The 72089-nt window shown below is 39.5% G+C and overlaps 4 protein-coding genes across 9 annotated transcripts; all 4 read right to left on the bottom strand.

Moving 5' to 3' along the window:
* Positions 1–9010: 9010 nt before the first annotated feature.
* LOC138875257 (uncharacterized) lies at positions 9011–9577 on the bottom strand. Its single transcript, XM_070154080.1, has one exon. It carries the CDS (start codon positions 9575–9577, stop codon positions 9011–9013), a length of 567 nt encoding a protein of 188 aa, XP_070010181.1.
* Positions 9578–15003: 5426 nt separating this feature from the next.
* LOC104230801 (type I inositol polyphosphate 5-phosphatase 2-like) lies at positions 15004–34661 on the bottom strand. 6 transcript variants are annotated; one of them, XR_011401824.1, is made up of 12 exons: positions 34059–34661; positions 33881–33986; positions 33630–33798; positions 33454–33558; positions 32592–33363; positions 32034–32224; positions 30683–30791; positions 30339–30487; positions 29983–30229; positions 28932–29082; positions 28091–28322; positions 15004–15596 (listed from the first exon to the last, which is right to left on the bottom strand). XR_011401824.1 is itself a non-coding variant. In XM_009783682.2 (10 exons), exons 1-9 carry the CDS (start codon positions 34092–34094, stop codon positions 30028–30030), a joined length of 1839 nt encoding a protein of 612 aa, XP_009781984.1. In that variant the 5' UTR covers positions 34095–34661; the 3' UTR covers positions 27678–28322; positions 29983–30027. The 6 variants fall into 6 exon arrangements, 3 of the variants coding, with proteins under 3 accessions (XP_009781984.1, XP_009781983.1, XP_009781982.1); XR_711948.2 differs by lacking the exon at positions 15004–15596 and having other exon boundaries at positions 27678–28322; XM_009783682.2 differs by lacking the exons at positions 15004–15596; positions 28932–29082 and having other exon boundaries at positions 27678–28322.
* A 17419-nt stretch (positions 34662–52080) lies between these two features.
* On the bottom strand, positions 52081–52497 carry LOC138875258 (uncharacterized). The gene has a single exon (XM_070154082.1). The coding sequence runs from the start codon at positions 52495–52497 to the stop codon at positions 52081–52083; it is 417 nt and encodes a 138-aa protein (XP_070010183.1).
* Positions 52498–59690: 7193 nt separating this feature from the next.
* On the bottom strand, positions 59691–65081 carry LOC104230800 (putative ABC transporter B family member 8). Its single transcript, XM_009783678.2, has 9 exons — positions 64687–65081; positions 64542–64596; positions 64181–64359; positions 63631–64088; positions 62503–63043; positions 62250–62429; positions 60875–62161; positions 60387–60802; positions 59691–60145 (listed from the first exon to the last, which is right to left on the bottom strand). Exons 1-9 carry the CDS (start codon positions 64951–64953, stop codon positions 59791–59793), a joined length of 3738 nt encoding a protein of 1245 aa, XP_009781980.1. The 5' UTR covers positions 64954–65081; the 3' UTR covers positions 59691–59790.
* Between the last annotated feature and the right edge of the window lie 7008 nt (positions 65082–72089).

Consider the following 72089-nt stretch of genomic DNA (forward strand, 5'->3'; position numbering starts at 1 on the left):
CCGGGCAGATTGTGATATATTCCTGTAACCATGCCGGAGTCATGCCCTAACCTTGGAGAGCGCGACCGGTGCTCAACCGGGATATCCCAGTCAAGTAAGACTACTTGATGCCTTCTACTCAACCTTACCCATAAATAAAGTGAAGATGAATACCATGAATTAGACAATGAGAGGATGACATGTGTGACACCATTTTTTCGTTACCATTAGTTACTTCATCAAAAATTCCCAAAATACATTACACATTCGTAGTTTTAAAAGTGGAAATATGTGTTGCAAGCACAACATTTCAAGTATGACATACCCAACCCAAAATACAACCCTCACTATGTCCATAGAGCCTATAATTGATACAAAAGAGTAATATTCTGGTGCCGGCAACAGGGCCCTGGCTATACCTCAAACAACTATACATAAGGAACTATAGACATATGACCCGAATTTGAAGTGGGGGCTCACCAAGTGAACTAAGAAGAGGGTGTACCACTATCACTGATCGATGCCACCTACTGTGTAACCACCTGCTCTATTGAAGATGCAGCGCCCTTGGCAAAAAGGGGAGTTAGTATATATGGAATAGTATTAATATATAGAGCAGACAAAACAACATATAAAAGGTGAGATAGCTCAAAAAGAGGTAAACGAGACACATCAAGAAGCTATGAAACAAACCATATGATTATATATAAGAGGTCCACATGAGCTATGGTGTGGGATGCTACCAGTATAAAGTAAATGTACACTATGTACCAACCAAGGACATTGAAAATGGCACCTATTGTTTGTGCTGGCTATGATCTCTTTTGTGGGTTTGGTATTATTTTTTTTTCGCCCTTGCTTTTTCTCCGACATGCAAGATTTCTTCCTTTGAAAATTCATCTCACCAACCCGTCCATAGCCCTCTTTTACTATGCACTTATGCATTTTACAGACCATCCATTAGGTTTATCCATATTGTGCACCTATACGTTTCAAAGTCCGTCCATAGGGTTCACTTATACTATGTACCTATGCGTTTCAAAGACTATCCATAGGGCTCATCTATACTATACACCTATGCATTTCAAATACCGTCCATAGGGCTCATCTATACTATGCACCTATGCGTTTCGCAGGCCATCCATAAGGCTCATAACGCATTATTATGCACATGACCATATATAAGCTCAAAGCAACATGATTAACATTATATTTAAGGTGGTAAGTTATCAAATCATTAGAATACTTCATGTTCATGCTCATCATGGAGAAACACAACTTATTGCATTAGCACATGTATGGTGAATCATTGAGTAGATTTCAATAGCGCATGGACCAAATTCTTTTCCCATAAGGTTCATCATCATTTATCGTAGGACATCTCTCTTTCACCTCGTTATGTACTCGTTTTTCATCTTAAGGTCATTATCTAAGTTCATGATTCTTGGGTACTTAACATCAAAGTCGTTTGCATTTATTATTTTAGAAGCATACATACTATGATTGAAACCAATTGAATATACAATGCCTCATAATTCTAATTTTGGCAAGTGGCCACATTTCATGGTCATACTATCACTTCCGTTTACTTGCCATGGGTGACAATAGAATATTAAGAACATTTAAAATATTTAGGAACACCATAGATTCTACTCATGAGAACGTAAGAGCTTATAACACATTGGAAACATTTACCCGGAAATTATACCCATTTCATTTGAAGCATAAATTGGAATCATAGACATTCGTTAAATCAACCTCATTCGAAGTATCTTTGTAGGAGAGAATAAGGATAGAAATTGAAACAAGACTTGGGCATATCGTCATATGATAAATCATGTGTTTGAGGAGATCTAACATGATAAGAATTGGTGCTTTGGGCAACCGTACTTGGAGTTCACAGTGAGATCATGTAATCTGATTCTACGGAGGGAGTTTAGCCAACATACCTTGCTTGAGCTTCCCTTAGATTACCACAACGTCCCAATACTTCTAGCAATTCCAATGAACTAGAGATATGACAAAGTTAAACCATAATTAGGAAGGGATTCATATGATTAGTTCATTTAGGCATTTTATCAAGAACTAGGTGTGCAATTCTACTATAAGGTTTCTATGTTGGAATACCTTCATCCCACAATCAATTATTTACCCATTTTAGTTCAACAACCTCCCTACCACCCTTATGGGTACATGCATGCAAGAAGAACATCTCTCACACCCAAGAACCATACTTCTCATTACCTACTTTTAGTCTAATCCCAAAATTGAGGCTACGGAGTAGAACCTTACCTCTTAGGTGAAGACCTTGTGAATCCCTCTGTTGAATTCCCAAAGCTTGAGAAAGAATTTGAAGCATGGAGATGTTAGTTCCCTTCCTTCTCAATCTAGATCCCTTTCCCTCTCTCTAAAATACTAGATCTTTCTCCCATATAACCCCCTTCTATCTTTTTGTTAAAATGGGGTCGAGTTATTAAATAAAAAAATGGACCCTCCAAACTCAACTCTGCAGTCGCAGAGTGTACCGCAGAACATGTATGGGGTCTGCGTAAGGGACCACAAAATCATCCTCCAAAATTGGGCCGGTCGGGTTAGGTCTGCGGCAGGTCTGCGGTCCATAGACTAGTTATGCAGTTCCATAACACTCACGGAATTTTCCTCTAGAATTTTCTTATGTTGGTTCTACGATGGGAGTGCGGCCCGCGAAATGATTATGCGGTCGCACAATGGGCCGCAAAATGGCCTTCCAACCAACTCCCTAACGCGCAGGTTTTTGGTCCGTGAATTAGTTCTTCGATTGCATAATAGACCGTAGAAATGCCATGTTTTGCAACAATTATTCAACCAACTCCCTAACGCGCTAGCCTACCTTGGCACTACAAAACATTGAATTCTTGGTAAAATTTTATAGGGCCTTATATCCAGGCGGATTGTGATACTAGCACATGAGTTGTCCGTGGGGTTGATATTATTAGCACGCGAGTTGTCCATGCAGCGTGTGGATATGGATCCGTCCCTCTAGGGTCACCCTCTCATGTTTCACTCTGTATGGTGTACGCGCGGATTTGTGAGAAACCAATGGGTTTTTGGTTTATGTGAGCTCTGGGAGAGCTAGTTATTGGTTTGGTTCGGTTACTAAGATTTTGATGTGGACCTGAGATCCGCGATGTGAATTCTATTTGGATCGGGTTGTGCGGCACAATGTATTGATATTTGGTTATTGCATTTCATCTTTACCTGCGATTTTATAGGTTGTTACCGTATTTATTTACGTATCTTCCTTATATGTTGACTGAGTAGAATACATTAGAAAATTGAGAGTATCAATATGATTTTATCTATGATTTCATGATTTGATCATATTTTCTATTCGGTACTTGTCAAAATTATTAACTGTACTGGTGATAGCGAGCATCATTTATAATTCTTGCTTCTATTACCTCGCCGGGGTTAGTTATGATGCTCATTGCATATATGATGTCGGTTGTACTCATACTATACTTCTGCAGCTTGCGTGCAGATTTGGGAGCTGATGCAGTTGTGTATGGCAAGGGCTGGCATTAAAGATGTACCTACCTTTCGGATATAACTACCACTTGTCCTTGGTAGTTGTGGATTTTAAATTTTGTATACGTGTAGTCCAAACAGATGTTGCATTATTCATACCAACTTTGTAAATCTAAGTCTTAGTGGCTCGTGACTTGTACTACCAATCCTTGGGTTATTGTACAAAATTTAGTTAATTCATCATTTATTTCTTATTAATCTCATTTGGATTATGTTGACTGTTAGTTAGCTTACCTAGCGGGTTGTGCCATCACGACTGGTTGGATTTTGGGTCGTGATAAGTTGGTATCAGAGCACTAGGTTTATAGGTTCTATGAGTTATAAGCTAGTGTCTAGTCGAGTCTTGCAGATCAGTATGATGACGTCCATACCTATCTTCGAGAGGCTACATGGAAACTAGGATAAACATCCCATCTTTCTTTCCTTATGTGAGGAATTGGTTAAGCGTGAAGTGTATCTCTTCGAATTCCTTCCACTCACTCGTATGTTATGTTGAACGCTCAGTATCAGCTGTACATCGATGACTTGTGATGTCATGGATGAGGTGCGGGATGTATTCTCTGTGTTGTGGAGATAAGACCCCGTGGAGGACTCGAGGCCAAGTTCATAACGCAGCTTGGGCTCGGTAGTTTCAGTTGTGTGAGTATGTGCTTTTGGACTCGTATGTCCGGTAGTGTCCATAGAAGTGGGATTGATGGTTCAATGAGAGGGTGGATAGCTATATGATGAGTATTATATGACCAAGTTCTATGCTTAGATGGTTAAGATGCCACGAGAAGAGTTTTCTTTGGATGTGAAAAGACTATGGATGTTCGATTTAGGTGTGTTGTACAATCTTAAGTTTTAAGTGTTTGAAAGACCTTTCTGCTGTTCAATTGTGGAAATAAATAGATTCTTATGTCTTGTTGACGAGTTTAGACTTGGGAAGATTTAGCGATTGCATAGTGGTTATGACCAGGATGAGGTCATAAAGAGATGCCAGTTTGAGGCTAGCAGGTGGATTATCTCCTGCGAGATGCTCTTGGGTTGTGTGATCACTATGATGGTTATGTGAACAATTTTCTTTCTACACTGGGATGTGTATGTGCTGCAATTTGAGTTTGGATCGCTTCAAGGAGTTTGCACGATTGTCACGAGGATGGATAGGCGCTTAGCGGGTGATTTGAGGTATTTTTATAATTTGTGTTACATGAGATTATGAGGGATTTAATTGAACTACAGTGCGAGATTATGGCACTATTGGAGTAAGGGTATTGTGGGTTATCAGGTGTTGTATTCTGTGGCTTTGAGCCAAGTGAGGAGTCTGCTATCGATGATCAGATTACGTGGTTATGTATTATATTGCTTTTAGTCTGAGGCATATTTTATGATCAGTTGTGACTTGAAGAGGCTCACTTGAGCAAGGGAATTGCCGGATGCATGATGTGCTATTCTTTATGGGAATACTGAAAATCTTGTAATGACTCGGGTTTGTTATTGGTGGTAGAGGTTGTGTGCATGGAGTAGGGGTTCACTCGGTTTTTTAGTGATGTGGATTACTTCTTGAGGTGTTTGTGTGCTAATGGAGCACATGTCATTTGGCTCGTTTTAGTGGTGCATTGGAGATTAGAGCAGAGTGGATGACTCTCGAGAAAGTTCTACCGAGTTAAAAATTTATATGTGGTATTTGAAGAGTTTCTGGATTTGTAAAAAGGCTAAGATCTGAGATTTGCAATGTAGAGTGTCGGGCCTCGCGGTATTTCTGTATCATTATGGATTCTACATTTCAATATAAGAGAGGTAAGAAAACAACTTTAGATTCACGGAAGGTCTCTTCGAGTGGGCATTTTGGTTGTGATACTATTAGGGCCTTAAGAAGGAATACAGTGGTGTATGGGCTTTAAGATGGCATGGCCTTATGCAATGATCTCTTATGGTGAGCTTTGGGTAAGGATCGTGGTGTATTGGTCTGGAGAAGTGTTAACTTGAAGGCAATTTGGAAGGAACTCAGAGAAATAGGACAACGTGCATGGTAGTAGGTTGGATCAACATGGTAATAGATATGATTGGTTCTTTTGGTTCTTATGATGTGGTGAGGCTTTGCTGGTATTTTGTCGAATACTCTTGGGTTTGGTGACCTGCGTGACTTGGTTGAGTTAGAGGGAATCAGTTCTGATGGCTTGTATATGTGGTAACGGATTTCAGTAAGCTTTCGATGATTTCATCCACGACTTGAGATGGATGTCCTCTACAGGCATGGGGAGTTTGTTGCGTGTTGTGATTTTCTCCTGGATGGGATTACGCTGAAGGTTTCTGGTTGATTGAGTATGTACCCTGCTAGTGACTCAGAGTTGATAATAGGATTCTCGTGCTTTCATATGATAGTATATTAGAGGCGGTGCGTCGTGTAGGATTGAGATTTGCTTGTACAAGTTTGTGCTTCAGTTTTAAAGGAAGATCATGAGTTCTAGACATCATAGACGTTTTTATATGTTTAGAAGAATGCTGGCACTATTTGGTATCGCCTAATATGAGTATGTATTTCAGAAGACACACTATATTTTGACTTGGGAATGCTTGACTAGTATTATGGTAATCATCTGGTTGCTCGACTGTTGATGTTCAGATTTTGCTAAATGACACGAAAGAATTATGGAAGTATTACTCATGAGATGATTGTGCATGGGAATTGTGTCAGTCATTTGAGCGGTCGAGTCGGTATCGAATATGGAGATTTTTGTATTCTTTTTATTTGGAAACTAGGAGTCTCAAAGGTGCACTATTCCTTGGTTGCAAACAGAGAAGGTGTGCTAAGAGGTTGATGACTGATTGTACGTATTATGTTATTGTAGACTTTTTGGAGGTTATCTACCTATATTGGGAGTTGATATGGTCAAATTACACTTTAATTAAATAGTGTGAGGCGTTCGGTGTCAAATATAATAACCCAACAAGGCTGGGGTCGAATCCCACAGGGAATAGGTGTGAAAAGATTACTTGAGCAGTGTGATACTTGACTTAGGTCATAATTCTATTCTTTTAATGTAACAAGAGAATGGTATAGTTTTGAATTAAGAAGATGACTAATTTTGTTATGAGAATGTGAATAATTTGATTAAGGAAACTAAGGTCATGTCCCCGTCAATGAAATGTAATGCTATCGGTATTAATATGATATATTTCTAATGGAAGGTCCTTTTATATGCAAATGGTTTCTAAATGACTACCCAATACTTTCCAATGGTTGGGTAGTATTTTCTCTTTATGATTTTTCCAAATATAAAAGAGTTGCAATTTAAGAACAACCAATTTATGCCAAGTAGAACCCACTTATTCCTAAGTGATTCTATTAAACAAGATTTAAAGTCTTGAGTTCTTGATATTCATTTCTACCAAACCCTAACCCACTTTTCCAAGTAAATAAAGAGTAAAATGGAATAGATTAATGTTTGCAACCACCAACCATAAATAAAGCACAAGAAATGAATAAATATCAACCAACCATTATATATATATTCAATGTTAAACACCCATTAACATTAAACCTATTTAGGGTCCACAACCTTAGTATTTAAAACTAGCTACTCATGCTAAAATACAAGAACAAAGTAATAAATAAAGTCATAAAGTTTACAAAAGGGCAAGATTCCTTCTTCACAAGCGTCCAAATTAATGGAGTATTCAATGCTCTCTATGTAGGACCTATTTCAGACTTGAATTACCCACAAAATCCCTAGTTATTCTTTTTATAATGGACCAAAAGTCGTGGTCAAAATCGGACAAAATTACCCTTGCAGATAGCTTATGCGACCGCATAATGGTCGCAGACTACATATGCGGTCCACATAATCTCCATTCACATCGCAGACTTGTAAGTCACCAGTTCCAAGCTTCCACCACATATAGATTATGCGGTTCGCATGTCTGTTATGCGACCGCATTATGCCATCGCAAATCGTGTTGAGAAGCTTCTTCTACTGGAATTATGCGACCATTATGCGGCTCACAAAAGTGTTATGCGACCGCATATTCTTCTCTTCATTTGGCCAACAAGTCTGTTTCAGTTTGCGATCAACATCTGAGTTATGCGGTCCGCATGTGACTTATGCGGTCGCATACTTGTAGTATTTCCATCCTTTTGTGACCTTTTGACTTCTTTTCCATATTTTTGGGTCTTCAAGCTCATGCTCTACAAAACAACCAAACTTAAGAAGAATTAACTAAAAATACATTAAAATACGAGTTAAAATCTAAGTAATTGGTATTAAATGTGCGGAAATTCTATGATACATCAGGAGTATACGATTGATTTGGTCGCATTTCTTATGGCCAGAAAGGCTAATTGTCTGCCTTACTATGCGACAAGTATGCGGACCGCATACGGGGTTTGTGATCACAAAAGCAATCGCATAACCCTTTTTGCATATGCTACCGTACTCAGGGGCATTCAAGGGGTCAGGGGAGTTACCAATATGAGCTCAGAATTCAAGACTTTACTTAAATTGAAAGTACGAGAGAGAAGAAAGAACATACCAGAGTTTCACAAGATTGTGCAGCTCGATATGCTTGGTGAGTATTATTTCTTTTTGATCTTTTCTGATTTCTTCCCTTGCTGGTAAAATTCTATTTTTGTTCTTTTGATTTTTGCTTAAACGTGAGTGTGTGATACGAGTGAGGAAGACATATACGGGAAGTTAGGGTTTTGTAGCTGGCAACTTTTGGGGTGCTTAAGTCCATCGCAGAACACGTTATGCGATCGCATTTGTGTTGTGCGATGGACTAATGACTGGGCATCCTAAACTCACTTTGCGATGCAATATGCGATCGCAAAGTGGTTTTGCAAGCCACATAAATGAAAAACTACCGCATATTTGACCACAAAAGTAACTAATTTCTCTGCCTGGGTCTGTAATGACTATGCAGCTCGCATAGTCATTATGCGACTGCATATGCGATTGCATAGTTGTTGCCAATTCTGGACCTTTCTTTCCTTCAGTTTCCTCAGCAATAGGACCCTGTTCATGATATTTTGGGACTACTAGCACTCTAGCACACACGTCAACTTGATCAATCTAAACTACATAGATAAAAAAACTACAAAAGAGTGTTACCACACATGGGTTGCCTCCCAAGAAGTGCTTGATTGAACGTCACGACACAACGCAATTGACCCCTTTTGGGTTATTCATTAGTGGGGACTGCTGTTGGACTATCCCTTAGAGCAAATTGTTCTATCAAAAGCCTTTCTCCTGTGATACTGAGGTAATTATTGACTTGTTGACCATTCACCTTGAGTTCGAGTTCCATCCTCCGACTCCAGTTCAATAGCACCATAAGGGGACACACTCACAACTTTGAACGGGCCATACCATTCAGACTTGAGTTTTCTCGGAAATAACTTGAGTCTTGAATTGAAGAGTAAGACCAAGTCACCAGAATTGAATTCCCGCTTCAAGATCTTCTTATCATGGACAAACTTCATTCTCTACTTGTACATGGATGCACTCTCATAGGCATAGAGACGGAATTCCTCCATCTTATTGAGTTGTGTCATTCTCAGATTAGCAGTCTCGTCCCAGTCAAGATTCAACTTCTTCAATGCCCACATGGCTTTGTGTTCAAGCTCCACTAGCAAGTGACATGCTTTTCTAAAAACTAACCGGTACGGTAAAGTGCTAATAGGAGTCTTAAATGTTGTACGATATGTCCACAACGCATCATCTAGCTTCCTTGACCAATCGGTCCTGTTTGCATTGATAGTTTTAGCTAGGATGTTTTTCATTTCCCTATTAGAAACTTCAACCCGACCACTCGACTGAGGATGATAGGGTGTGGCTACCTTGTTCTTTACACCATACTTTTCAAGCAGCCTGGCAAAAGCCTTGTTGCCGAAATGAGACCCACCATCACTCAGGATGGCCCTTGGGGTACCAAACCGTGTGAATATGTTTTTCTTCAAGAATGTGGGCTCACTCCTTGCTTTATTGTTAGTTAAGGCGATTGCCTCGACCCATTTAGAGGCATAGTCCATAGCCACCAAGATATAGGTCATGTCATAAGAGCTCACGAAAGGGCCCATAAAGTCTATCCCCCACACATCAAAGATCTCGACCTCTAGTACAAAATTAATAGGCATCTCATATCTTTTATATATTGACCCTTGTCTTTGACATTGATCGCATGACTTTACCATTTAGTTTACGTCTTGGTAGATCGATGGCCAATGGTAGCCACATTCAAGCACTTTTACCTCCATCCAATTTCCTCTATGATGACCCCCAACCGGAGAATCATGGCATGCCTTGAGAATTGGCATTACCTCATCTTCCGGAACACACCACCTAATGATGTTGTCTGTACAAATATGGAACAAAAAGGGTTCCTCCCAATAGTAATGCCTACAATCCCGCAAGAACTTTTTCTTTTCATAAGCTACCAATCCATCGGGAACAAGGTCGCTAACCAAGAAGTTAGCGATGTCGGCATACCAATGAGCGAATGTGTTGGACAATGCCAATATGTGCTCATACGGAAAGGCATCATTGATTTCAAGGTCGTCTTTTGGTCTCCCTTCCTCTTTAAGCCTAGATAGGTGATCCGCAACTTGATTTTCTGTCCCTTTCCGATCCTTGACTTCAAAGTCAAACTCTTGCAACAAAAGGAACCACTGAATCAATCTTGGTTTGGCATCCTTATTCTAAGATAGCGAAGAGCAGCATGGTCAGTGTACACTATCACTTTGGACCCAACAAATAAGTTCGAAACTTTTCAAAAGCATAGACAATGGCGAGAAGTTCTTGCTCCATCATAGTGTAATTCATTTTAGCGCCATTGAGTGTCTTGCTTGCATAGTAGATAGGGTGAATGATCTTGTTATGATGTTGGCCAAGCATTTCCCCAATAGCTACACCACTAGCGTCACGCATGAGTTTGAATGGAAGAGACCAGTCGCGTGTGACAATAATCGGTGTCGTGGTGAGCTTTTCTTTCAATTCCTCAAAGCCCTTGAGGCACTTCTCATCAAATATGAACTTTGCATCTTTTTCAAGGAGTTTGCACATGGTATTTTCAATTTTGGATAAGTCCTTGATGAAACGCCTATAGAAGTCGGCATGCCCCAAAAAGCTTCGGACACCTTTTACTGAAGTAGGTGGAGGAAGCCTAGAAATGATCTCGATCTTTGCCTGGTCAACCTCTATTCCTTGTTTGGAAATTTTGTGGCCCAAAATAATGCCCTTGTCCACCATGAAGAGGCATTTCTCCCAATTTAGCACAAGGTTTGTTTCTTCATATCTTTTGAGCACTTGTCTAAGGTTGTCAAGACAATGCTCAAAGGAATCACCCACTACAGAGAAGTCGTCCATAAACACCTCTAAGAGATCTTCCACCATGTCCGAGAAGATTGACATCATGCACCTTTGGAAAGTAGCCGGAGCATTGCATAGCCCATACGGCTAAATGCAAACGTCCCATATGGGCATGTGAATGTTATTTTTTCTTGATCTTCCAATGCAATATTGATTTGGTTATAGCCAGAATATCCATACAAGAAGCAATAGAATGACCTTCCCGCTAGCCGATCAAACATTTGATCAATAAAAGGTATAGGGAAATGGTCCTTGCACATAGCACTATTTAGCTTCCGGTAGTCCATGCAAACCCTTCATCCGGTCACTATTCTAGTTGGGATGAGCTCATTTCTATTGTTTCAATCACGGTCATGCCTCCTTTCTTCGGCACACATTGCACCGGACTCACCCAAGAACTATCGGCAATGGGGTAGACTACCCCGACATCTAACCACTTGATGATTTCTTTATTTACCACCTCTTGCATGGAAGGGTTCAACCTTTGTTGATGCTCCACACTTGGTTTACTCTCTTGCTCCAATTGTATCTTATGTTCACAAATTCCGACAGGAATCCCGCGGATGTCCTATATTGTCCATCCAATAGCTTGCCTATGCTCCTTCAAGACATTCAACAGTTGTTCTACCTACACATCATTCAACAAAGAAGAAACGATTACCAGTAGAGTGTCATTAGAGCCAAGAAAGTTATAACTCAAGTGTAATGGAAGTGGTTTGAGCTCAAGTTGCAGTGGCTCAATAATTGAAGGCTTGGCGGGAGGAGTGACTCTATTCTCTAAGTCAAGAGAGAGTTTATTTGGAGCATAAGTGTAGGACCTAAGCCCATCTAATGCATTCACCGATTCCATGTACCCCTCCATGTCTTCACCATCAAAATTTACCAAAATAGCCGCCAACGCCTCACCAAGGCATTGTTCTTCCATCTTCATCTCAACTACGTCTTCTACCTCATCAACAACATCAATGACCAAGATTCTTTCATATCTATGTGGCAGTTTCATACCCTTGCTTGCTTGGAATGTAACCTCTTCGTCATTAACACGGAACTTGATCTCATTCCGTTCCGAATCCATAAGCGCTCTTCCGGTAGCAAGAAATGGTCTCCCTAAGATGATAGGGATCTCTTTGTCAACCGCACAATCAAGGATCACAAAGTCGGCAGGTAAATGGAACTTTCCCACTTTCACAAGCACATCATTAACAATTCCCACCGGTATCTTTATTGAACGATCGGCCATTTGCAACCTCATACTTGTAGGCTTTGAAATACCTAACCCCGCTTGCTTGTAAATAGCAAGAGGCATTAAGTTTATGCTAGCCCCATTATCATAAAGAGTTCTTGCAAAATTGTGCGCCCCAATAGTGCATGGAATGGTGAAAGCTCCTGGGTCTTATTTCTTTTGAACGATGGTTGTTGCAATGATGGAAATAACCTGGTGAGTCACATTCACCACTTCATTCTTGGTGGTTTTCTTATTGGTGATCAAGTCTTTCAAATACTTAGCAAAACCCGGCATCTCTTGAAATGCTTCCACAAATTGAATATTTACCGATAATTGCTTGAGAATGTCATAGAACTTCTCGAGTTTGCTATCGTCAACCCTCCTATCAAGTCTTTAAGGGAAAGGAGGAGGAGGTCTAGGAATAGGTGGTAGAGTTTTTGAAGTCTCTTTTACTTTTCCTTAACCTATTCCTGGTTCACTTCTTGAATTTCAACTCTTCCGGGACCATTTTAGCTTCAACAACAATTGGCGCTTCAACTTGTGCCTCAACTTCTTGTTAGGAATCTTCTACTTCAACCATTTGTTCACTCTCTCCTTGAAGTACTTTCCCACTCTGAGTAGTAATTGCCATACAATGAGAAGTTGGACAAGTCCCACTACCCTTTGGGTTCGCAATTGTGTCACTTGGGAGTGTCCCCTTTTGCTTTGGATTTTGTTCCCTCGAGAGATCTCTCATTTGCATATCCAACTTTTGAATGGATGTGGTTTGAGAGCTGACAAGCTCAGTCATATTCCTCATTGAAGTGTCAGACCTATCTTGATTTTGCAATACCCGTTCAAGCATGTTTTCCAACTTGGAATCACTTGAGGAACCTTGATTTGAATATTTCCCCTTTGGTGGAACATAAGGGCTTGAACTCCGATTTGAGAAGTTGTTGTTACTCCAATTCCCTTGATTTGAACTACCTTGGTCATTTTGCCACTGTTGGTTGCCTTGCCCTTGCGGGTTAGGCCTCCATTGTTTTTATTGTCCTTGATCTTGGTATTGTTGCCTTTGATAGCTTCCTTGAGAGTTGTTGACATAATTTGCTTCCTCATAATCTTCATTTGATGTGGGTTGAACATCTTCCACCATATTAACCTTTTTTGTTTGGCTTTCAGTGAACATCTTTGTCAACACATTGACGTTGGTGGCAAGTCCGGTGATTACTTGATCTCTTTCTTGGTTCTCCTTAATCATGTTGGTCAAGGAGGGAGTACCATATGCAATTCCACCTGTGGTGTCCTCTGAGTGCCAAGCATGGTTATGTTTGGTCATTTTGTCAAGGATTTGTGTGATCCTTGCAAATGTCTTATCCATAAAAGATCCATCAGCTGCATTCTTGGCTATAGATTGGTTCATAGCATCCAAACCCATGTAGAATTTCTCCAACAAGATAGAATCCAAAAAACCATGATTAGGCGACCTCACCAAATATAACTTGAACCAATCCTATTTCTCATGTAGATGTTAAAAAGAAAATTTTATCCCGGAGCTCAGATTTCTTGCTTTGCGGGAACCACTTAGCTAAGAATGCTCGGACAAGTTCAGGCCAAGAATGGATTGAGTTTGGTGGTAGATTTTGAATCCATTTCCTCGCCTCTCCAGTTAGTGAGTACTTGAACACCCTCAACCTTAGGGCATCATCTGAGACATTGTTCTGCTTGTGCATCGCACACACACCCAAGAAGTTTTTGAGATGTTGTGTCGAATCATCATCAGTGGAATTCCTGAAAAAACCCTCCGCTTTGAGCATTAGGATTAAACCATGTTCCACCTTGAAAGTGGCAGCGTCAACTCACGGAGGTACAATAGCATTTGTATCCTCAATGTACTTATCTATGTTCGCAAAAGGATTTTCTTCTTTCTCATATTCGGCCATGTTTTCCTATCAACACCAAGCAAAACAAGAAAAGAGTGATGGAATAGAAGAAGACGTAAAGTAAAGCACACACTAATTAGTAATCCCAAAACTATATTCCCCGGCAACGGCGCCAAAATTTGATACGCTCAAATTATACTTTACTTAAATAATGTAAGGGGGTCGCTGTCAAATATAATAATCCAACAAGGTTGGGGTCGAATCACACAAGGAATAGGTGCGAAAAGATTACTTGAGCAGTGTGATACTTGACTTAGTTCATAATTCTATTCCTTTAACGTAACAAGATAATGGTATAATTGTGAATTAAGAAGATGACTAATTTTGTTATGAGAATGTGAATACTTTTATTAAGGAAACCAAGGTTGTGTCCCCGACAATGAAATGTAATGCTATCGGTGTTGATATGATATATTTCTAATGGAAGGTCCTTTGATATGCAAATGGTTTCGAAATGACACCCAATATTTTCCAATGGTTGGGTAGTATTTTCCCTTTATGATTTTTTCAAATATAAAAGAGTAGCTATTTAAGAACAACCAATTTATGCCAAGTATAACCCATTTATTCCTAATTGATTCTATTAAACAAGATTTAAAGTCTTGAGTTCTTGATATTCATTTCTACCAAACCCTAACCCACTTTTCCAAGTAAAGAAGAAGTAAAATGGAATAGATTAATGTTTGCAACCACCAACCATAAATAAAGCACAAGAATGAATAAATATCAACCAACCATTATCTATCTATCTATATATATATATATATATATATATATCAACCACCAACCATAAATAAAGCACAAGAATGAATAAATATCAACCAACCGTTATCTATATATATATATATATATATATATATATATATATATATATATATATATAATATTCAATGTTAAACACCCATTAATATTACACTCATTTAGGGTCCACAACCTTAGTATTTAAAACTATCTACTCATGCTAAATTACAAGAACAAAGTAATAAATAAAGTCATAAAGCTTACAAAATTGCAAGATTCCTTCTTCACAAGCTTCCAAATTAATGGAGTATTCAATGCTCTCTATGTAGGACCTTTTTTAGACTTGAATGACCCACAAAACCCTAGTTATTCTTTTTATAGTGGACCAAAAGTCATGGTCAAAATTGGACAAAATTACCCTTGCAGGCAGGTTATGCGACCGCATAATGGTCGTAGACCACGTATGCGGTCCGCATAATCTCCATTCACATCGCAGACTTGTAAGTCACCAGTTCCAAGCTTCCACCACATATAGATTATGCGGTCCGCATGTCTGTTATGCGACCGCATTATGCCATCGCAAATCGTGTTGAGAAGCTTCTTCTACTGGAATTATGCGACTATTATGTGGCTCACAAAAGTGTTATGAGACCGCATATTCTTCTCTTCATTTGGCCAACAAGTCTATTTCAGTTTGCGATCAACATCTGAGTTATATGGTCCGCATGTGACTTATGCGGTTGCATACTTCTAGCATTTCCATCTTTTTGTGACCTTTTGACTTCTTTTCCATATTTTGGTTCTTAAGCTCATGTACTACAAAACAAACAAACTTGATAAGAATTAACTAAAAATGCATTAAAAGACGACTTAAAATCTAAGTAATTGGTATATGAAACACCATGAGTATACGATTGATTTGGAGGCCATTGATAGGCCAAATGAGATTGCGTGTTCTACACTGGGTCGAAATTTAGTTACTCAATGCAACTACTATTGTAGGGTGTGTCATTTGGTTAGAGTTGATATTATTCGGGTCTGTCAGGTTCCATGTGTTACTCTTTTATGCTATGATGGATTTGGGAGACTGTTGACTATTTAAACACATGATGTGGTTCTGTTTGGGCCTTACTGCAAAATTCAAGCAAGATGTCTCTTAGGGTGTTCAATGGTTGGTTGCGTCTTGGTTATGGCTTTCCATTTTGTGTTATATTATGCTATCCGTTTCTCCATGGTTATGATCATGCACATTGCATATTTGTTGTTGATATGCATACGGTTGTTGATTATAAGCATCCCAAGACTCCACTTGTGGGACTACACTAGGTTTACTGTTGTTGTTGTTGTTGATTGTAAACATCATGATTGAGGTATTTCATGTGGACTGGTATTTGAATTGGGTCACGCATCGCATTGAATCTATGTTGGTACATGATCCTTTGTGCTTATCTCGTGTGTTTTGGTTCTCCTTTATGTGACGGGCTCATTGCAGTGCACTTGTGGTGGTATCTGCTGAGCCTACAGGAAAATTCTCTCATTTATTTCTCTTTCCATATTGGGTACATCCGAGTTGTTGTTTATTTGGTGTATTGATTTCATAGTATGTGGCTCTAGGGAGTATTGGTGCAGCAAGTCAGTAGAGCAGCTTGTATTGGATGATGTAAAGTTCATTGACCTAAAATGAGTGCCATCATATTTGATTAAGGTATGTTTAGATGAATAACGTCATTAGTCAGCTCAGAATTTGGCAATGGTTCTTATCAAGCAAGAGAGCTCCATGACTTGTTGATATGAAAGGTTGTTACATATTTCTGCATGTTTCTTTCATCATTGGCAGTGTATCAAGGTTCAGAACAAGGTTTTATTGATGTGAGATTTGTTACCGGTACCGGTTTGCTTTTTGGGCAGCTATTGTGGTCAGGAGTTATTGCTATGAGTATCTGAGCTATGTGGTACATCATGTGATAATATCTTGAATTATGGTTATGGCTTGATACAACTTGGTCAGACATATTCAGTGTTTGGATGCGAGAATCGGGTCTTATAATGAGTTCTAGGTGTTGGAGTTTGGGTTCTAAGGTTTATGGACTAATGTTAAAGTAAGGATCTTCAGTTAGGATGTGTTGTCAGGCTTATTTTCGTGGTTGATCTTTTATCCAAATTTCCTTCGGTATCCATCTTTCCTTCCTTTCCCGCTATCTTGAATTTCTGCCATCTTGTCATGCTTGGAGTTTGTGGCTTCAAGGGGCTGCGCCACGCGTTCCATGGCCCAAACCTCGATCTTCCTTCGATTGGGTGGAGTTATGCCGCTGTGATGTTGTTGTTGTTGTTGTTGGCCCGGGGCGATGAGGCAGAGGGTCGATTTCCTCCGGCCCCGGGAGCATTTTGGATTATGCATCGCTGCTCAAGAGAGGGCTCAGATTATGTACCGCTGCTCACCCCCTTCCCCGGCTCAGCGTGTTGCACCCCTTTTGGATTCTAAGGGGGTATGTCGGCAGTCTCTGCCGGCTGCTGCTCTCCTTGCCGAGGCAACGTCTCAGGAAGTGGCTTCAAAACGGCAGTATCAGTAGATCTCGTACTAGCCAAATTTTTTACCTAGCCACTTTTTCGTTCTTCCGGCTTCTCCTTCGTTGTTTTGCACCTCTGATTTCCTTTTGAAGATGCCATTTTGGGAGGATTGGGATGTGATCCTCGAGGGGGTCGGACTTTAGAAGATATTGTCTTTGAGGTCATATACCTGAGAGGATGATGATGGGGATGTAGCATAGATAGGCTAGACCCTTAGGCCCTTGCTGTATCATTTGTACTTCGTCACTTTTTTGTAAGGACCCTTTATGGGCTTTTGTAATCTCATATACTGTAACCATATGTAAGGAACCCTCGAGGGTCGTTGTAAACGAACACTTAGATAAATAAAAAGGTATTTTCTTGATTTCTTCTTTCGATGCTTGCTGTATTCGTTTATATTTTTTGGCAGTTCTGTTTGCACGATCCCGTTTTTGCCACCTGTGACATTGGCTTTGAATATTTTCCTCGGCCTTTGATGGAACGAACTCACGCGGGGTCCTTTGTGATTTCTCGAGCCAGACCCGAATTAGGCTAATAACCTTCGTTTGCTGGGACCCTTTTCCTGTGTGAAAATGTGGATGACATCTTGGGGACTTATAATGCCTTTTGAGAGGGGGCCTCCCTAAGGACTCGCAGTCTTCGGACGCCGGTGACTTCCGTGAGGCAATCTCCGAATAAAGGCTCAGCCGTGTTCCGGGCCACCCTGGTTGCTACTTGGAATTTGCTTCGCACGGGCATTTGTTAGGGACACCCATTTCTTCGTAGACTGGCCTTCTGTGGCGGAGGCCCCTCGAGGCTAAACGCCGATTTGGTGAAGGCATTGTCGGTCCGCTGGGGCGCCATCTTAATATGGAGTAGGTTTCCAGGGTTGGGCATTACCTTGAGATCGAAGGTAGTGCTGATGGTCAGTGCTTTTAATCGGTGCTGACTCGTCCCGACACTTTTTGCATGCGATCGTGAGGTTGCTTCCGCTTCTTGGGGATTCTCGGGATTTTCTAACCTTGTGATGCCGGCGAGTCATGCCCTCAACAGCAGCTTATTCGGGGTACGGCAAAGGCCGGGTATGGTGATAGATGAGACGTATGCTTCATGATCATGAAGGAGCTTATATCGGGACGAAATGGGCCCGTGCTTCTGAGGAGAGTGCATCATTCGAGCCCAGTCTTTCTGAAGTCCTCAGTTCCGGAGTGGCGGTTCCTTTGGCCAACAATGGTTGGGCCATCAAGAGGGTGCTCGGTGTGGGGGACTTTATATGTTGCCCATCCGTTTTAGGCTCGGTCCCTGAGTCAGGCCTTTATTTGAGCTTGCCTACCCTTTGATTTTTCGTGCCCGTGCAGGTGGCCGGTGATTGTCTTCACTTTTTTACCCTCAAGATTTTTGTTGTTTCTGGTAAAGGGCAAGGCAGATGAGCTGGAACAACTCTGGGGCGAGGTTGGCGAAGCCAATCATGAATTTATCGAGCTGCGGGCGCACGTGAGTGTCCATTCTGAGGCCAACAATAGGGCTCAGACTAGGCTTCCGCTTTCGAGGTGTGAATCCAGGCTCCCTATGCGAATGATTCTACTAGGGCGAAGATGATCATGCCAATAACAGTAAGGAGTATATGAGGTGTAGATCCTGGAGCGGAATCCTTTGAGGAGATTTATGTCGGGGGCTCTGATCTCTGGGGAGATTGAACAAGCCAAAGGAGTGGAGTACGATGCCAAGTTCCTGCTGTCCGAAGCTGAGGGCGATGAGGAGGAGACCGCTGGGCTATAACTACCAAAAAAGAGCGAAATGATCATTCCCTTCCTTCTTTGTTGTGTATATATATAGCCTTTGTTATACGACGCGGGCCGAGGTCGCACTTCGTCGTCAATAAGTAGCAATAAGAGGGGGAACCCCGTAACTTATATCTTCTGTATTTCTGCACTTTGGAGTTTTAGTTGGGTCAATTCGATCCCGGATTTGCCTGTAGGATTCCATGCTTTAACCGTCTTCGGGTTCAGTCTCCGAGCCAGGATCCGACTTGAGGTTAATATACCTTTGAATTTTGCATTTGTTTGGGCTGGCGATGATGGTTTTTATTTTTCTGCCTTTGGGCGTTTGGTTGTTTCAACAGTTTTGGGTCCAGTCTCCGAGTTGCATTGTGACTCGAGCTTCAATTGACCCTTAAGCGTTTTCCTTCCCGCATGGGGGGATGATGATGGCCTTCTGTGCTTTGAGCCAAAGTGATCTTATAGGTGCGTGGCCCAGAGACTTGCCTGGCTGGCGACAGTGGCATTTATGTCGTGCCCTTAGGCATGTTGTAATTTAACTGTTTTGGGTCCAGTCTCCGAGTCGCGTCGCGATTCGAGCTGTAATTGACCCTTAAGTTCTTTCTTGCCCGCATAGGCGGACGACGATGGCCTTTTGTGTTTTGGACCGAAGTGACCTTACATGTGCATGGCCCGGGGGCTCACTGATGGCTGCATTTATGTCGTGCCCTTAGGCATATTGTAGTTCAGCTATTCTGGGTCCAGTCTCCGAGTCGCATTGCGATTCGAGCTTTAACTGACCCTTAAGCATTTTTCCGCCTACATGGGTGGATGGCGATGGCCTTTACGCTGTTTGGTCATAGAGACCTTTTAATATGTGGCCCGTAGGCTTGCTTAGTTAACTATTTTGGATCTGGTCTCTGACTCGGGTTACGATTCGAGCTCACTTTAATCCTCAAGTTGTCAATTTTTGGCTGGTGACAATGGCTCTTACGCTGCTTGGTCGTTGAGACCTTTTAATATGTGGCCCGTAGGCTTGCTTAGCTGGCAACAATGGCTTTTACGCTGTTTTTGCCCGTGCGCTTTTTGTAGGCTTTGTTTTCTGCTCGTTAAGGTCTTTTTGAAATATTTTTGCATGACCCGTCGTCGGTTCTAGAAGAACCTCGATTTCAAGTCGTTGTCGACGATGTTTCGAGCACCTCGTAAGGTTCATAGCTCGTAGGTCGAGTAGATCGATGCTTTTGAAATTTGGAGCCGACATGGTCGGAGCTCGTTTTTGCCTGTTGAGGAAAGCCTGTTTTAACCAGTTCTTTCCGATGTATATTCAAAGTAGTGGCCTGCAATTGTAGCGACAGGCGAGCGTCCCCGAGTCGCATTTTGTTTTTTGGCTGTATCAGCCATTTTGTCCGTAGTCATGTGCGTTTGACCGTAGCCATTTTTGTTCTCGAGTGATAGTTTAGGTATTTACGTCGAGGGTATGCCCTTTAGGGATCCTTACAAATGTGACGTATAATCTAAACTTCAGGATTTTCATGCCTGTTAAGGTCTTACAGTTTGTCATGCCTGTTGAGATCTTACAGTTTGTCATGCCTGTTGAGATCTTATAGTTTGTCATACCTGTTGAGGTCTTAAAATTTGTGTAATGTAGAATAGATCTGGTTACGCCGAGGCTGCCCGCTAGGGGTCTTACAATTTCGGGTTTTCCAGCGTATGGCGACAAACGACAATCTCCGAGTCACCGAAATTTAAGCGTGAAGACCACTTTTCGTGAGCTCGGAGTTGCCTTGTAGGGGCTTTATGAGCCCGGAGTTCCGACCCTGGGGTCGTGCGGGTGACACTAAGTCTCCGAGTATCTCGGGACGTGTTTGGTGGAGAGGATCTTGTTGAGAGTATAATGTGATTTTCCTTTTCGGAGAATGAGATGTCGGGAGATATTTTCTGGTCCATTGGCGCAATACATGTATTGTTGTGTTGAGTCTATCTATGTTGGGTCGAGTTTGGATGCTTTGACGATTTTTGATGTTGCCTTACTCTGATAAGGAGTCTTTCTCTCTTTTCATAGAAAAAAGGAATTTTTTGATTGCCCGATACAATAGTACATGCTTCCATTTGATAGGGGTCTGACTACATCGACCGTTCGGCCCGATACATCGTCTCCCTATAAGAACCTTGCTTGGCGTTTCCACAACCCCTTCGAATCGTGTGGCTTCTTGGGGGAATGGCCCCCGCAGCTTGAAAGCCGACTGTAAGGGTGGCTTCGAGCAATTTGTGGAGTTTTTCCTTGGCCGGCTCGCTGACGTTGCCTCATTAAAAACCTTGCCAGTAAAAACCCTTTTATGGGATAAAAACTCGATCGAAGGAAAAGAGTGCAACGGGCGTGCTTTTGGGGTCTTGAAGCCTCCTGATAGTGTTAGCGTTCCGGTATCTCCAGTTAGGTGCCTGCACGAAGGTTAATTTCCAATACGAAATAAAACAAAAGGAATAGTTGTACCTTGAAACAAGATAGGCTGGCGGTGCCTTGGGATTGGCTTATTATGACTGCTCGGGGGCGGATATGCGACGTGGATCTCCACTTTGTTTTGTCAAATACGACCGAGGTCAAGACTCGATTCGCATATTGGCTTATTCGGGAGCGGAGGCATGAGCGCTGGTGCCATGTCGTGTATTGCAAACATTTCCCTTGCCGCGTTGTTCCCCGTAGACGGTTTTGATCCCGTCCTTTGTCGGGAATTTTATCATCGGGTGGAGGTTGGATGGTACTGCTCTCATGTAGTGTATCCACGGCTGCCCAAACAAGGCGTTATACCTCATATCTCCCTCGATGACATGAAATTTGGTGTCTTAGTTTGTGCCGACCACGGTAATCGAAAGGACAATTTCTCCCTTCGTTGTTTCGCTTGCCATATTGAACCCATTGAGGAACCGAGTGGCGGGCATGATCCGTTCAAGCAGTCCGAGTTGTTCTATCACCCTTGACCTGATAATATTGGCCGAGCTACCTGGATCCACGAGTACACATTTTATCTGAAAAGAATTTACGAGAAAGGAGATTACCAGGGCGTCGTTGTGGGGTTGGGACAGAGCCTCGATGTCTTCTTCACTAAATATGAGGGCATCTTCGAGGATGTATCCCCGAGTCCGTTTTTATTTGGTGATGGATATTTTTGTCCTTCTCATTACGGGATCCTGTGGGGCATCGGCACCTCCCATGATCATGTGGATGACGTGTTGTGGCTTGTTTGCCTCGTTCTTCTTAATTACCTCCCTGTCTCGAAACTGATTTTTGGCCCGATCGCTAAGGAATTCCCGAATGTGCCCTTTGTTGAGCAGTCGAGCCACTTCCTCCCGTAGTTGATGGCAATCCTCGGTCTTGTGATCGTACCTGTTTTGGAATTCGCACACTAAGTTGTAATTTCTCTGTGAAGGGTTTGACTGCATTGGTTTGGGCCACTTGGCGTCTTTGATCTTGCTGATATCGAACACGATGTCCGGAACGCCGACGCAGAAATTGTATTCCGATAAGTGGGGCGCGTTTGGTGGCGCCATGATTCGATCAAACCTGGTTCTGTTGGCGAGCCCTCGAGGGTCCTGCCCTCGATCCATCCTTCGATCGTTGCGAGGTAGGTTGCGCCTCGGGGCGTTCCTTCTGTCTTCGAGGTATGGTTGGTACCTTTCTTTGTTTGGTATCGACTCTTTTACCAGGAGTCTGTTTGGGTATACTGAGCCCGAAGGGGCTCCCAGTTGGTTATCCTTGGCTCTAATCTTCGATTGGTACCGGTTGTGGACGTCCGACCAGGTCACAGCCGGATACTCGATTAGGTTTTGCTTCAGCTGTTTCGAGGCCACTGAGCTTTGTTCATTAAGGCCTTGGGTGAAGGCCTGTACATCCCAGTCATTGGAGACTGGAGGCAGCTCCATCTGTTCCATCTGGAAGCGAGACATGAATTCCCGCAGCATCTCGTTCTCTCTCTGCTTAATTCTAAAAACATCAGATTTCCTTGTTGCCACCTTGATGGCTCCAACATGTGCCTTTATGAAGGAGTCTGCCAATATGGCGAATGAATCTATGGAGTTGGGAGCCAAGTTGTGGTGCTACATCATGGCCCCTTTCAAAAGTGTTTCTCTGAATTTTTTCAGCAATACGGACTCGATCTCATCATTTTGTATATCGTTACCTTTTGCTGCGTAGGTATAGGCAGTAACATGTTCGTTGGGATCGGTGGTACCGTTGTACTTAGGGAGTTCCTGCATTCTGAACTTTTTAGGAATGGTCTTTGGGGCCGCTTTCTCTGGGAACGGCCTTTGTATGAACTTCTTCGAATCCAAACCTTTTAGGACCGGGGGTGCTCCCGTGATTTGATCCACCCTAGAATTGTAGGTCTCGACCTTTTTATCGTTGGTTGAAATCATCTTCTCACCTGACTCGATCCTTTTGGTGAGGTCCTCGAGCATCTTTGCTATGGAGGGGTCAGCTACTGACCCGTTATTGCTTGACCTCTCGGGTACTTGCTCGGCGGGGGGAGCTATCTCCGGTGCTGCTGTGTAGGGGGTTCTCGAATGGCTTTGCAATTGAGCATTGGCTAGTTGTTGTGCCTGTAACAAATCAAAAATAAAATGAAGACTAATTTCTTGTTCTTCCCGGGCCGGGGTTCTTTGGGCTTCTTGTTGGTCGTTGTGTCGTATGCTCCTGTTGGTGTGAGAAGTTTCGTCGACTTGCTGTGCGTCCTGTGAGTCCGCGTCCGCTGGAACCGGTCCAGACACGTCATCGGGATTTTGTAGTGGTGCTCCGACGACTGGGACAACCACACCATTTTCCCCGTGATTTTCGAGGTTGTCGTTTTCGACTCCGTTTACCAAGCCAGATATTTTAACCTGAAATCAAAGGATCTTGGACAAAAAAAGTGTGAAAGATAATGTGTGTTTGTGTGAAGAAACTAGCAAGAAAATAATCACTATTATTTTTAGCCCCACGGTGGGCGCCAAGCTGTTTACCGTAAAAATGGTAACAACAATTAAATTTGTAAATGAAATTCTAAAAATACGTGATCTATTCTCAAGCTAGTTGTTAGAGCAGTTGATGTAAATAATATTAAGTTTAATGATGAAATGCAAGCTTAAACGAGGTAGTAATCAAACCGAGGGGCATGTTGCTCGAGTGAGGGGCTGATCGAGGGGGACCCCAGGGTCCAGGTTTGGGTCGAGCTCGCGGTATGGGGGCAGCCGAGAATGGGATAACAATTAAGGATACGATTAAGCAAGCCTCTATACGACCAATATTGAGCAATATAGTGAAGAACAGGTAAGAGGATGATAAAAATTAAAGCGGTCTCGGGCCAATATTGTGATGAACAAAGAACAAACAAGAAGGTAACCGAAAATAAATGGCTTCGAGCCGATAGAGATAAGCAAATTAGAGAGGTGAAAGAGAGAGAAGATATTATTGCACTTTTGTGGAATGGTTGGAGCTCTGGTTTACAAGGCGTTAATGACCCCTCTTTTATAGAAAGGGGAAGCCCAAACTTAGTACAAAATACGTTGTGTGATAAAAGAGAGTGGGATGTGACAGCCGGTCAGCTCTATGTCGGGTGTGAGCTGACGTCTGGCCACTCAAATTGACTAGATCGATCCCGGTTGCATTTTTCGAGAGATCCTTGCATTTGCTGGGGCTTTGGCCAACATTATCCTCGGCAGAGCATCGACAAAACTTTGAGGGAAGCGACTGGCTCAAGATCCCGTGCTTCCGGGGCCACCCTTCAAAGTATTATGTCAAGGGGAAATCGGCCCCCTAGATTTCACCGCACATACTCCCGCATGCAACAAACAATATCATTTATTAGAAAATATTTCCTCAAGCCTCTAACGACCTTAACGGTCATTTTGAGCATTGGCATTCCATTCGGTAGTTTGAGGTCTTGAAAGACTTCATATGATATGTTGCACCCTATTTTGTACTAGCCAAAACATGATTCAACTTGTGGTTTCTCTGTTGTTGATGAAAGAGAGTCGCCACTTATTATTTAAAGATATACCAGGGTACTTATATAATTACTAAAGGTCATATTCTTTATTAGTTTGCTAACCGGTGAGATTATGGATAAGGGTTCTTGTTCTTCTAAGGGTAAGGTGTTAGGACCCCATTAAAATCTACCTAAGGTAGCTCTATAGGACTTAGACTAGATTTAGGACTAATTATTTGTATTATGCTTAACTAGTTTTAAGAGAGATACGACTTACTATATATTAGGGCATAGTAGTTACAAAGGAGGTATGTAGTTTAAAAAGACATGAATTTATAGAGGTGTCTTGAAAAATAACGTTAGTGTATATATGCTTGAAAAGAGCTTAAAAATATATGATGTTTGTATTTAGGAAAATATGTGAAAAGAAAAGCTAAGTTAAAATACTTTGTTCTTAAAGCATGGAAGTTTATATTACTCTAATGAGATGAATGTGTTATGAAAGTAAGCCTAAGATATACCTTGGATTGTAGATATTAGACTTGAAGGGAACCGTTTGAAAATCTTTGTTTGGGGCGGCAACACCTTGATTTTTTGAAAAGAATTGATTTCCTTTTAGAAGGTCAAACTTGCGATTCAGTTCTGGTTTAGAGGTTTAATTTGGCCTTATTGAGGTAAATGTCTTGCCTAGCTTTCCTAGCTTAAGTTGAGAAATTGTTTCTTAATAATTGATATCATTTGCTACATGCAGGGATAATGTATATATGAGGTAACAAACGCATATACATGTGCCTTGGGTATTCATGCTCGGGGTGGATTCTAGATTACTCTATGCCTTGTTTGGCTGTGTGTTCTACTTGATTCTATGTGTTACTCAATTGATTGATTACCTGAGTACAATAAATCATGATAGAGTAATGTTGAGTCTATTAGAACCTTATCTGATGAGCAAATCTTGGGATTTGTGTTATGCTTGCCTCGGACGTAGATATACGCATGTTATGAACACACATCTGTACTTGTTCTTGTGTTATTGCTTGATTGAGACGTGCGCACTCTATGACACACATGTGATCCCTTTGTGTGAATACTTGAACTTTTTTGCTTTAATTGATTTATCCCAGAGTCATGCCTTATATGTTGAACACCCATCCATATTTTATCCCAGAGTCATGCCATATTTTAATTGATTTGTCATGTATTTGTGCATCTTGTTCATAAAATTATGAGCTTATATCTTTGAAGGAAATTTGGCATATTACTTTGTGATAATTATGGCACATGTGGACATGTTGGGTGGATTGACTGGGTGTTGGCACGAGTTCTTTGCCGTGCGATTGTGATTATTGTTATGCGCATGGGGCGAAATAAGGTTGGCATGTCTCAGGCTTGCACATGTGGCAAAATAAGGATGGTGATATGCGCATGTGGTGAAATAAGGGTGGCATATTGCATATGAGGTGAAAGAAGGGTGACATTATTGATGATGTTATGTGATAGTTTAAGGGTGATTTTCTTGATGATGTTTATGTGGTGGTACACGGACGACATTTTTGATTATGCATGTGAATTCTTTATGTTTGTCATGCATTTACCTGATTTTTGCATTGCATTTAACATGCTAATTTATGCCTCTATTGTATTTGATGATTTGGTTGTCAAGATGGATTTTTCCTTACGTTGTATTGTTATATCATGTTTGTGGAGTTGTCGATAGCATATTGAATTGATGTGATAAGGAAGTTGTCGTCATACATTGATATATTTGATTCTTATAAGGTTCTCATGAATACATTATTTGGCAATTAATATAGAATTGGGCCATTGTTATGCATCGACGCCCCATGATTATGTTTTAGCATTTAGGCACACGCTATTTGGTGTAAGTCTCTTATTGTGCAGGACTGATACAAGTTGTGATTTCATGATCAATATAACTAGAAAAACTGATTTATTATCCTCATTGTGCACTCTTACTATTTGATATCTGGTATTTTGTGGCTACTTCCTTAGATTGTTCTCTATGTTATATATGTTATTGAGCTACATAGGTTATGTGAGTATATTTTGGACGAAAACCTCGTCACTACTTTTCTGAGGTTTATCAAGATACTTATTGAGTACATGAGTTCGGTTGTACTCATACTACACTTTTAAACCTCGCGTGCAGATTTTGGAGCTGAGTAGTCGTGGAAGACGAAGCCTTGCATCGGAGACGTACCAACATTCCAGATTCAAGCTACCCCTTGTTCATGGTAGTTTAGGACTTCTTTTATACTTATGTAAACTTCAAATAAATGTTGTATTTATTCTTTTTATTAGCTTCGTACATCTAAATCATAATAGCTCGTGACTTGTATTACCAGTCCTTGGGGCAGTTGTATTGAATTCTTTTGCAGTTTTAGTAATAATATTGATGATTTCTCATTATTGTAGTGACTTATATTGTTTGGCTTACCTAGCGGGTTGGGTTAGGTGCCATCATGACTTAGTGAAATTTTGGGTCATGACAAAACCAAAGCTAGGCAAGACACTAACTCATTCCAGAATAAGTTCAACAATCCGATACCGCTTTTCCTTAGAAATTTCCCTCAAGACGATCAAAATCCAATTATATATTTTCTAAAGAAGTGAAATAATGCAAAAGAAAATATCTCCAATTAATAAATGTTCAATCTTTGATGAAATATCAAAAGTCAACAAAAAGTTAATCCGAGCCTACATGGTCTAAATCCGAAACCAAGACAAAATCCAGATGATCCATTCTCCTAAGTCTAAATATATATTAGTATATCCGACCTCAAATTGAGGTCCAAATTATCAAAATTAGCTCACTTAAGTTCAAACCGAAAACCCAAGTTCTACACATTAAAAATCCTAGATTTAGGGTGAAAATGTATGGAAAAATTATAGAAATAAATCAAAATCAAGTTAAAATTACTAACCTTAGAAGTGAGGATGAAGAACTCTTTAAAAGTTGGCTCTACTCAAAGTCTAGATCGCAAAAATGAAAGAAAATAGGATAAAACTCGAAGTCACTTAGCCTTACCAGCCCTCAAATGTCGTAGGTGCAAGAAAAGCCTTGTAGAAGCTATCGCAGGTACGACAACACCTTCGCAAATGTGGCCCCTGCATCCGCGACAAAAGACCTGGAGATGCGATCATCCCAGATGCAGCTCCGCACCTGCACAACTTACCATCGCAGATGCGACAAGTCGCAGGCTCCCCTTACTCGTAGATGCGAGCCAGTCTTCTGCAAAATCGGCCTCGCACTTGCGCACCTGATAATCGCAGGTGCGATATGAGCAGTACAGTAACAATAAATCACATCCAAAAAAGCCCGAAACCAATCTGAAACTCATGCGAACCCCTCGGGACCCCATCCAATTATCCTAAGAAATTTATATACCTAACAGGAACTTGTCTGAAGGCTCAAAGCACAAAAAATAACATCAAACAAGGATTCAAGCATCAATCCAAGAATTTCAAAGGTTATAGCGTTCAAATTTCTAACTTTCGACAAGAAGCACAAAATTGACAGGTCATCTGAGATCCAAACCAAACATACGTATAAGACCAAAACCCTCATACAAAGCTAATGTAACTATCAAATCACCAATCCAAGGTTGTTTACTCAAAAGTCAACCATTGGTTAACTCCAACAACTTAAAGTTTCCGAAATACGAATTCTTCTTCCAAAATTCTCCCAAACCTCTCGGTAATCAAAACCATCCACAGATGCAAGTGATAAAACATTAAATGTACCTACTCAATGTCTCGAATCACGAAACGGAATGTTAGAACTCAAAACGACCGATCGGGTCATTACAAGTCAGATGGGAATGTGTTAGGACTCGATAACAAGGACTTGTTCAAGCTCAATGTCTGACCTGATGTACCAATGAGGATGTCGTTGAAGTGGTTGAAAGCTAATTCTTGTACATTCTCAACTGTGATTGAGTCAAACTCCCTTTATGCTGCTCACTTCACTCTCCATCTCCCACTGTTAATCTCAGTTGTCACAGGCCACAAGATGAAAACCTATTTTCATTTTACAAGAACAGTGAATTATTCACCTCTTTAGTGACTTGGATCACATTATCTACAACTTTTGATCGCTTGTCCTCCAGCTATGTTGCTTGCTGTGGGTGTTAGTCCATGGAGATGGTTTACGCTCATATCAATTTACACAACTCTCTAAATTGGACTAAGAAATAAGACTTTCCCAGTCAGAACTCTCCTTCATGAGTTACTGAAGAGAATGCAATCAGATCAGTAAAGTAATTTTATTCAAGCTGATCAGTTCAGTTGGTCATTTACAGGCAAAATATTACTTCTAGGTAGGAACTTTGAAATGGCTACTACCCTAGATAGAATTTACTAAACTATACGTACAGCTATTCCCTTCTTTTAAATGGAAAATATATGTAAAGAAACAAAGAGATGAGAAGAAAAGAAAGGAAAACCTTCGGATGAACTAAATTATATTCACACTATGGGAAACAAGCCTATGAAAAAAAGAGTATAGGATGTCCCAGATCAAAAATACAAGGGAAAATCACTAAAGAAAATTTCAGCGACAATATAGATTTATACTACATTAAACACATTTTGTTGTAGCCAAGCTTTTGGTCGCTTGAGTATATGATGTTCATCCCTCAGACATGATCACAGTCTAGTTTAGTGGCTTATCTGTGTTACATACTTTCTTTAGCACGATGCAGACTTATTTGTTGTATCTCTTCTCTTCCCAAGTTGTATTCTAGCAGTTTCTCCTATGGAATAAGACAAGAAGCATTTATTACTCCTTGTCCGAACCCTTTAAGATAATAGATAAACACTAATATGATTAAGGCTATTAAATGTCTTTCTTAAAGGGTGTGCAAGAATGTTAATATAGACCTAGCTCGATTACCTGAGGTCGTATCGATGTTAACTCACCTACTGTCAAGCTTGGTAGCAAGTTATTTGCAGAAGCTTCAGGTCTTACTCTCCCGTTTCAAGCAGAATCTCAGGATGTATAGCAGCGTTGTTAACATTTAGAACTCTCTGTAGCTTTCTGTGGTCAAATATTTCCACTTGTACTGAGAACATTGAACTTACAGGCCGATGATCTGATAGTCTTAGTTCTGCTCGCTTGTAGAGGAGCTGTTTTATACCATTTCCAAACCAGAGTATACGATCACACCTGCATGATGCGAAGAAATAATCGTCAGTTCAATTATCCACCAACTGGGAAAAAAAGTAGTCAGTTCAATGTTCATCATTAGCTAAAGTTGTTCATTCTTTTCACTTACCATGCTGGTGATCTCTTCTTTTCCCCTTCTCTTGGAATTTCTCCATTGTATCTATCACTGTTGATTTCATACTTGTAAGTTGGAGCAAAGTTAATCAACCCTTCCTTCCAACCAGCAAAGACATGTCCATTTCGGAGTTCTTTGCTTAACTGTCCATATGATGAAATACTGTTTGTTACTGCAACTTTGCATAAAAATCAAACTATCCATAGTATGACTACTACCGCCAACCACAAGTTAAAGGTTAATCCCTCTCAACAAAATTGAATCATCTAACCTTTAAGATTTCCCTTCTGAAAATGATTCAGTTGGTTTTAATGATTTTTATTTACGACTAGACTCACCTGATCACTATTGAGAAGTTCATTCCATTGCTTATTGGCGATAAGCTTCCGTACTTCAGTATCTACCATACTGATTCGATAATTTAAATCTCCAAACCAGAATATCTGACTGTAGATATAAAAGAAAGGTCATATGTATTAATATAACCTCTTAACAGTTTGAAATGGTAAATGCAACTTTCATTACAGCTCTAGTTTTATTTTTTTCTAAATAACAGTAGTTTTGGATATTCAATATGAATATTTTTTGTGTAACAATTAAGCCAGTCTGCTAGTGGTATTGTCTGCTCTGGGCCTACGCCCTCACGATTTAAAACGTGTCACTAGGGTCTAAGACTTGTTAACTTATATACCTAGCATCTCTCTTGTGTTTTGTCGATGTGAGACTCTATCTAAAGTCTAGGGTGTTACATACACCCCCTCTTATGGACTCAGCGTCCTCGCTGAGATTTGCCCCTCCTCATGGAATTCGCCTAGACTTGCCACTGAGGTTTGCCCCGCCTAACTGGGATTTGTCTAAACTTAGTTGAGCTCAGACCCACTATCGGCAAGGCTGACACAAGAGTGGCTCCAATACCATCTGTAACAAGCCAACCCACTAGTGATATTGTCCGCTTTGGACCTAGGTATCAGAGTCACTCTTGTGTCAGACTTGCCGATAGCGAGTCACAGTTCAACTGAGCCTAGGTGATTGAGTCCATAAGAGGGAGTATATGTAGCACCCCACACTTTAGACAGAGTCCCACATTGGGTATATAAGTTAACAAACCATAGACCCTACTGACGCATTTTAAACCTGTAAGGGCCTAGGCCCAGAGCGAACAATATCATTAGCGGGCTGGGCTGTTACATCTTGTCCCATTTTTCCAAAATATTGCATCTAATTAGCTCAATAGTTTTTGAGCTTTGACAATTCAGAATTTTTTTTTTTTTTTTTCTTCAGATAGCTAACTCGTACACGGACAAGCAATTTTGGTACTTCATAGAGGCAATTAGTAGTTGCCGAATTAACATCTCTAAAGAGGAAATACTGAAATGGTCATTGATTCACTCTAAAATTATTATCAGCAAATTTGGAACATAATCACTTGTACATTCTTGTGAATAGAATAACCAAAAACTTATCTGATTTTATGTCTTTTTTCTTCTGTGCGTGCATGATAAAATTAAAGCTCATGTTATATCAGTAAGCATGAAAACTGTCTTCAAAATTTTTGTATTCAAACAGTCAACTCTTCCAACAGTGCGCAAGTACAAATAAAACTGCTCTTTCTTCTGTGAAGAGAAGAGCCATGTGTCTATATAAGAAATAATATATACCCGAGAAAATGATGTCAACTTGAATACTTACTCATGAGATGGAATTGTTTGTGGTTCATCTGCATCTGTGTCAAATATGGATGAGAAACGAGTACGCCTCATGATTTCATTGACATCAGTGTTACGCCTTTGCTCAGCTCCATCCTTTTGACCAGATGACAAATGAGAACAAACAAAGCATAGCCATGACTGGAAAAGAGACATGCTCACAGAAACAGATCCCTGTATAGCACCATGATTAGTCAGTTGTTATTTGTATTCAAAGAGGATAGCTTTGATTGGATTATGAATCATTTAGATTTATCAATTTCAACAAGTGTCAACAGATATCTGTTGCTCTTGTTTTTTCGCCCCTGGAAATATTAACTTCCCAAGAGGTCGGAAAAAGAGACAGGGGGGAAGCTAAAAAACTAAGAGCCGGATTGCCTTAGCTGATTGAAATCGTTGTTGAAAAGGATCTACCAAACATCAATTTCTTCTATAAAGTTAATAGTACTTTCTAACGATTATGCTGATATGTGTGAATAACAAAATCATGCTGATATGTGTGATACAATGAATATGTGTAGACTGAAAGAAGAAGTTATACCTTATTGCCCATGTACCCCATTAGTCCAATACCAACAGAAGAGACTTGCAAGTTGTTTATGTGCCTCCTCAATCTTCTACGTACCCAAACTGATACATATATACCAACCATCTGCTTGCTGACAATACGAACATACATTGGACGTGACTTCACTGCATGATTTAGAAGTGAACTTTCTTCTTTGTTGACCTCTGGAAATTCTTCAAACAAGTCATTTTCCTCGTCAGGAGAGCCATCAGAAAGAGAATCAACAAGTACAGGTACATCTTGTTGATCCATCCACATTAATCCTAAGTTTCCTGAGCTTTGGTGCACCCTCTTTAACCCTCTGCCATCAAAAGCAAGAGGGTTGACTATGCTACCAAAACCAACTGTCGCGCAACTACTCAAGACTCTCCTCAACTTGAAACTAGAAGAAAGAACTTGAGGTGTTGCATCAAGTGAACGTTCAGGCCAATCAAATCTACTATCACACTCAGTGCCATAGAAATGTATACTCTTTCCTAGGTTGTTTTCACGAAACGAAGTTGTGTCCAGTGATGCATCTGCCATCATATCCAGCGCAGGAGTATCAACCATATCAGCAATTATGTCAGCAGCAGAAGAAGTCCTTAAAACTGGAGATGGTGGAGCACTATAACTCTTGATCTTAGGTTCAGGTTTTTGTGTCCTGTTTAATGTTCTTCGGATGATGGCTTCCCATTTTGGAACTGGTCTTCTATTTTCTGCTCCCAGTACATTTCCAGCACTCAGTGGGACCACCTCTTGGAAGCTGTAACCAGATGCAATTTAGGTTTGAACTCATTTCTGTAATCTAATTTTTCAAATAGATGGATTACACTTGAGCAGCAAATAGAGTTACCCAAGAATATAGATATCTGCAGGTTCTTGCATATGAATCCATTCATCAATGTCTAGATCCTCATCTGGAAGTCTTCCAGCCACATTCCAAGTACCTACTGTAACTCTGCAGAAAATCAGGGCTTATGTAAATCAACTCCAATTTGATTTCAGGTCCCAAAAGAAATGCAAACTAACCTCACATCTTTCTTGTTAATATACTCAACTCTCAACGTTTCTGATTTCCCTCTCCTGTGTCTTGGTTTCCCTGAGCAATACAATTCAGTTTGAGTCTGGCATTCATTAAGCTTCCCCGGTTTTCTATGTCCGTGATCTTCAAGCACCCTTTCATCTTTGAGAGAGCAAGCTGGAATTTCGGAACAAAACAACTAATCAAGCCTAGAACAAACAAACACCAAGAAAAAGATTTTCATGAATAATTTGGATACCATCATCCTCACTCTCCGTTTCAGTGTCAACTTCATCTTCACTAAAATCATACACTTTAGGAGCAATATTCAGCCATTTCTTCATCACAATGGAGGGCCAAAAGGCCTGCACCATACAATTGCCTCAGTTTACCATTGAAAGGAAATAAACATAGTCAACAGACCATGAAAAAAATACCTGAGATCTCCTTCCTCTTCTGGCTTTCATTAGCATACCACAAATGAACAAAGGTGAAAAATAAAGGCAGTGTCAATATTTGTTGCCAAGAATGCCAACCGTGGCACAAAGGGTTAGACTGTTTGCAAGTGTTGTTGGAGTTTTATAGTATTTATTTAAGCAGGTTGTCAATGGTCTGAGTTCTTTCCCCGGATGCCAAATACAAATAAAATTCTTAGTAAGAACAAATGGAAACGACAGAAAGTATTAACAGATATATGCTGTACTCAACTTGTATTTAAAAAAAAAAAAGAAAAAAGAAATCTTGAATGGTCCTCATTTGAAAACTGAAGTAAACACAAATTAAAAAAATATATAAAATATTCAGGGAAGTAATTGTCAATCACAAGAAATCTCCAGAAACTAGAACTTGACTAATGCTTGCTCTCCTAATAAGTCGCAAATATAAGCCATTGACACCAATTGTTTAGGACAGATTTTATACTACTAAAATATTCCAAATGCAAATCAGCTGCTTTATTGCATGGTTATAACTACAAGACAAAAGTTACAAAATTCAGAATCATACTGACCATATTTATGGATATATTTTTTTTTTAAAAGATTAGGATCTAGTAAAAGAAAAGGTAGTTGATCTCTTGTTTAAATAAGGCCATATTCTAATCCAATGTTGAGTGATCAAGCTACAGATCTTGGCTCCTCACTGCACCTAGAGCTAAAATTAGCTTGACCAACCAATGATAGTTAAGCTGCCTACCCCCCCCCCCCCCAAAAAAAAAAAAAAAATAAAATAGTGACTAATTTAGGGCTAGTTCTATGAGTTTAACCTAATTCTGGGTCATGTTAAGAAGAGCTGATCCAATACCTTGAGCCAATTGCTTTTAACTCAAGCAATATAGAATACAAAAACAACTAAACTATAAACCTATAAATGGATATGTACTTGAACTTATTAACTCTAAATCCTAGATTTGTCTATGTCCCGCCACGTAGCTCCTTCCTGGCCCTAACCAGAAAACATTTTTAAAAAAGAATTTCAATTCTTTTTAGTCAATTTGCTAAGTGAAGCTCTGAGTGATAATGAAAAAAAAAAACTAAAACATGGATTAAGAATTGCAACTTGTAGAGAAAAGACACCGCCTGACTTGCAGAACTAAAGATAAGCCGTTAAATCATTGACTTCATAGCCAAGATTCCAAGACCCCACGACCAAAAATAAGTGGTTACCTTCTTATGAAAGGAAAAAAAACGAAGAAGAAATTCTTAGTCTAATATTCAATGCGTCATTACCCATTTAAAATATTAGCGTTTCCATTGAAACAACTGTAGCGTTATAGACTGGACAGTATATAGTACAAATAAACATACGTTCATACATAAAAATTACATAAATATGTAGGATAAAGTTTTGCATGGGGGATGGTAATTCACTAACTAATCACGATTCACAACCCATGAACAAAGGGATTAAATTGACAAGAGATGAATCATGAAATGAGGTTGGGGGGCTTAGTGTTGAAGTGAATGAAAACTAAGCAAATTTAGAGTTCTAATACTATGCGACTTTTTTTCCTCTACCTAAGTCGTTTTATAGGTAAAATTATTTAATATTTTCGTGGTATAGTATATAATAAATATGTAGTGAAATAATCAAGATAATGATCATATAATACCATCATGAAAAGAAAATTGTATATATTTATATGGGTTGTGGGACCAAAACAAAGGGCACTAACTACAAGAAACAAATCAAGAGATGAATCAAAGGTTGAAAGTAAGTGTAGATGTGGGTAGTGGGACAAAGTGGAAAGCACTAAATGTGGAGGTAAATGTAGAAGAATATCATGAAAAATAACAATTGGCTTAGGCCATCTCCAACCTTACCCCCATTTTTCATAATGGGGTAATTTTTGGGGTAATTTAGTTCCAACCCTCCCTTATTTTTGTCCCCAAAATGGGGGATGAATAGTGTTTCCTCAAATATGGGGGTACACTATTCATCTCTCCCATTATTATTCATCACTTTTTTATTATTATTTTATTATTTAATCTTTTAATTTATCTCTTTATATATACCTAATTATGTTTATGTAATGTCTTTATAATATTAATTTTACATCTTAACTTTGGTGTATAGTTTTGATAAATTAATTTTTGTGCATTTATTATTTTTATGTAAAATAGTAAGTTAATTTTATTATATGTTATAATTGTACAAAAAATATATAATTATCTCAAAAAATGAATGGTATAAAAGATGTAATTTGTTTAATGGAATTAAAAATAAAATTGAAATGAAAGATAATAATATAATATAGAAGAGAGGGAAGAATATAAAAAAGTTTAAGGAAAAAAATAGGGAAATGGTTGGAGTAAGTTGTCCCCAAAATGGGAAAATCCCCATTTTGGGGACAAAATGAGGTAAAGGTTGGAGATGCCTTTAGAAGGTGACTTTTGATAACAGCAATGGAAACCATAAAGTGACTAGAAAAGTAATAGTTACTCCACTAGCCAGTTGAGAGTAGGAGTACTAGATAAGTAAAGATTTTGCTTGGGATCAAATTGGGAATGTGTACGAAAGGTGTACCTTTCCGTTAAAGAACAAAAACTGCCAGAAGGTATCATTGGGTTGTAGCTGTTATATGGGAAAGAATAACACTATGTATTGAACCCCTTTTATGTATTGCTACATTTTCTCCATAGAAATACTGCTCCGAAATCTGAAATATGTTAAGCATTAGTTATGAGGATGATGTTTTGAAACGAAAATTGTTAAAAAGGAATAGAAATTTTAGAAAGAGAAAGTTCGCACCTCTATCTACCCCCTAATCAAACGGCATCCCAAATGGCCACATCCCCACTCCCGGCGGAGGACCTAAAAATCCCACCTGAACCACCAGTCCCCCCTACGGAAGTCACTCAAATTGAGATGGAAGAGGACACTCCTCAGAAAAACTCTTTCACAAAGATCCTACTGGAAAGAAGCTTAATTTCCTCCACATCATATGAGCTAAACCACTCCCCCCTTCCCTCGTTCGAATTAAACACAGGGAATATCCCCATCCTTTTGACAAAGAAAGACAAGAATATGTTTTACCTCCCCTGAAAACACTCCTTAATAGTAAACTATTTAGGGGGAAAATCCCTCACCAGTTGCTACAAGCAAAACTTGTGCAACTATGGAAACCCATTGAACCCCTAACACTAATCGATCTGAGGTGGAATTTTTTCATTATCAAATTCAACCTTGAATAAAAAGCATTAACAAGGTTCTAATAGAGGAACCTTATTTTGTGAAGGGCCACTTCCTATTTGTACGACGGTGAGAACCTATCTTTGTTCCGGGGGAATCCAAATTAGCTATTACAACAATTTGGATCAGACTCCCACAACTTCCAATAGAATTTTATGATAGAGCAATCCTAGAACAAGTGGGCAATAGAATTGGCGAACTCCTAAAAATAGACATATGTACCTCCTCTACCCTAAGGGGGAGGTATGCTAGGATCCGTGTCCAAGTTCAACTCGAGCATAAGTATCTCGAGACTTTCTCACACCAGCCAGGTACGGAAAGAGATTTTTCAAACTTGAAATCAGTGGTTACTGAGCATACCCCAGGGATGAATGTGTTCAAGGGGGTTCCGCTACTGGCCCTTCGACAGTAGTAAATGGAACGGTCTCCTCGACAGCCAGCCGCAATGTATAAGGAGTTTCTTTTTGGGGAACAATTTTTAAAGTCTTCGCCATTTCTTTTAAAATGGGGAGGGGGAGAGGAAAAGGAGGAAGTTAAAGGAGTACACTTGATGATTTGCGATGAAGACGAGCAAAAGTTCTTACAAAGATCTCAAGAAAACCAAGATACAATTGCAAGAAAATATAGAGATTTCTAAGGAACAAGGGTAGAAGGTTTGAATGTAAAGTTTGAATGAATGAAAAAGGGGTACTTATAGTTTTTCAAACAACAATTCATATCAAGGAGTGGCCGACTAGCAACTGACAAGCATTTAATGCCATTAACATTTGATTGACGTAATGTTTCATTCATTTTGTCATTTCTCTCGCGGGGTATCGAAGTGAGAATCGGAAGCTCACGTCGTTTCTCATCGTCTACTCTTCGAAAACGAGGGGGCTATTTGTATACAGTCAAAATCGGACTCGTCTATGACATGGTAAATCGAGCTCGATGTCACGACCCCAGTTCGCCCTCCGTGAACTATCGTGGCGGCACCTAATCTCTACGACTAGGTAAGCCTAACAAATGCAGAAAAAAGAATAATTGCGGAAAGAAAATAATTAAAAACCGAGATAACAAAATGAAACAGTGCTTTAAATGTCGCCTGGCATATAACAATACAAGAATCTCAACCTAACACTTCTAAAATCCGGAACCCCATGAATCACAAGCTAAGAAATACATAAAAATCTCTAACTCCAGGAGTGTCTATCAAAATAAAAAATACAGAAGGGCTATACTAGTACAGAAATTAGAAAGAGACTCCTCAGTGTGCGAACGCAACAGATGTACCTTGAAGTCTCTATAAAAGTGCCTCGCCTCAAGGATGATAAGATTGAGTGGAAGTACCTGGATCTGCACATGAAAAACATGCGCAGAAAGGGCACGAGTACACCACAACGGTACTCAGTAAGTGCCAAGCCTAACCTCGGTCGGGTAGTGACGAGGAAGGTCAGGGCCCTACTGAGGTGGTTAAATGAAAAACAGGTATAACAGTATAGAGTAAGATGGCATAATTAAGTGCAATAGTAAGAAGTAACACAGGAGATAAAGAACAACAACAGCTACCATAAAGACAAAATAATCACGGAAAAGGAATATAGCTCAACACAGAGATAACAACCGAGGATCTCCCAGGATACCGTCCTGTAGTCCCCAAATATAAATATCCAGTGGATCTCCTAGGTGCAGTCCCGTAGTCCAACTCATAATGCACGGGGATCTATCGGAAATTCGATCCGTAGTCCCAAATATAAATACTCAGTACAGGGGGAATCTAGCGAGTGTAGTCCCGTAGTTCCAATGTAAATGTGTAGGAGGATCACCCGATATACCGTTCTGTAGTCCCAAAGTAAACATACAGGGGGAATCTCCCGGGATACCGTCCCGTAGTCCTAAAGTAAACACACAGCAACAACACGAGGAATACATAATTCAATTCAAATTCCATACCAAGGTAAAACAGGTATTTCTAGCCTAACATGTTGCACATAATCCAAATAAGGCAGTTTGAGCAAGTAAAGCAATTAAGTCAAATAAACATGCTTACCTAAGCTAACAACATGCTTAAATTGCAAGTAGTATAAACAGGAAAAGAAACCCAATTATAATTACTTAATGAAAATCGAATTTTCAACAATTAGCACAAGTACACACTCGTCACCTCACGTATAAGGGATTTCAAATATCAATAATACCAAATCCTAAGGGGAGTTTCCCCCACACAAGTTTAGGCAAGCGACTTACCTCGAACCGGCTCAAAATCAGCCCGAGACCACGTTCTTTCCACGAGTACTCGACTCCAAATTGCCCAAATCTATTCAATTCAATTGCATGATGTAAATATAACTTCAAGTAACTGATTCCACAATAAATTCTAAGCTAATACGTGAAATTAGGTAAAATGACCAAAATGCACCCCGAGATCATGTCTCGGAATCGGTAAAAGTTACGGATTATGAACCCTCATTCACTCACGAGTCTAACCATACCAAAATTATCCAAATCCAATGTCAAATCCCCAATCAAAACTCGAAAATTAGGTCTATGAAATTTTCCAAATTTTTCCCCCAATTTCTCACCCCAAATCCGAAATTAGATGATGAATTCATGTTTAGATTAATGGGTTATAAGAAAAAAGGAGCTAAGAATCATTACTCGCAAACTCTCTCCGAAAATCTCTCCAAAATTCATCCCCTACCGAGCTCCCAATTCAATTTTGTGATATGAACTCAAAACCCTCGATTTTGAAATTTAAGTTCTGCCCAAACGCATTCTTCTTCGCGAACGCGAGACACCAGTCGCGAACGCGATGCACAAAAATCCACTGGCTAGTCTTCTTCTTTTCACGAATGCGATGACCATCTCCCCTCCTCCTACTCGAACGCGGGACCATCTTCGCGAACGCGTAGGTATAAGACCCCACAGCCTCGCGAACACGGGAATACCTTCGTGAACACGAAGCATTAAACCTTCACCAGCCCCAGCTCCTCTTCGAGAAAGCGAGACCCCACTCGCGAACGTGAAGAAGGAAACAAGAACTGACTGCTGCAATTTTTTCCTACAATTCTCTAAGGTCCAAAAATGACCCGTTGAGCATCCGAAACACACCCGAGGCCCCCAGGACCTCAACCAAACATGCCAACCAATCCTAAAACATCTTTCAAACTTCTTCCAATCTTCGGAACGCTAAAACAATATCAAAACACCAATTTAACATTGGATTCAAGCCTAAGAACTCCAAAAACTCTCAAATTACGCTTTCGATTAAAAGGTCTATCAAACCTCTCCCGAATGACCTGAAATTTTGTAAGCACGTCACATTTAACACTACGGAGCTACTCCAACTTTCGAAATTTCATTCCGACCCCAATATCAAAATCTCACTATCGAACCGGAAACTTCAAAAATTCAACTTTTGGCATTTCAAGCCTAAATAAACTACGGACCTCCAAAACACAATCCGAACACGCCCCTAAGCTCGAAATCACCCAACGGAGCTAACGGAACTGACGGAATTCCATTACAAGGTCGTCTTCACACTGCTTCAATTACGGTCCAAATTCTAAAGCTTAAGCTCTCATTTAGGGACTAAGTATCCCAAAACACTCCGACTCAAAACCAAACATCCAGGTGAATCAAAATAGAAGAAACAAACATGGGGAAAGCAGTTAATAGGAAATCGGGGCATTAATTCTTAAAACTACCGGTCGGATCGTTACATCCTCCTACACTTAAACATTCGTTCGTCCTCGAACGAGCATAGAGACATACATAAAGTAGTGAAAAGATGATGGTAACGGCTACGCATATCCTGCTCAGTGACCCAGGTCAACTCCTCGACCGGCTGACCCCGCCACTGAACCTTCACTAATGCAATGTTCTTTCACCTCAGCTTTCGAACCTGCCTATCCAATATTGCCACTGGCTCCTTAACATAAGATAGATCCTTGTCCAACTGAACTAAACTAAAATCCAACACTTGCGACGGATCGCCGTAATACCTCTGGAGCATCGAAACATGAAATACCGGATGAATTTCTGCCAAACTGGGAGGTAAGACAAGATCATAAGCAACCTCCCCAACATGCCGCAATATCTCAAAAGGACCAATAAACCTCGAACTCAACTTCCCTTTCTTCTCAAATCTCATAACGCCCTTCATAGGCGAAACCCGAAGCAGAACCCGCTCTCCAACCATATAGGAAACATCACGAACCTTCTGGTCCGCGTAACTCTTCTGTCTGGACTGGGCTGTACGGAGTCTATCCTGAATCACCTTAACCTTCTCCAAAGCATTCTGAACCAAGTCTGTGCCTAATAATCTTGCCTTACCCAGCTCAAACTTACCCACCGGGGATCTACACCGCCTACCATATAAAGCCTCATACGGTGCCATCTGAATGCTGGACTGAAAGCTGTTGTTGTAGGCAAACTCCACCAATGGCAAGAACTGATCCCAAAACCCTCCAAACTCAATCACACATGCACGGAGCATATCCTCAAGAATCTGAATAGTGCGCTCGGATTGTGTGTCCATCTGAGGGTGAAATGTTGTACTCAACTCCACCCGAGTACCCAACTCATGTTGTACGGCCATCCAGAACGTGATGTGAACTGAGTAACTTTATCTAAAATGATGGAAACTGGAATACCATGCAGACGAACAATCTCTCGGATATAAATCTCTGCCATATGCTTTGAAGAATAGGTATTACACATAGGAATGAAATGCGCGGACTTGGTCAGCCGATCCACAATTACCCAAATGGCATCGAACTTCCTCAAAGTCCATGGGAGCCCAACTACAAAGTACATGGTGATCCATTCCCATTTCCACTCCGGAATCTCTATCTGCAGAAGCAACCCACCCGGTCTCTAGTGCTCATACTTCACCTACTGACAATTGAGGCACCGAGCTACAAACCCAATTATATCTTTCTTAATTCACCTCCACCAATAGTGCTGCCTCAAATCCTGGTACATTTTTGCGGCACCCGAATGAATGGAATACGGCGAACTATGGGCCTCCTCTAAAATCAACTCACGAAGCCCATCAATATTGGGTACACATATCCGACCCTGCATCCCCAATACCCCGTCATCACCAATAGTCACATCTCTAGCATCATCGCGCTGAACCTTGTCCATGAAGACAAGCAAATGAGGATCATCAAACGGATGCTACCGGATACGATCAAATAAGGAAGACCGAGAAACCACACAAGCTAGAACCCAATTGGGCTCCGAAAGATCCAATCTCACAAATTGGCTAGCTAAGGCCTGAGCATCCATCGACATAGGCCTCTCCGCTACTGGTAAATAAGCCAAACTCCCCAAATTCTCTGCCCGGCGACTCAAAGCATCGGCCACCATATTGGCGTTGCCCGAGTGATACAAAATAGTGATATCATAGTCCTTTAGCAGCTCTAACCACCTTCTTTGGCACAAATTAAGATCCTTCTGCTTGAACAGATATTGCAAACTCCGGTGATCAGTATAAATCTGACAAGGCACACCATACAAATAATGACGCCAGATCTTCAAGGCATGAACAATAACAGCTAACTCGAGATCATGGACAGGATAATTCTTCTCACGTACCTTCAACTGTCTGGACGCGTAGGCAATCACCCTACCGTCTTGCATCAATACCGCTCCAAGTCTAATCCTTGAGGCATCACAATAGACAGTATAAGACCCCGAACCTATAGCTAATATCAAAGCTAGGGTTGTAGTTAAAGCTGTCTTGAGCTTTTGAAAGCTCACCTCACACTGTTCCGTCTACTAGAACGGTGCACCCTTCTGGGTCAACCTGGTCATAGTGCTGCAATCGATGAAAACCCCTCAATAAAACAACGGTAGTAACCCGCCAAGCCAAGAAAACTGCGGATCTTTGTAGCTGAGGATGATCTAGGCCAACTCTGCACTGCCTCCACTTTCTTCGGATCCACCTGAATACCCTCACTCGATACCACGTGGCCTAAGAATGCCACGGAATCCAACCAAAACTCACATTTTGAGAACTTTGTATATAACTTCTTTTACCTTAAAGTCTGAAGCACAGTCCTCGGGTGCTGCTCATGATCTTCCCAACTCCGGGAATACATCAGAATATCATCAATAAAAACAATGACGAACGAGTCAAGATATGGCCGGAACATACTTTGTGATGTTTTAAGCGTCAATACCACACAAAAGGGGAATGATTTGTGTGGTACCCAATTTTTGCTTAACTGAACTATAGAAGAACCTGGTTCTTCCAGGTGTTCCAACTACTACTGTTTGCGGAATAATAAATACAGAAAATAAAGAACACAGAGATTTTTACGTGAAAAACACCCGGCTCAAAGGGTGAAAAACCACGACCCACTACTCAGTAGGATTTTCTCAAACTTCCACTAAAATCACTGAGCCAAAATAGCATTTACAAAAACTCTTTGTAAACCTAAGGATTAACTCTAACCCGTTGTGGCACAAAACCTCAACTATTGCGACAACTTCAAGTTAACTATAACTTGAACACTCTAAGTATCTAATACAATTGCTTCTATGAAAGATGAAAGGTACAATGTTAAATCACCTACTACAATTGAACTAGAATAAAATATAAACACAATGGAACTGGTCCTTCAATCTCGTTCAAGTAGCTTCAGGACTGCACACTCAAATCACACATAAATTGCTTGCAAAATCGCCTTGCTCTTTTGCTCTCAATTTAAGTTTAACTTCTGCTTATGTGCATTACCTATAAAAGAGAATAGCACTGACATTTAATATATTAGTAATTAGAGTTTGAGTGGGATTCAATTGCTACTCTTCTATCGTAGAAGAGTTCATGATGATCTCAAACTCTAACACTATCTTCATCCTAAACTGTGTTCTCTTCATGTAAGGAGTCTTTCTCTCCTTATCTAATATGCAACCTTTTCAATCAGATCAGGAGATATTGCAGCTTGATCAGTTAGACTTATCTCCTTCACGTGTATCTCACATGTACATGTTGATCCTGACTGTGCTTCACAAGATGGACCTGGTCCATGTCTGAGTTCTTTTGCCAGTCTTCAAAACATCACCTGTTCTTGGGCCAACAAATTTCCCCTTTTTGATGATGACAAATTCTATGCTTTTTACTTATATGGATCCTGTAAGAACTCAGCTTAACCATCAATACAAAGTTTATTAAATTCCACTTATCATCAAAGACCAGGTTAATTAGGTTATAAATATTACTTTTTCAGAATATGTAAAGCACAATATCTCTTCCCTTTTTTGGCATTATCGAAAGGTTGCATAGTGTGAGTTCCAGATTTTAATAAGTACTCATGGCCATTGGGGCAACTGCAAGTGCAATCATGGTTAAATCATTAGTAATCAAGCAAACATATTTAAACTATCAAGGAAAGATTAACATTGAACAAGAGCAAAACAGTAGTTATCATTGATAGAGATATGGTGCCATCACAATCCACAACCAAAAAGAAAAACATTTAAACCATGAGCAAAAATATAGAAAAATACCTAATCTGGGTCACTGAGGTACTAGACAGGTTCAGAAGACAAAAGCTAGGAATCCTAAGGCTTGGAGGAGCTAGAGGGTTGGTTTTGGGCTTGGAGAAGATTTAGCATATTTTGAAGACTTCCATCATTCTTCTCCTTTTCTTTGGTGAGCTTAGTTCTAAGAGCATCCCTCTCAGATTCCACCTCTGCCATACAAGCCTTGAGCCTAGCTATCTCAGTATCATTGGCTTCACATTCCTGAACCAGAGCCCTGACTTTGCTGTTGATAGGAGTCTTCTTGGATGAACCAGGTTCATATGGGATGGCACTGACTAAGTAGACACAAGCAATTAGAGTGTTGATGCCAAAATGTTCTGTACTTGAGGCCATTTCCCATTTTTCAGAGGCACATTGAGCCTATCCAGAACCGTGGTTAGAATAAAGCTATAGGGAGTAGCATGAGCCTTGGAGCCATTTATGACCCTGCCTAGTAGCTTGATAATGAAGGCAAGCCAATTGATTTGCTTTCCACTCTCCAGGCACTCCATAAGAACCAGGTCCATGTAATTGGCGATGTGCCTTCTCTCCTGCCTGGGCAATAAGCATTTGTTGACAAATTCAAACAAGACCTTGTGTTGAGGCCTCATTTCACTTTTCTAAACAACCCTGGCTTCATTCACATTCTGTGCATCACAAAACCTCATGGTAATCTCAAGTGCAGTAGGGAGGGAGTCCAGACAAGGCCACCTTTGCCTTGTATAATCATCAAACCCTTCAGAGGGTATATCAAGTATTTATCCAAGTTTTTCTGCATCAAAGGACACTTGGACCCCTTTCACCAAACTGCTAACCTTGCCATCCTGAACCTCTACATTTGCCATGAACTCAATTATTTCATTTCTGGATAGCCTACCATCCATCAGAAGGACCATGTCCTTCCACCCCTGAGCAGCTAAGGCATCCACCAGTCTCATCATTCCTGGCTCCACCAGATCTTTCAGCAGTCTAACTTTCAAGATCTTTCTTTTGCCAAACATGGCAATCTTGTCCTTGTCACCATCAGAATCTTCTATTTCTTCTCCACTCCATTCCTCATCTTCAGAAATTTTCACTTGTTTTCCTTTCAAAGTAGACCTTGTCCTCTTGGTTCGGGAAGGTTCAATAGCCTCAGACACAGAGGAGGACTTCTTGGAAGAAGTCTTGGGCATTTTGGGCTTGGGGGTATGAACCTCCACTGGTTGAACTTCCTCTTGATGGACCTGTTCCATCTTCTCAACCTCCACATCCATTGAGGACTCTGCAACCTTTTCCTTTCCTTTAGCCAACCTTTTCTTCTTACTCTCATTTAGAGCTTTCTGGAGATCACTCTCACTCTGCCTCACCCTGCTTCTTATAGCTCTACCCTTTGGTAATGGAAGTGCAGTAGTTGGTGGGGGTGAAGCTTTTCTTTTCTTGGAAGGCTTAGGAACACTAGGGGATTTTGGTGTGGGAGTTCTGCGTTTCTTTGGGTGATAGCTTTCCCCAACCTTTTTCAGCAAGTCTGCTAGGGTCTCTTCAGTAGATGAACCAGGTTCATCACCCTGTGTGCTCAGATTAACCAGCCCCTCAGCAGCCTCCCCAGAACTACTTCCCCCTGACTTCTTGCCACTCTCTTCTACCCTTTCTTGTCCCACTCCACAGATAGCAGACACCACTCTTTTCCCATTTCCCCTCTCTTCACCACATGCACCCTCTCTCCCTTTTTCTTTTTTACAATTCTTTTTACCTCCACTCCTTCGTAACCCTGGTAATTCTACATCCTTAACAGACCCTACCAGAACAAACCTAGTTTATAGAATTTCAGACACAGAGGAAATTACCTTGGAAGGAGATTCTTGAGTCTTTTCAGAGTCAGAAGACCCAGGTCCTTCCCCCTCAGTGGAAGATTGATATGAGTCAGAATCAGAACTAGAATCAGAGTTTTGGGCCTGGCTTGCCTTCAACTTCTCATTTAATTTCTTCCTCTGATCCCCAGACGCAACTGTCTTTCGAGCAAGCATTTTCTCCCTTCTCAGTCTGGGTTTTGGTTATGTACTGGGTGGAGGAGGTGTAGATGAATTTGAGTGAGTGGGTGGAGGAGGAGTTCCAGGATTGTCCTGTGGTTTGGTCATGATCGTTGGTTTCTTGAGAGAATTTGTGAATTGGAGATTTGGAGAAGAGGGCAAGTGAAGATGAAGAAGAATTTTTGATGGTTTAGAATTATGGAGAAGGCAGAAGAAATGGTGTATATTTAAAGAGAAATACACATTTAATAGGTAACGACAACTTTTAGTAGTGGTCAATTAGAGGTCTAATCACCCTGAAATTCCAGATTTTGAATGATCATTTTATCTTCCCTAGATTTTAGGCAATTCTTCGGTTTAGAGTTCTAGGAGGACAGAACTGGTTCAAAGCTAACGAATATGATTTTCTAGGAATTGAACAATTATAGGACTTCTGCTTATGATTTAAATATTAATCTTTCTAATTGTGCAGAGTATAGAAAATATACCTTAGCTTTCATATGAACCCATACTGATGAACCAGGTTCTTCATTTAGAATTCTCTTTAACATGCCTCAAATGCCATAATAGAAAAATTTTGTAAGAGATCAGTGAGTCATATTAACACATGTCACATGAGTATACTAATTAAAGTATGAAGCTGAGTAAGAATTAATCTAGATATTTACACAAGTTCAGAGTTCCTAGCCAATTTTTTTTTTTCATTCTCAGCTGGACATATTAGGTGATCTTAATCATCCCTAATTCCAACCTGTTCCTCTCAAAGTTTTCTCTACTCAGTGCTTTAATGAAGATGTCAACAATTTGTTTATCAGTAGCACAGAATTCTATGGAGATCAATCTTTTCTCATAGTTATCTCTTAAGAAGAGGTGTCTAACATCTATATGCTTAGTCCTCTTATGATGAACATGGTTCTTTGTCATACTTATAGCACTAGTTTTATCATATAGGAATGCAACCAACTTCAATGCCAAAATCTACCAGCTGCTGTTTGATCCATAGCAATTGAGCACAACAAGAGGCAGCCGCAACATATTCAGCCTCAGCAGTGGATAAGGACACTGAATTTGCTTTTTAGTGGCCCATGATACAAGACATGAACCAAGAAAGTGAGCCATACCTGAGTTGCTTTTCCTATCCATAAGGAAACCTACATAATTAGCATCAACATATCCTACTAGATTGAAATTACTACCTTTAAGATACCAAAGACACAGATCAGTTGTGCCTTTCAAATATCTCAGTATCCTCTTGATAGCAGTCAAGTGAGACTCTTTTGGATTAGCCTAAAAGCGAGCACAAAGCCCTACACTGAAAATTATGTCATGTCTGCTGGCAGTAAGATACAAAAGTGAACCAATCATACCCCTATACAACTTCTGATCAACTGATAAACCAGGTTCATCTATGTCTAATTTTGTGGCAGTTGTAATGGGGGTGTCTATTGCCTTTGATTCATCCATTTTAAACTTTTTGATCAGCTCTTTTGCATATTTCTGCTGATATATCATGGTTCCATTTGGGCTTTGTGTGATCTGTAAGCCTAAGAAAAAGTTAAGTCCACCCATCATACTCATTTCAAACTCATTCCCCATTAATTTGGCAAAATCCTTACTTAATTTATCAGTGGTGGCCCCAAAGATTATGTCATCAACATATATTTGTACTACAAGGAGATCCTTACCTTTTTCCCTTAAGAATAGGGTACTGTCAATTTTACCTCTTTTGTAGCCATGTTCAAGCAGGAATTTGGACAGTCATTCATACCATGCTCTAGGAGCCTGCTTGAGTCCATAGAGAGCCTTGTCTAATTTGTACACATGCTTAGGACATTCCTTGCTCTCAAACCCTAGAGGTTATTTCACAAATACTTCTTCTTTTAGGTAGCCATTCAGGAAGGCACTTTTGACATCTATCTGATAGAGAGTGAATTCCATGTGTGCTGCAAAGGCTATGAGGAGTCTTATTGCCTCTCGTATTGCAACTGGAGCAAAACTCTCATCATAGTTTGTACCCTCCTCTTGGCTGTAACCTTGGACCACCAATCATGCCTTGTTTCTTGTAACTGCTCCATCTTTATCAAGTTTATTTCTGAAGACCCATTTTGTGCCAATAACTGATCTGTCCTTGGGTCTTGGAACTAGATGCCAAACTTGACTTCTCTCAAACTGATTGAGTTCATCTTGTATTGCATTCACCCAATCTGCATCCTGCAAAACCTCAACAACATTTTTAAGTTCAATAAGAGATAAGAAGGCATCAAAAGCACACAGATTCTTTAATTGTGATCTAGTTTTGACTCCAGATGTTGGATCAGTGATTATGTTCTCAATAGGATGAGAACTTTGATACTTGTGAGGTTTCACAACCAACTGATTTCTGCTAGATATTTCTCCCATGTTCTGTTGCTGAGGAATAGGGTCATGAACAAGTTCTTTTAGTGGATTGGTTTCAATTCCTCTTTGATCAGTTCCCTCTGTCAGGTTGCCCTAGATGGATGAACCTGTTCCATCACCTGTTCCTTTTTTGGGTGCCACTTTAACTTGTGCTGAGACTTCAGTCAAATCCTTTACCAGTCCAATGGTTTCATCTTCATGTTCCTGTCTCTCAGAAAGAATGTTAGTTTCATCAAACACTACATGCACACTTTCTTCTACACACAAAGTTCTTTTATTGAACACTTTATATGTTTTTCTATGTGAAGAATATCCCAAGAATACTCCCTCATCACTTCTGGGATCAAATTTACCTAGGGAGTCCTTTCCATTATTGTACACAAAGCACTTGCATCCAAATGCCCTAAGATGGGATATATTTGGTTTTCTCCCTTTAAGTAACTCATATGGAGTCTTCTCTACAAGAGGTCTAGTCATGCATCTATTGATAATATAACATGCAGTGTTTACAGCCTCAGCCCAGAAGCTGTGGGGCAGTTTACTAGAAAGAAGCATAGTCCTAGCCATGTCTTCAAGAGTCCTGTTCTTTCTTTCAACTACTCCATTTTGTTGAGGAGTCCTAGGGGCAGAGAAGTTATGATCTATACCATGCGTATCACAAAATTCAGCAAACTTAGCATTTTCAAATTCAGTTCCATGATCAGACCTAATGGATGCAAGTTGATTACCTAGTTGTTTTTGAGCCTTTCTAACAAAAGCAGTAAACATGTAAAATGCTTCATCTTTGGATGTTAAGAATAGTACCCAGGTAAATCTAGTATAATCATCAACAAGAACCATCACATATTTCTTACCACCTCTGCTCAATGTTCTCATTGGACCACAGAGATCCATATGAACCATTTCCAACGTCTTGGTTGTGTTTACCATTTTTTTGCTTTTAAAGGATGATCTTACCCGCTCCCCCCTTGCACAGGCCTCACAAATTTTGTCTTCCTTGAACTTGATGTTAGGTAGCACTATCACCAAGTCCTTGGAGACTAATTTGTTGAGTTGATTCAGACTAGCATGACCAAGTCTTTTGTGCCACAAGAGGGGATCATTATCCAACACACTTAAGCAAGTGAGTTCATTTTCTAAAAGAGTGGACAAATCTACAATGTAAATATTGTTAACTCTTTTTCCCTGCAAAACAATCTTGTCATTAGTAAGGTTAATCACAAAGCATTTGGTAGAGGTGAATGCTACAAGGTTTCCTCTATCACACAGTTATGACACACTGATTAAGCTATATTTCAAGCCATCTATCAAGTAGACATTCTCAATGGAATGTGAGTCTATATTACCTACCTTTCCAACCCCAATAGTCTCACCTTTCTTCCCATTTTCAAAGGAGACATTACCTCATTTTAATTCCTCAAGTGAAAGGAACTGGTTCTTGCTTCCAGTCATGTGCTTTGAGCAGCCACTATCCATGTACCATATTTGTCTGCTTCCCTTTACTTGGACCTGCAAAAGGAAATTAAGGGTTAGTCTTAGGAACCCAAACTAGTTTGGGTCCCTTTCTATAGGCAAAAGGGTAAATCAAATTCCTTTTAGCCCACCAAGGTAACTTATTTTTCTCTTGAACAAAAGCTTTGTTCTTTTGACTGGCATTTTCTTTTGCATTACATTCATTTTTGTAATGGCCAGTCTTGCCACAGTGTGTGCAAATTTTGTTCTCAGGAAGAGTGAGGTACTTGCTTTTAGGATCCCACTTAGGTGATTGAGTCCCATAGCCAAGTCCTCTTTTGTTGCTACTGTGATGTTCTTGTAGCCAGGAAAGTGCATCAGAAGCCTTATTCCATTTGCAAGTTCTATCTAGTTCATGATTTACCTTCCCTAGGTCTTATTTTACGACTCTTATATGCTCATCCTTCTTGTATAACTCATCCTTCATTTTTCCTAAGTTTTTTTCTAGGGTGAGATGTGTGTGATCAGCTTTCTTTTTACCTGTTCCTATTTTTAGCTTTAAGTTTTCAGACCTAAGTTCTAAGGCACTGGTGTCAAGTTCAACAACCTAGTTCTTCAACTCAGCATTTTTACTATCACTCTCATTAGCCCTAGATTCTAGATTTTTGTACTTGGCATTTAGGATCACACATTCCCTAGACAGATCTTCCTTCTCATTGTTAATTACCTCATACTCATCAATAAAGTCTAGCAATAGCTCAGACAACCTTTCTTTAGACAGGAATTTAATCTTGTCTTTGAGATGAAGGACACTTACCTCTTGTTCATCATCTGATTCTACGATGGCCATAAGTGCTTGTTCATCTCAAACTTCATCTTCTGAGTACTCATCTGATGTTTCTCCCCAGTCAGCAACCATGGCCTTTGTTGAACCTTTGTTTCTTTTGGGTTGAACCTGTTCCTTCTTCATGTTCCTTTGTTCAGCCCTTTCCTTCTTCCACTCAATTTCCCATTGAGGACAGTTCTTGAGCATGTGATCAGTCTTACTACATTTGTAGCAACCCTCGTTGGTCTGTTTCTCAGGAGCCTTTGGTTTGTTGAAGGTTGTACCTCTAGAAGAACCCTTTCCTCTTATCAAGTAATTTTTGAAGTCTCTTGTGATCATGGCCATTTCATCATCCTCCAGATCTGCACCTTCAGCTATTCTGAGAGCCAGACTTCTTTCCTTCTTTGGTGCATCCATTTTCATGGTTTGCCTTCTCAGTTCATAGGCAGTGAGGTTTCCAATCATTTCATCTAGCTTGAGGGTAGCAATATTCTTAGATTCCTGAACAGCAGTAATTTTGCTTTCCCAAGTCACTGGTAAGACTCTTGTCAAGATTTTTTCAACCTTGTCTTCTTAGAGGATAATTCTCCCAAGAGATTTAAGTTCATTGATTAGTGTTGTGAACCTTGTGTACATCTTTTGGATAGATTCTCCTTCTTTCATAGTGAAATTCTCATATTGAGAATATAGCAGTGTTCCTCTTGATCTCTTTACTTGAGGAGTTCCTTCATGGGCCACTTGTAAGGTATCCCATATTTTCTTGGCAGTGGTACAGCTTTGAATCTTGCTGTACTCATCTGGACCCAGTCCACACACAAGCCATTTCTTGGCCTTGGCATTCTTCTCCCATTTCTTCAAGTCTTCAGCATTGTAATTAGCTCTTGTCTTTGGCACATCCACTCCTTTAGCATTCTTCTTTGTAGTTTCCAGGGGACCATTAGTGACTATGTCCCAGAGTTCATAGTCTTCTCCTATGATATGATATCTCATCCTGTTCTTCCACCAAGAATAGTACTGACCATTAAAGAGTGGAAGCCTAACAGTGGATTGCCCTTCCCAGTTTCCAGGTGGTGCACTCATTTTGATCTTTTCCTAAGGTGTTAACCTCTTCAAGGATAACCCGCTCTGATACCAATTGATGTTTTAAGCGTCAATACCACACAAGAGGGGGGGGATGATTTGTGTGGTACCCAATTTTTGCTGAACTAAACTATAGAAGAACCTGGTTCTTCTAGGTGTTCCAACTATTACTGTTTGCGGAATAATAAATACAGAAAATAAAAGAACACAAAGATTTTTACGTGGAAAACACCTGGCTCAAAGGGTGAAAAAACCACGACCTACTACTCAGTAGGATTTTCCCAAACTTCCACTAAAATCACTGAGCCAAAACAGCATTTACAAAAACTCTTTGTAAACCAAAGGATTAACTCTAATCCTATTGTGGCACACAGCCTCAACTATTGCGACAACTTCAAGTTAACTATAACTTGAACACTCTAAGTACCTAATACAATTGCTTCTATGAAAGCTGAAAGGTAAAATGTTAAATCACCTACTACAATTGAACTAGAATAAAAGATAGACACAATGGAACTGGTCCTTCAATCTCGTTCAAGTAGCTTCAGGACTACACGCTCAAATCACACATAAATTGCTTGTAAAATTGCCTTGCTCTTTTGCTCTCAATTTTAAGTTTAACTTCTGCTTATGTGCATTAACTATAAAAGAGAACATCTCTAACATTTAATAGGTTAGTAATCAGAGTTTGAGTGGGATTCAATTGCTACTCTTCTATCGTAGATGAGTTCATGATGATCCCAAACTCTATCACTATCTTTATCCTAAACTGTGTTCTCTTCATGTAAGGAGTCTTTCTCTCCTTATCCAATATGCAACCTTTTTGATCAGATCAGGAGATATTGCAGCTTGATCAGTTAGACTTATCTCCTTCACATGCATCTCACATGTACATGCTGATCATGATTGTGCTTCACAAGATGGACCTGGTCCATGTCTGAGTTCTTTTGTCAGTCTTCAAAACATCACATGTTCTTGGGCCAACACTTTGCATCAAATGCATAAAGGCTATTGGGGAATTGGTCAGCCCAAATGACATAACAAGGAACTCGTAATGACCATACCGAGTACTGAAAGCAGTCTTCGGGATATCTGGCTCCCGAATCTTCAACTGATGGTAACCTGAGCGCAAGTCAATCTTAGAAAACACTCGTGCGCCCTAAAGCTGGTCAAACAGATCATTAATATGAGGCAAAGGATAACGGTTCTTCACTGTAACTTTGTTCAACTGGCGATAATCAATACACATACGCATAGAACCATCCTTTTTCTTCACAAACAAGATAGGGGCACCCCAAGGTGATACACTGGGCCGAATAAAACCCTTATCAAGCAATTCCTATAACTGATCCTTCAACTTAGGAGGGGCCATACGATACGGAGAAATAGAAATAGGCTGAGTGTCCGGCAACATATCAATGCCAAAATCAATATCTATATTGGGCGGCATGCCTGGAAAATCAGCTAGAAACACATCAGAAAAATACCGTACTACTAGGATAGAATCAACTGTAGGGGTATCAATACTGACATCTCTCACATAAGCTAGATACGTGTCATAACCCTTCTCAACCATATGCTGAGCCTTAAGGAAAGAAATAACTCTATTGGAAGTATGATCTAAGGTACCCCTCCACTCTACTCGTGGTACACCTGGCAAAGCCAGCGTCACAGTTTTGGTGTGATAATCAAGAATAGTATAATGGGGTGACAACCAGTCCATGCCCAAGATAACATTAAAATCTACCATACTGATCAATAATAAATTGGTTCTGGTCTCAAAACCACTACGATCAACCACACACGACCGATAAACGCGGTCTACAACAACAGAATCTCCCATAGAAATGGAAACATAAACAAGGGAACTCAAAGAATCCCGAGATACACCCAAATGTGGGGCAAAATAAGAAGACCCATAAGAATAGGTGGATTCTGGATCGAATAAAACCGATGCATCTCTATGACAAACCAGAACAATACCTGTGATGACAAAATCGGAGGTGACAACCTTGGTACGGGCAGGAAAGGCATAATATCTTGCTTGGCCTCCCTCTCTAGGGTGACCTCTACCTCCCCGAACTCCACCTCTAGATGGCTGAGCAAGTGGGGTAGCAACTGGAGCGGTAACCATAGCCTGACAACTCTGCGAGGCACGATGTGGCTAAGAAGTCTGTGGAGGTGCACCCCTCCTAAGTCTGGGGCAATCCCTCACTATATGGCGTGTATCACCACACTCAAAATAAGCTCTGGTAGGATGTGGTGGCTATGACTGGCTTGGGCCAGGTCTGCTGGACTGACCACTAAAAGCACCATGCGCAGGAGGCGGACTAGATACTGGAGGTCCATAATAAGTCTCCTGAGGCCTAGGAGGAGCTGGAATACCATTGGCTAGTGGAATATCTAAATGAATAGGTCGACTCATATAACCCCTACCATGATGACCTGCAGCTGGGGCACGGGCACCAGAATAATGGCCCGACTCTCGAGACCTCTTGGCCTCCCTCTCCTCTCTATCCCTAGCATACATACCCTCAATCCTCCTAGCAATGCTCACCACCTGCTGATAAGAAATATACATCTCCAACTCACGAGCCATGCTATACCTGATGCTAGGAATAAGCCCCTCAATAAACCGGCAAACCCTCTCGCGAACAGTAGAAACCAAGGCTGGGGCATATCTAGCCAAGCTAGTGTAACAGAAAGCATACTCTGAGACAGTCATAGTACCCTGGCACAAATGCTCAAAATGATATACCCATGGTATGGAGAATACGATGTCACTCATCTAGAAATCCCAGAGCATCATATGATGCTAGACCACTAAATACAGGCGGCTTGTACTTCTTGAACCTCTCAAGCCTCAGCTGCTCATCCTCGAAAACCGCTGCCCTATCCTCGGGCTGATCTGGGACTGCAGGCTGTATAGGAATAATCTCTGGGACATAATCAACATGCACTCGCTGCTCAGGAGTGCGGGCAGCGGGATTCTGTGATCCTCCCCCAGCCTGAGATATAGCTGCAGCAAGGAGAAGCAACCCTGCTTGAGCCAGAGTGGTGTACATGCTCATGAACTGCACAAGAGTCTCCTGGAGAGCTGGAGTAGTAGTAGCAGTAGGCGTATCAGGTGCCTGGACTCTAACTGGAACTGCTGGTGGCAGCTCGCGCGGGTGCTCTAGCTACATCGCATGTACGTCCTGGGCCTCTACCTCGGCCCCCGCCTATGACGGCTCCAATAGGGGGCACGGTTGCTTGATCATCTCTGGTGTACATGCTCATGAACTGCGCAAGAGTCTCTTGGAGAGTTGGAGTAGTAGTAGCAGTAGGTGTATCAGGTACCTGGACTCTAGCTGGAACTACTGGTGGCAGCTCGCGCGGGTGCTCTAGCTACACCGCATGTACGTCCTGGGCCTCTACCTTGGCCCCCGCCTCTGACAGCTCCAATAGGGGGCACAGTTTCTTGATCATCTCTGGTAGCACGTGTCCTCACCATCTGTGAGAGAATATAAGACAGAAGTTTAGAATTGTGATGTCAAAATCTTGCACGACAAGGAAATCAAATGAAATGGAATTTTACTAACAGTTACATAGCCTCTCGTAGATAAGTACAAACGTCTCTGTACCGATCCGTGAGACTCTAAAAAACTGTTTGTGATTCATGAATCCTATGAACCTAGAGCTCTGATACCAAATTGTCATGACCCAGTTTGCCCTCCGTGAACTATCGTGACGACACCTAGTCTCTACGACTAGGTAAGCCTAACAAATGCGGAAAAAAGAACAATTGCGGAAAGAAAATAATTAAAAACCGAGATAACAAAATGAAACAGTGCTTAAAATGTTACCTAGCATATAACAGTACAAGAATCACAACCTAACACTCCCAAAATTCGGAACCCCATGAATCACAAGCTAAGAGATACATAAAAAGCTGTAACTCCAGGAATGTCTATCAAAAGAAAAAATATAGAAGGGCTATACTAGTACAGAAATTAGAAAGGGACTCCTCGGTCTGCGGACGCGGTAGATGTACCTCGAAGTCTCTATTAAAGCGCCTCACCTCAAGGATGATAAGATTGAGTGAAAGTACCTGGATCTGCACATGAAAAACATGCGCAGAAAGGGCATGAGTACACCACAGCGGTACTCAGTAAGTGTCAAGCCTAACCTCGATCGGGTAGTGACGTAGAAGGTCAGGGCCCTACTAAGGTTAAATGAAATATAGGTATAACAATGTAGAGTAAGATGGCATAATTAAGTGCAATAGTAAGAAGTAACACATGAGAGAAAGAACAACAACAGCTACCACAGAGACAAAATAATCACAAAAAAGGAATACAGCTCAACACAAAGATAACAACCGTGGATCTCCTAGGATACCATCCTATAGTCCCCAAATATAAATATCCAGTGGATCTCCCGGGTGCAATCCCGTAGTCCAACTCAAAATGTGCGGGGATCTACCAAAAATCCGATCCGTAGTTCCAAATGTAAATACTTAGTACATGGGGAATCTACCGGGTGCAGTCCCGTAGTTCCAATGTAAATGTGCAGGGGGATCTCCCGGAATACCATTCCGTAGTCCCAAAGTAAACATACAGGGGGGATCTCCCGGGATACCGTCCCGTAGTCCCAAAGTAAACACACAGCAACAACACGAGAAATACACAATTCACTTCAAATTCCATACCAAGGTAAAACATGTATTTCTAGCATAGCATGTTGCACATAACCCAAATAAGACAGTTTGAGCAACTAAAGCAATTAAGTCAAATAGACATGCTTCCCTAAGCTAACAACATGCTTAAATTACAAGTAGTATAAACAGGAAAAGAAACCCAATTATAATTACTTAATGAAAACCAAATTTTCAATAATTAGCACAAGTACGCACTCGTCACCTCACGTACAAGGCATTTCAAATATCAATAATACCAAATCCTAAGGGGAGTTTCCCCCACACAAGGTTAGGCAAGCCACTTACCTCGAACAGACTCAAAATCAACTCGAGACCACGTTCTTGCCACGACTACTCGACTCCAAATGGCCCAAATTTATTCAATTCAATTGCATGATATAAATATAACTTCAAGTAACTGATTCTACAATAAATTCTAAGCTAATACACAAAATTAGGTAAAATGACCAAAATGCCCCTCGGGCCCACATCTCGAAATCGGGTAAAAGTTACGGATTATGAACCCTCATTCACTTACGAGTCTAACAATACCAAAATTATTCAAATCCAATGTCAAATCCCCAATCAAAACTCGAAAATTAGGTCTATGAATTTTTCCAAATTGTTTCCCCAATTTCTCACCCAAATCCGAAATTAGATGATGAATTCATGTTTAGATTAATGGATTATAAGCAAAAAGGAGTTAAGAATCATTGCCCGCAAATTCCCTCGAAAAATCTCTCCAAAATTTGTCTCCTACCGAGCTCCCAATTTAATTTTGTGATATGAACTCAAAACTCTCGATTTTGAAATTTAAGTTCTGCCCAGACGCGTTCTTCTTCGCGAACGCGAGACACCAATCGCAAACGCGATGCACAAAAATCCACTGGCCAGTCTTCCTCTTTCCCGAATGCGATGACCATCTCCCCTCCTCCTACGCGAACACGGGACCATCTTCGCGAATGCGTAGGTATAAGACCCCACAGCCTCGCGAACGTGGGAATACCTTCGCGAACGCAAATCATTAAACCTTCACCAGCTCCAGATCCTCTTCGCGACTGCGAGACCCCACTCGCAAATGCAAAGAATGAAACCAATACTGACTGCTGCAATTTTTTTCTGCAATTCTCTAAGTTCCAAAATGACCCGTTGAGCATCCGAAACACACCCGAGGCCCTCGGGACCTCAACCAAACATGCCAACCAATCCTAAACATCTTTCAAACTTGTTCCAATCTTCGGAATGCTCAAAACAATATCAAAACACAAATTTAACATCAAATTCAAGCCTAAGAACTCCAAAAACTCTCAAATTACGCTTTCGATCAAAAAGTCTATCAAACCTCGCTCGAATGACCTGAAATTTTCAAGCACGTCACATTCAACACTACGAAGCTACTCCAACTTTCGGAATTCCATGCCGACCCCGATATCAAAATCTTACTACCGAACCGGAAACTTCAAAAATTCAACTTTCGGTATTTCTAGCCTAAATAAGCTACGGACCTCCAAAACACAATTCGACCACGCCCCTAAGCCCGAAATCACCCAACGGAGCTAACGGAACCGACTGAATTCCATTCCGAGGCCATCTTCATAATGCTCCGAATACGGTCCAAATTCTAAAGCTTAAGCTTTTATTTAGGGACTAAGTATCCCAAAACACTTCGAAACTCAAAACCAAACATCCCGGCGAATCAAAATAGCAGAAACAAATACGGAAAAAGTAGTTAATAGGGGATCGAGGCATTAATTTTTTAAACGACCGGCCGAGTGTTTTACACTCGGAACATGAGGGACTGAAGATCGACCCCAAGTCCCACCGGACCAGAGCCCAAAAATGAGAGTGTCTGTCTTCGTGAACATTGAGTCAAGTCTTCGAGAACATTGAGTCAGTGATCCCAGAATCTACCCTGACCTCGAACGAGCTCAAAGAAACATTTTAGCATAATCAACAGAAGACCGAAATATCTGTGACCGGTCGGATATTACGGCGAAAATCTTGGCACGTATTAATAAGGGACAGGAAATCAGTAAATCAAGAGATTTTTTACCTTTTATAGAATTGTACCTAAAGTAGGACTCCTCTACTATATAAAAAAGGTTTGATAATTCATTTAGTGACATTGTAACACACATTCCAAAGCAATATATTACTTATAATTTTCTTTCTTTAAGATGCCGATCGAATTGTATCTTGTTCATAAGGTGACTGACTTTCGAAGACTGTAACTGTTCAAGTTGTGCGGTTTGAATTTACTTTATCATTGTTTATTTCAATTGCAATTTTAATTTATCGCTTTGTGTCAATTTAATCCAGGTATCCTTAAAACCACTTACAAATTCAATTGTTATCCGATTTTGAGTATAAACAAATAACTTGTTATTAAGATGTCTGATTGGGGGTGGGGGTTGACTGGGTAATGGGAAGATGCAAAGCAATGATTTTATCCATTTGAGACTACACAAGTTATCAACGTGCCCAAAATTTGAAACTTATATACGTGAATACATTCACTCTTCACATTATGTGGATTGAAGTTTGACAAGATTGAAAAATGCGCCTCGCTTATCCTTTAGCTGAGAATAGGTTCCTTTCTCCACCACCTTCCCTTCATAAACAAATACAATGGAGTCTAAATTCCTGATGGTATTAAGCCTGTGTGCCACAACCACTGTCGTTCTTCCAACCATTAGTCGATCTAATGCTTCCTGCACAACTTGCTCCGACTGAACATCTAGAGCACTCGTTGCTTCGTCTAAAAGTAGTATGGTTGGTTTCCGTATTATGGCCCTAGCAATTGCAATTCTTTGCTTTTGCCCTCCTGATAGCTGCACACCTCTCTCCCCACATTCCGTATCGTATCCATTATCCAGTGACCTGCATGTGTAAAGAATATGTCTTAGATTCTATATTTCAGCTCTTGATATCTGAATTACTACTCCACTACTTAAATATAATACCACTAAATTTTTATGTTATATAATACACAGAGTATAATAATCTATTGTGTAGTTTAACCTGTTACAATATGTTACTTATCATTTATTAAACACGATCGTGATTGCACAAAAACTCATTAATTACCTAGTTATTGCTCGACCATAAAAAGTATACTTACGAAATAAATTCATGAGCATTAGCAACTCTGGCAGCTTCAACCACCTCATTTTCTGATGCATCAAGTTTGCCAAACAAAATGTTTTCATGGATGGTGCCTGAATATATCACCGGTTCTTGGCTCACAAGCGCCATTTGCCTTCTATACCATCCTATATCGAGTAATCGAATGTCCATACCATCAATTTTCAGTGATCCCCTGTCTGCATCGTAAAATCTTTGAATCAAGGCAATCACTGTTGATTTTCCGCAGCCACTCTTTCCAACAAGTCCAATGCTAGTTCCTGCTTTCACTTCCAGGCTGAATTCGCGCAACACTAGGCTATTAGGCCGGCTTGGATATGCAAAATCAACCTTTTTCATCTCTATCCCACCGGTCATCTTCTCCAAGTTGGTTCCGCTACTGTTATTCTTCGCCTAATTTATAAAATATTAATTAATTAGCTCATTATGCAGTTGAAAAGTAAATGTAGAAAGCCATTATCTTACATCATACGATCCATGGATGAGTGAGTTTCGATCAAGAATGGCAAATATAGAAGCAACTGCTGCTGAGCCCTTGGCCAGATCAGAAGTCATGCTTCCAGCTTCAGCTACTACCTTACCAGTGCTGACTAATATAAAGAAAGTCTTGAAAACATCAGCAGCTGATATTTCTCCAGCATTAACTAGCTTTCCGCCATACCAAAAATCGAGGGCCCAACAAATGAAAGCTAGGCCTTGTGCTGATCCTATACCAATACCAGCTAACCACGATTTCTTCCTAGCCTCCTTCCTTGACTCATCCTGTGCCTCATCAAAGATTTCAAGGACCTTATTTATGCTCCCAAACGAGGTCACAATCCTATGATTATAAACAGCCTCCACAGCAGTTTGAGTGCTTTGATATTGTGCCTTGACGAACTTAGCTGTGATGGTGGATAGCAAGACTTTTCGCGTGTAAAAGCATAGAATTGTGAGAGGTTGGACAGCAATCATAACTAGTGCAAGCTTCCAAGCCACAACTAGCCCCATTACCATGGCAACAGTGACAGCTGAAATGCTTTGGACCAAGAGTGAGACTCTATCAGCAACAAGGGATTTAACCATAGCTGCTTCATTGCTCAATCTAGAACATAAGGCTCCACTTGAATTCTGTTCCTCATCAAACCAGGCTGCTTCAAACGTCAAGATTTTCTCAAGCATTTGCATTCTTATTCTTCTTGTCAGGCGTTCTCCCATGTAAGCAAAATTGTAATGTTGGCATAGATTGAGAACAAATGAAACAAGGCAAAGGATACTGAAAATCAAACAGTATTTCTGAATTCTAAATTGCATTTCCTCGTGAGTTGGTGAGTAAAATGCTGAAATCATGCCACCTATGGTCAGTGCATATACAGGCTGCACTGAACCAAATGAAATGGCAGATAAGCTTCCAATTATTCCTTGCTTCCATTCAGGTAAGTTTAGTAAAAGGAGCCGAGAGAAGGAAGGGGGAGGATGAGGTGAAGCTTGGGAGCTGTCTTCGATGAGTAAAGGTGAGGCGAATACAGTCGGACTTGATCTAATAATTGAGCGTTGTCTTCCTGCACTGCTTCTTCCTACTGAAGAAATAAGAGATTTGGCGCTTTGTTCTTGATCAACAGAGCTAAATTGTCTTTGAAGTTTTGCCATTCTTCCATAGTGTCCATCTTTCTCGATAAGCTCATTGTGTGACCCTAGTTCAGTGATGCAACCACTACTCACTATTGCAATGAGGTCTGCATTTCTAACTGTTGATAACTTGTGGGCAACAACCTGATCATAAAATTTGTTGAAAGCGAGCTCATTATGTTTCTTTTTCCTATAGCTACTTTCAACAACTAATTAATTTCAGAGTACGTACCAGTGTAGTTCTTCCAATGGAGGCTTGATCTAGGGCGTTCTGAACAAGTGTTTCTGATTCAGAATCAAGTGCACTTGTGGCTTCATCAAGGAGAAGAATCACAGGATTCTTTATGATGGCTCTAGCAATTGCAACTCGCTGCTTTTGCCCACCTGATAAAAATGCTCCTCTTTCACCAATCTGTAACAATTAATCAATCATGTTAGAATGATCACATTACAAACATGAAACATCGATCAATACAGGAACTGACCTTGGTCTCATATCCTTCTGGAAGTTGCGTAATGAAATTATGAGCATTCGCAGTCATTGCTGCAGCCACAACTTCATCCATGCTTGCGTCAATTTTCCCTAACATAATATTCTTCTTAATAGATGTTCCAAATAATGCATGTTCTTGACTTACTAACCCCATCTGCCCTCTCAACCATTTCAACTGCAATGACTTTATATCTACACCATCAATACATATAGCTCCAACGTTAGTATCATAAAACCTTTGAATCATGGCAATGGCAGTGGATTTTCCACTACCACTTGCTCCAACAAGGGCCACTGTTTTTCCTGCTTCAATTTTAAGATTGAATTCCTTGAGCACAACGCTATCTGGCCGACAAGGATATGTGAAGTTTACATTCTTGAATTCAACTTCTCCTCTAATATTTTCTAGAACGAGTCCCCTTGTGTCTTCGCCATCAATTTCTGGAACGCGATCAATCCTAGCAAATATTCTTGAGGCAGCAACTGAAGCTTCTGTGAAGTATTTCACTTCAGGCAGTGCCATCCCAAGCGATCTGCATAACACATTAATTAGGTTTTTCTACTAAGAATTTGAATTAAATAGTAAGAAGATATCTTATGTCTTTAAGCATCATAGGTGAAAGAAATTCCTAAATGACAGAGAATTAATGGTTTCCACTTCAACTTTTTTGTTAGAAATTCGTTTTCAGATGCTCAAATCAAAACCATTTTCAGATTCACACCGGTTAATGTTAATTAGCTTATCATGTGTTATATGTTGTGGTTTTAGCCTCATGAAGATTCAGCGGTGTTTGAGCATTTCACACATACTATTATTTTAGGTACACGACATCACAACAGATGAACATCAAAATAACTGGAAGAGCAGCAAACTTACTAGCTGGAGTTGCGGGATTTATTATGAATAACTAAAAAACCCTCATAGAATACAGTTTGTAGTAATTTGTTTAACCTATCTATTACTCAAATATTAGAGTTTACAAATTCCATTCGCTTCTTGCGTATTCTTCCTTATTGAATGTACTCAAATTCAGTTCCATAACATATGTTTAATCATTAATTACCCTAATCAATATAAGTAGGTAGGTAGGTAGTAATTAAAAGAATTAAAGGCACTCACAGTCCACCCAAGACAAAAGAAACTCCAGCTGCATAAATTCTGCCACCACTTTCTCCTTTGTGCATAATCAAATGGCTCCCATACCATGCTAGTAAAGCCCATATTGCAAAGGAAAGCCCAGTGCTTCCAACAGCAAGACCTTTTGCAATTCCTTGCTTCATTCCCAGCATTATGGTTCGATCAAGAATCGAAGAATACCTTTCAATCACGCTCTTCTCAGCAGTAAATGAATATATAGTTTTAATGGAGCTAAGAGCCTGCCATACAATAGCATTTGCTTTGCCATATTCCTTGAACGACTTTTCAGACAAATGGAGTAGATATTTCCCATAGATTAAACCAGGGATTATGAGGAGAATAAGTGTTGGTAAGGCAACTAAAGCCAACCTCCGCGAGAAGTAGGCTGAAAATGCAATTCCTGACATGAAAACTGTTGTATGCATAAAAAATATGGGTACCTGCGCGCATATATATATATGCTAGTCGTCACTGTTTGTTTGATAGAAAATCTTAGGGTTAGAGGTACGAAGCAAGGTCAATAAAAGTTTACCTTTTCACTAAGAACTTCCTGTATGAGACAAGTGTCTTTCGAAATGCTGTTAGTGATTTCCGATGTGGTAGCTTCTTGAGAATCAAAGAAACCAACTTCTTGCCTAAGAATGGCTTCCAAATACTTGTACCGAATTTTTAGCACTTGCCGCTCACTTGTTTTACTCCAGCAGTAACCTTCTGCAAAAATTCATATGTATTCTAGGGTTTGATGAATGTACTTTGTATGTTATCCTCAAGGACTTTTTAGATGTTGGTGAAGCCTACTTATAATAATTATTAAACATACATATATATCCGTTTTGTTGGCAAAACATAAAAGGCCAACCTAGAAAAAAAAAGTGGAGAACATAGAAACATACCCATAAAGGCCACAACCATGACTGCCAATCCCAATAATACAAAATACAAGCTGCACTGCAAATACAATTGCCAGAAAGAAAAATCTTAGAAAGAGAAATTAAGCAAGACAGCTAGAGATTAATTAATCAAACATAAAATGCTAACCTTCTCAATTTCTTCCATAAAAATCTCATTGTTCTGTTGAGTCTTACCATAACCCAAGCTATTAAAAAGATGGCTAACATATACCAGCAAACAGTTTGTTGATATGCCATCTCCAATGGCTCCAATAGTGCCCAAACACATCAATAAAATGTCTATTCCATCAGCATATCTGAAAATAATAGCTACTGAATTTCTATCTTTCTTCGCTAATGCTTTTTCAGATAAAGAAGTCATTCTTTTTTCTTTTCTAAAACAAGTTAAACGCATCAACAATGCTCAAAGGTCCGTTTCTACACGCCAACAGCTGAAAAAAGGTGACAATGGAAATTGTTAGGTCTGTAACTAAGAAAATAGACCTTGATTTCCCATACTCCTTTCTGACCAAGAATGGAATACTAACTTACTATTTATAATAAAGTGGCAGAAATTGAGTTTGGTGGAACCCCATATCATAATTCATAATGTATTTGAATAATATATGAGTTTTGTTTGTTGCATGAAAATCTTTAATGGTGGTTGTAAAATGACAAATCCACCATAACACTTTTTATAGAGTGTTCCAACAAAGATGACTCTGACTAATAGTGTCGTCCTTATTGCTTTTTTCTGGAGCACGATGTTTGTGTCTTTCTTTCTAGCTTTTTATTTGTGCTTTTTGATTTGGTAGTAGTAGTTATCATAGGCTGGTCACTTCTCTTTTTCAACCCTATTATATATATATTGTTATGTAATTTAACCATTGTAACCAGAATAGCCATAAACAATTAACATGCGAAAGAGGAATGGGAGAAGAAAAATAAACGAAAAGGTAAATAGAGTAAACAGTGGGTTAGCATCCAACACAATTAGATCTAATCAACTATGGTTAGTAAACCAACCAATATATCTATTGTTTGTGTTAGCGCTTTTATGACCATCTTGGAGCTAGTTGTAGCATGGGTTGTTCTTTTCTTGTCCGTTCACTGTCCAATTTGCAGTGATAGATATGATAAAAAAGTACTTAATATTTAACATAAATACCAACTCCGATAACATGGACCAATATATGAAGCCAAACTGCTACTTGACATTATCGCATATTTTCAGCCCCTTTTATATAAAAATTTTCAAAGAGGTCCTTTTTCTTTCTACTTTTATGACTTTATAAGTATGGTAATTTTAAGAGGACTTATCGTATGTAAAACACAAAGAACTTTGGGTATGTTTGGTACGAAGGAAAATGTTTTTCATGGAAAATGTTTTCCTAAAAAATATTTTCATGGAAATGAGTGGTTTTATCACTTATTTTCCCTTATTCGGTTGGTAAGTGAAAAAAAAAATTCCAAAAAATATTTTTTAGTATTTGGTTGGAGAATAGAAAATATTTTTAGGAAAATAATTTTTTATACTACACTCCTCATCCCCCCCCCCTCCAATACCCAACATTTTCATGACTCTATTTTCTTCAAGAATTTAATTATTCTTCTAAAAATCCACACAAATCCAAAGGAACTAATGCGTTACTTTACTTTTTCACACAAAAACAACATTGAAATTTATGCTCCATTACTAAAAAAAAATACTCTCTTTATCTACATCATAAAAAGAAAATACGCATTTTGTTGAAATGAAAGAAAATACTTTTTCTATATTATGAAAAAAATATTCTTTTTGTTGAAATAAAAGAAATACTTTTTACTACATCATTTTGATGAAATGAAAGAAAATATTTTTTCTACATCATGAAAAGAAAGTACTTTTTTGTTAAAATGAAAAAAAGATATATGATGAAAAGAAAATACACATTTATTGAAAAAAAATTATTCTATCTATAACACGAAAAATAAAATACTATTAATAATATTTCTATTTAGAGTGGGGTGAGTAGGGGGGGTGGGGTGGGGGGGTGAGGGTGGGTGGAGTTATGGTGGGGTAGGGATGGGTTGGTGGGGATGGGAAATGGCAGGAAGGTTGGAAAATATTTATCCTTCTCTTGATAGGGAAAACATTTTTCTCCAATTGGAGAAAAATGAGTTGATGAGGAAAATATTTTCCAAAATATTTAAGCCAACCAAACATGGGAAAATTAGAAAATATTTTTCAAAAAATATTTTCCTTCATATCAACACCCTATATCAACTCTTTTTTTTCGGGGGAATGGCAGAAATAGGACACTTCAGTGTTATTATTGATTTTTTTGATCCCGATAAGAAAAGTTTTTGTAAAATAGTCTTTGCCAGAATTTTGGGAAGCTCCTGACAATCGCCAAATTTTTTCGTATGATAATCACCAGGATTTGCCCAAAAATATGGCAATTTGCCAAAAATTCTTATATAGTGATCATTGGGATTTGCAAAATATGGAGTCACTAAAAAATTTCATATGGTGATCACCACGATTTGCCACAAAACATGGCAGTCATTAGAATTTTTCATACGGAAAAATTCTGGCAGGGTACTTCAAAATTCTAGCAGCGACTTCAAAATTAGGATTTTGGGTAGAAATTAAAATTTTTATAAAATTGAGATTTAGACCTCAAATTGAGGTCAGATTTCAAAATAAAAAACATAACCGGACTCGGGGGTGAATGGGTAATCGGATTTTAGTCCAAATCTCGGGTTTTGACCAAGTAGACCCGGGGTTAATCTTTGTTGACTTTTTCTCAAATTCATTAAAGATTGAATCTTTTTCACTTGTGGGTAGTTTCTAGAGCTTATTTTGAATTATTTAAACTATATTTTGTTAGATTTGATTGGTTTGGAAGCTAATTCTAAAGGAAAAGTCGTGGTTGATGATTGATTTGGTTGCGAAATAAGGTAAGTATCTTGTTTAACCTTGACTTGAGGAAATTAGGATTCAGTTAGTTTATTTGCTACTTGATTTATGCATGGAATCGGTGTATATGCAAGGTGACGAGTGCATATGCATAATCACGAGTTAAGCATGCGAGTCGAGATATTTATTTATTAAGTTTAATTATTCCATGCCTTTATTGAATCCATGTTATTACTTGTTAATTGCTTTAACACCTACTTGCCTTTATGTGTTAAATGTGTGCCTTTATCAGTTATATGCATTAATTGCTAAATGTTACCATGTACTCGTGTCTTTATCGATTTAGTGTCCTCACTTGCTGTGATTTCGTGTGTTGTAGATAGCTACTTTTATACGTTTTATGACATTAATTATGTAATTTCCCTCATTGTGTTTTATTTTTGTGATGCGCCATAGTTGGTTGTAACTTATACATGTATTTTATATTGTTTGGGATTATGTTGCGCGCCGCAATAATGATTTGTATTATTGTATGAGATCAGGTTGCACACCGCAACGTATATTGGTATTACTGTTTAAGATTAGGTTGCACGCCGCAATAGAAAAGAATCATTATTTATATATTTGTATAACGAGTTGCGCGCCGTAACAAAGAAGAATTGTTATTTATATATTTGTGGATCGGATTGCGCGCCACAACAGAGAAGAATTATTTTATTGTGTTAGACTGCTGTTACTGTATCCGTATTGTTTTGAGAAGTTGAGCATAAATATTATTGTGGGGCCCTCCGTGATGTGTTTTCCGTTGCGGTTTTAAGTTAAATTCTTATTTTCTCTACTTCTACTATTGTTTCATTTATATTAGTTTAGACTTAAAGTGAGTGTCTTTTTATAGCATCGTCAATATTTCGTCGAGGTTAGACTCGGGACATACAGAGTACATGGGGTCAGTTATACTCATGCTACACTCCTGCACTTCTTGTGCAGATTCTAGTATTGGTCCCAGCAACAGCTAGTGGAGGCTCGCTCAGATTAGCTTTCTTTCATGGAGACTTGAGGTATAGGTGCACGACAATTGCAGCCCTGGGTTCCCCTTCCTTATATAGTCCTACTGTTTATTTTGCTTCAAACAGTTGTATTTTCATTCAGACATTTGGTTGTAGGACTTCTAGTATGTTCATATACTTGTGACATCAGATTTCGAGATTTGATTAGTCAGCGTTTTGAGTTGTTACTTCTGTTTTGAATTTCTACAACTTTATTTCTTATTAAATTGATTTCAAATTGGTTTCAAAATGATTAATTGTGTTCTAATATTGGCTTGCTTAGCAAGTGGACATTAGACGTCATCACCACCGCGCGGTGGAGATTTTGGATCATGACAAGTTTGTATTAGAGCACTAGGTTGCCTAGGTCTCACGAGTCATAAGTAAGAGTAGTAAAGTGTTGAGGATTGGCATGGAGACGTTTGTGCTTATCTTCTAGAGGCTATAGAGATTTAGGAAGTGTCTGTTATTTCTTTCTCTATCGTGTGACTTCATTCTATCACTGAAGTCTGAACCATTCTATTCTTGTTCTCTCGCAAATGGTGAGGACACGCACAACATCCACAGTATGGCAAGAGCTGGAGCCCCAGATTGTAGCCATTACCAGGGGTAGGGGCCGGGGATGAGGAAGGGCACGAGGCAGAGCACCTAGAGCACGTGCATCAACACCTATTGTGAAGTCTCAGATTGAGCAGGAGGATGAGGTCCTTGTTCAGACTGCACCAGTTGGACCAGGGTAGCTGCACGGCAATCGCAGCCTTGGAATCCCTTTCCTTATCTAGTCCTACTGTTTATTTTATTTCAAACAGTTGTATTTTCATTCAGACATTTGGTTGTAGCACTTTTAGTATGTTCATGTACTTGTGACACCATATTACGGGATTTGATCAGTCCGCGTTTGGAGTTGTTACATTTATTTTTAATTTCTACAGCTTTATTTCTTATTAAATTGCTTTCAAATTGATTTCAAAATGATTAATTTTGTACTAATGTTTGGCTTGCTAGCAACATTAGGCGTCATCACAACCCCGCTGTGGAAATTTCGGATCGTGACAATTAATGTATAATATTGCAATGCGCGAATCTCTCTCGCCTTTTCTTTATTTCTTTCCTTTTCTAGAAGCATTGGCATGAGCGATCTATTTTACACAGATCAAATGGACGGGCTCATCTAATATTTATCTCAATTGCAATTTGAGAAGAGTGAAAAGTCGGTTTCAAATTTTAAAAACCAAAGTTGAAAAGAATGTGTTAGACAAAGTGAAATAGCTTATATAATTCTGTTGAAGTTTTGAGTTGTATGGAAGTTTATTACAGTAATGTTTAACACCATCGGTAACCTGATAAATGATAACTAACTTCTATGTCAAATTAAAATTTACTAATAATCGTTACACTATTTAGATAAATTCTTTTGTTACAATTCTCAAAGCTGATGAGACTTTTTCTAAGCGAGGGGAAATAGGGAGAAATGTGAGGATAAAAAGGAGAAAATAGGCGGGCATGTTTGGGGAGAAAACAACCCAATAAGGTCTTGAGCCGAAAACCCGAGCTTTTGTGTGTGTTTTTGGGGGGGTTACTTACGAAATGTTACTTTGTACTTAGGAATTACAACAGAAAAGAAACAGCAGAAATAAAGAAAATAAGAAAAATAAATAAATAATACCAAAAGTGAGATATAGACCTCTATTACTACTTATTGGTTGTTTTGCTAATTTTTCTAAATCTTCTTACATAATATTACCTTTGCCTTTTGATCTTTTAACTCTCATTTAATACTTTTTATTTGATATATTTCATTAATGAGAATAGATATTAAGTTATGAACATGAAACAAGTTTTGACTTATCCCCAATTTTTTTATAAGTATAATAAATATAAAATCAAATCTTTGATAATTTCATGTTTAACTATATATTCCCAAGAATAATCTTGTAAATGTGGGTTATTCTGTTATCGAAGTGGTTGAAGCAATTAGTAAAGATGGATATTAAATAAAACTAGTATTAGTATCCGCGCGGATACTAATCATGTCAAATATTTAAGTTATTTGGATTGTATGTAAATAATCTTAAAATTTACACTTTCTCAATACATATAGCCACAAAGTAAAATAATAACTCATATTTACGGCAAAGCACAAAGGTTGATACGATATAAACGATTCTTTGATTACGATGTGACTCTTATACTACGACTTGAACTCTTATTTGGCATGATTTTATTTTTCAAAAAATATTTCTATTTTGAAATTTCAATTTCTAAAACTTTATATATATATTATAATAATGATTAACTTTATAATGATGCAAGTGAAAATATTATCCTTAATTTAAAATTCACTTTAATCGGCTATCTAAAAATCTAAATGATTCTTTGGCCGGATTTATTTCAGTATGACTCCACTTTAAGTTTATCGATATCTCTAGCCCCAGAATTTGAATTTTTAATACCCTATATATACACAAATTTTGTTCTTTGAATCATTAAATGTCAAATTAGTTGATTATTATTATATAACATTGCATATGTTGTCTTAAAATTGTTAAGTAGTTTATTTTTCGACACCATACTTGGCTAAACCTCAATGCATCTACTCAAATTGCATTCCAATTCAAATTCGAATATCATATCAGTTTGTTAGTAATACTGATTTTTTTAAAAACGACACATAATGTAAATTAAAAAAATATTCTAAGATATCCTTATCTTATAATCTATGTATTTGAGTTGGAAAAAAATATATTTGAAATCGATGAGATTAAACTTTTTAAATTTTTATACTCAACAAAGATGAAACATAAGAAGAAATTTGTTGTCATATTTTATTTCTCGTTTTTAGATCTTTCTAATATTTTTTTTAATATTTATTTTCTTTTATCTTATTTTTTATGTCACTATTTCTTTTGTTACAAAAAATTAATTTATTTCACTATAAACGGATGAGTTTTGATAAATTTTCTACATATGAACTTTAATTATATTTTTAGTCTTTAGTGAAATTATTTCATATTTTTCTTTTGGCTTTATCTAATCAGCCTGAATAGGTGCTCACCCGACCACTTAAATTAAAAAACTGGATGATGTGTAATTTATATATAATCCATATATAATATGTGTGTAATCGTATGTTATTGGTATATCATCTATTTATATTAGCTATAAAAAGTAAACAATAAATATGGCTGGATATTATGTAAATATTCCATAAGATTTCGGTTTTTTGAGTTTATCCATGATATAACTTCTATTATTATAATTTTAAAACACTCTATTAATGTTCAAAAATATCTTATCTTTTTATTATCTTTGAATTAAAAAAAGTAAAGAGTTTTTTCGAAATAATTTGTTTACATTTAAAAAAAATAAAAATTTCACGTCATACCAATATTTTCTTTATATATATTCTTTGTTACACTTAAAAGTCGCTATAGAAACTATCAATTAGAAACCAATTTCTATCTTGTTGAGTTTGGAAAAAAAACCTTTCACATAATCTAATGATTCAAAACTAATATTCTTCAACGAAAAAATTATTATACCCTTACAATATTGGCTTGACTACAGTTAAATGAAGGGTCCAGCTTATACCCTTTAATTCCT

The sequence above is a fragment of the Nicotiana sylvestris genome, chromosome 8, assembly GCF_000393655.2.
Source record: "Nicotiana sylvestris chromosome 8, ASM39365v2, whole genome shotgun sequence".
Lineage (NCBI taxonomy): Eukaryota > Viridiplantae > Streptophyta > Magnoliopsida > Solanales > Solanaceae > Nicotiana > Nicotiana sylvestris.

Excerpts from the sequence above, each read along its gene's own strand:
- LOC138875257 (XM_070154080.1), bottom strand. The coding sequence starts at position 9,577 with ATGACCTATATCTTGGTGGCTATGGACTATGCCTCTAAATGGGTCGAG.
- LOC104230801 (XM_009783682.2), bottom strand. The coding sequence starts at position 34,094 with ATGCTAATGAAAGCCAGAAGAGGAAGGAGATCTCAG. Across the intron at positions 33,364-33,453 it reads GCAGATATCTATATTCTTGG|CTTCCAAGAGGTGGTCCCAC; the intron begins GTAACTCTATTT and ends ATCTGGTTACAG. Across the intron at positions 30,792-32,033 it reads CAAACAATTCCATCTCATGA|TCAGATATTCTGGTTTGGAG; the intron begins GTAAGTATTCAA and ends TTATATCTACAG.
- LOC138875258 (XM_070154082.1), bottom strand. The coding sequence starts at position 52,497 with ATGAGATATCATATCATAGGAGAAGACTATGAACTCTGGGACATAGTC.
- LOC104230800 (XM_009783678.2), bottom strand. The coding sequence starts at position 64,953 with ATGCGTTTAACTTGTTTTAGAAAAGAAAAAAGAATGACTTCTTTATCT. Across the intron at positions 64,597-64,686 it reads TTATGGAAGAAATTGAGAAG|TGCAGCTTGTATTTTGTATT; the intron begins GTTAGCATTTTA and ends TTGTATTTGCAG. Across the intron at positions 62,162-62,249 it reads CCATTGGAAGAACTACACTG|GTTGTTGCCCACAAGTTATC; the intron begins GTACGTACTCTG and ends TTTTATGATCAG.